Here is a 72,089-nt window from a genome sequence, read left to right as displayed (position 1 = left end):
TGGTTTTTGTTTTTTGCCCTTCTCCCCCGTCCCTCTTCTCAGCTGTTTCTCTTTCCCTCTTTCTTTCTCCCCTTCTTTCCCCCAGTCAAGTCTATCCCGTATTCAGTAAGTGAAAATAAAATAAACAATAAAAGGTGAATCAAATGGACCATTATGGCAAGGCTGGGATGGTCAATTTGGTAAAGTAAATCCGTTGGGCATCTTTCTTTGCCTTTAGACAACAATTCTGAAGGCAAAAGAGCCAAACGGGACAGGCAAAAAAAAAAAAATGAAATTGCTACGTGATGATGTGTTTCCCTCTCAAAACTAACTCGGGATCCGGGGCTCCGTAGTATATGGAGTGGTTTAAAATGGAGCACTGTAACAAAAAATAATTTCCCCCAGGGATCAATAAAGTATTCTGATTCTGATTATGATTCTGATTATATAAAAATTGGTGTATTTCAAAAATAAAAATATGAAGACACTTAAATTAAATTTCCTGTGGTGGGAAACTATTTTGTGCAACTTTTTTGTATTTGCAGTTTTGAGAGATAAGCCTCTTAAATTTCTCTAACTAGAAATATATGTTAAAAAAACAAAAATGATTTTTATTTTTTTTGTAGTTTATTGCACTTTTTTGCAATTTATGTAATTACTATGCACTTAATGCAGACATATTATTAAAATTTGGGCTATAATGGTTGTATTGATGTATATCAACTTGAAATGCTCCCAAAAATGGCACTACAGCATATAAAATATAATATAAGCTCTGGCGGACTTGGTTCTGTGGTTCTTAAAGGGTTAAACAGCTTATGGCTGGGGTGGCTGGAGTCCTTATAACCAATAACCAATCCTATGTGTGCAGAGACTTTTATCTCATAAACTGAAAAACAATGTCAGATTTTGGTGTCATTTGAAACCTTATTATCAGTAGGAATAGACCAGTTTCCTTCATCTTTTTTTTTTTACCGATTTATATTATCTTATAAAATAACATGATCGTGGACAAATAACTTAAGAAAGTACCATTCAATATTAGTTTTAATGGATTACATTAGGTTTACACCTAATACATTTGACAGTGTCAGCCCCACAGACAGAAAGAGACAGCACTTATTTCTGAAGAGGGGCTCCAGATACATTTAATTCAAATCTTGTCAGGTGTTTGAAAAGGATTTGCCACAGGCAGTCGCTTCAAACATTTTAAATCCCCATCAGCCACAGAAACATACCTTGGATATCCTATTTCAAATATAGTCACACACAGAAAATCCCATTGAGCTAATATTGCTGCGGCAGATTATTGGTCACAGAGCTGCAGATGAGGAGACTCTTCCTATTTTATTTTCTCTTGCTCTAATTATCATTAATCACTATTAAATGGAACATTACACCCACATTTGCACCACAGTAGCTTTGTTGTGAAGGATCTTGGATTAAAATTGCATCAGAACACCAGTCATGGCTTGTTTTGAAGAAAAATATCAGTGAAGAAAAAAAAAAAGCGAAATTTGGGTTTATGCTCAATTACCATTGCAGTTTATTTTGTATTAGCACAGCAGATTTTATCGGAGATGCTTCTAATTCTGTCACATTAGAAAAAAAAACATGGTGAAAAACGACAGCAAAAAGCCAATGCAGATACAAATCTAGAGTGTGATCAGCATATTTGTACATGGCAGCAAGACTTCTCCATTTGCAGGTTTCTTGATACTATACATTATCCTGTTAATCTGAAGAAGGGTCCAAGGATTAACTGAAGCTGAGATGGGGAGCATCATTTCCAGCCCAGCGCTTAGAAAGCTGTTAGTGCTAAGCACCCTTCTTTCCCGTATCGACTTGCTGTCTCCATATTTCCCTATCCCTGAGGGCACCGAGCCATCATGCCATAAAGAGACTGTCATGACCCCTTGTTGTGAGTAATAGTGACCATTCATACCCTATTCATTCAGTGCAGCTTTCCACCCAGGTTTAACTGACCTAAAAATGGCCAAAGAAGCTGCTAACTCACCAAGTACTTAGAAGAGCTGCATTCAGTGGAAAATTTTAGTGTGGTTGTTTTTTTAAAAGATTTCCCATGGAATCATGTGCAAAATTATTCTTTAATCTTTTGATATATTTCCAGTATTTATCAAACAAGCTATGGTTTGATGTTTGACTTAATGCTGGCCTTGTTTCATTGTTACTGTTGATGTATTAGGTGAATCCCATATTTTTCAGCTTTAAGCCGAAACATTATTTTTTGTTATATGTTTTTGGAAATTTTTGATGGTAATGCTTCTGCAAATGTAAGTCGTAATAATGAAATCTCTTTCTGCCATTCCTGAAATTGATTATTAAGAACTTAGCTCTGAAAAGCTAGCTCTGACAATATACATTAAATGCTTTGTGTGTTTTTCAGTGTGTGGAAGATATTAAATAGCAGTCCCTTGATGACTAAAATATAATTGTTTGCTACAGATTTCAGTGTTGTTGATAATGGAAAAGAATGGAGGAGAGGCTTGTTGTAGATGTTTGTTGTTGCCTTCAAACATGTAGTTACAGTTGTGAAAGGATGTAAACCTAAAAGTTATTGATGGCTAAACCTAATCAAACAAGGGAAAACAGTTAGTTAAAAAAATGTGAAATGTGTTTTCAGTCATCCAGATCATTGTAGTCTGAGGAGCTTGGAAAGAAAAGCGTCTGGATTTCTTTAAGTTTCCTTGAAGACGTTTCACCTCTCATCCGAGAAGCTACTTCAGTTCGAAGAGCAACTGGTGGAGCACTCTAGGCCATTTGACCTCAGTAAATCACATGATAGGGTGGGGCTAGATTTCACAATGGGTTCACCCAAAACCCTGGCTGATTGTGACGCACATCCATTTTCACACCTTGGCTCGTGTGATTAGGTAGAAGATCAATAGGGTCCATGAGGGTCCATTACCCTCTTGGGGACACTCCCATAGGGTTTAAAAATCTGGGGCTCCCCACCAATTGCTTTTAGGACTGAAGAAGCTTCTCGAATGAGAGCTGAAACATCTTAAAGAAGTCCAGACGCTTTTCTTTCCAAGCACCTTAGAAAGATGGGTTGTGAACTTACCTTACTTGACTTATAGTACTTAGAATGTTCCAATGAAGTTCTTGTGCATTGTAGGCCTTTTCCCACTCAGAACTCTAGTGTTACGGAACTACATAATATTCAGCAGAATGAAACACAGCGTTACCGCTGAATCTAAGTAACATGTTCCTGTTACATTGATAGAGGTGTTGAACTTAATAGTTAGTGTGAATTGTTTGAACAGCCCGAAGCTGCAATAAATGATGAGGTACAGTAGGCTCACACATAAAATTACCTTCTTCTGCTCTTTCTGTAACTATTTCTGTGTCTAATTACGACCTCTATTTTCTCGCTCTTTTTTCCTTCTCTATTTGGCAGACATTCTCACTTTATTATGGCCCACACTGGCCTTTTATTGCCCACCAGCAGCACACTTTGGGCAATTTGTCATTGGGAGAGTGGGGATGAGTTCTTTTGGCTGCCTCTGCCACTCTCACCTAAAAATCTAATCAGATCAGCAAAGGACTCTAATCACTTCCTCTCTTGCCTTGATTGCATTTATAGAAGTTCTGCTGTGCTGCACTCTCCCAATCAAGTATTCCATAATTACTCTCCTCTTATAATTGTTTATTTATATACCCCTGTACAGTATGCTCTTTGCCAGTGAGTGAGGAGAAGTTTATGGAGGTGAGGAGGGAAAGCCTTCGAGAAAAATCTGAAAATTATTGCCAGCCGTTTGTGCTTGAAATAAGTCATTTACCACCTTTGTATTCATGGGGTCATTGTGTATTACCACATATTGAAAAACTATAACGTAAAGGTAATACATTTTTAGGCATTCTGCCAATCTAAGAAGTAAGTGACAGATTTTTTAATACCCAAAAAAGGAGACTTTTTCTCCTGTGCTAATATTTGTCTGCTTGGATAAAATACTATGGGTATAGTTTTTTTATTATTTATGACCCAAATGCTAAGCTAATCAACCATCCACAATGCTATGGGTTAGGAGTAACTGTAACGGAACTGTAACCCCTAAAGCAAAGAAGATATTTTGTGAAAAAATAGTAAATAGTTTTTGATGCGGGCAGCACGGTGGCACGGTGGTTAGCACTGTTGCCGCACAGCAAGAAGGTCCTGAGTTCAATTCCACCATCAGGCCGGGGTCTTTCTGTGTGGAGTTTGCATGTTCTCCCCGTGTTTGCGTGGGTTCCCTCCGGGTACTCCGGCTTCCTCCCACCGTCCAAAGACATGCAGCTTGAGGGGATAGGTTAATTGGAAAATCCAAATTGCCATTGTGTGAATGTGCGAGTGAATGTGAGTGCGAATGGTTGTCTGTCCCTGTGTGTTGGCCCTGCGACAGACTGGCGACCTGTCCAGGGTGTACCCCGCCTCTCGCCCTATGACAGCTGGGATAGGCTCCAGCACCTGAAAAGGATAAGCGGAAGCGAATGGATGGATGGATGGATGGATGGATAGTTTTTGATGCATGAAGGATGATTACATTTTTTGCAATGGGAGATTGTTTAGCTTTCTCAGCAGGCTGGCCTTGGAGCAAATAATGACAGAACATCCCCGTCTCTTAATGTCCTTCATATTACTTCTGTCCTTATACACATTAAGTATACAAACTATCTGTATGTCAGCTGCTTCCATTTTAATTTACCAGAGATTTGTATTGATTTTCCCTTTTTAATCATCTGATATGCTAGCCATAAAGAAAGATTTAAGTGAATGATTGAGTATCAGTACAAGGCAACTATACATTCTTGACAAAGGTGCTCAAAGGTTTCTATTTTATAGTAACTGTTTCAAGCACCTTCATGATGTTTAAACTAAAACTATCAGACTGATGTTTTTCTTTCTGTAATTCCCTACTTCTCTTCTCTTTATGTTCCAGGTTCAGCTGATCCACTACAATCATGAGCTGTACACAAATTATACAGAAGCTGCAAAAAGCCCCAATGGACTGGTCATAGTGTCTATATTCATGAAGGTAAACCTCATACATATGTTTAATCACTGCGCGAATACAAATGTGTACTTGTATTCACTCACAGAAATGGAATTTTATCTTGACACAGAACAACTTACAGTTACTATGGCGTTCTGACTTATAGCAATAAAATCCAGTAGAATGCAAATTGCTACATTCTGAGTTTTATACATTCATACTGAATCTGGGCATAAACGCCATGTTAATTTTGACCTGGTTTAATCAGTTTTTAAGTATTACAAGCCAGTAACAATATACTTATTCAAGAATAACTTAAAGCAGTTTTCCTACTTTGACAGAATTCCATGACTTCTATGAGTGTGGAACTCACTGTCATGAGTCATGAGTGCTCCCGGAAAATTCCAAAATAAAAAAATTAAATAAATTTTTTTCACCTCAAAGTTCTACACACAATACCATATAATCACAAAGCTAAAAACATTTGTTTGACATTGTTTCAAATGCACAAAAAATAAAACATCTACGTAAGTTCATGTGGGTGGCTGCAGGTCAGGAGGTATAGCAAGTCATCTACTGATTGGAAGGTTGGTGATTAGATTCCTGGCTCCTCCAGTGTGCATGTCAAATATCCTTGGGCAAGATACTAACCCCCAGTTGCTGTCTGATGCTGTCTGATGCATGCATCAGAGTATGAATCTGAATGTGTGTGAATGTTAGGTAGAAAGCATAGGTGTGAATGGGTGAAGGTGGCATGTTGTATAAAGCTTGTTGAGTGCTCCAGGAGAGTAGAAAAGTGCTATATAAGAATCAGTCCATTTACCATTTATTTAAAACCTTTACAATTACACTCATATTTGAGCTCGGGTGCATTCTGTTTGATTGGAGCCCATCTATGGTAAATTTAGTTGACTGGACATGATTTGGCAAGAACTGTCTATATGAGGTCCCACATTTGATAGGATATGTGAGAGAAACAATGCCATGTTTCTCTCACATACACAGCTGGGACGAATAGAAATAATGACACAGAGAAGCAAAACTAAACACACTGAACACAAGAGACTGCCGAAACAAAACAGGAAACACTAAGACACAAATTCAACATGTGGCAAGACACATGGCTGGGAGGGAGGAACGCACATGAGAACAGAATTGACTGGAAAGACAGAGGAGGGGGCCAAAAGAGGGAAACACTGACATAATTCAGTGTACATACATGAATACACAAGAGAGGCAGGCAGGGGGAACATGGAGTGAAACACAAGGAGGAACATGTAAACAGAAAATGGAAACAAGACAAAGGTACACACACACATGGGAAGTGAGGAACAAAACACAAGGGGAACCTCATAAACCTGATAATTAAGGAATTCAATAAATAAGGGATTATAGGAATAATAAACTGAGATCAGCAGAAAAATCCGAAACAATAACAAGAATAAATTCAGGACTGTGAAACTTGAATCATAATAACACAAAAACGCTCAATAAAACAAAATAAACTCCAAAAGCTGTGTCCAACACCCAGCAAAGCTTTGCTTGACAGTGTGTTTTCATTTTAGTTATGGAGGTCAGAGTAAAGGATGGACTTGAAGCCATTAGCTGAACAAAAATCTGATTTTCATGAGTTCATGTCAGGCAAGGTTAGACAAAAAAATAAATCTTTGATTTTTACCATACCTAGTATTCTAGGAATTATCTCAGTACTAGACAACTGGAGGACAGGCTTTTGAACAGGCATGTAGCCAGAAACTGAGACTTACTATACCAGTAACAGCCTTTTTCCCCAGCCACAAGGAAAGTGAATGTTTGTTTGTTTTGTCTTTAGCAATTTGTGTTTCCAGAGCAATTCATCCAGGTAAGTTTATATGGTACTGTCCTAGCATATTCCTTCATTATTCTTGTTTTGACAATTAGCTGTACACCTACTCTGGATATCTGCTCCGTAATAGCATAAGTGCCTAAATGACTGCAAAGCTGCTGTAAGAAATGTCATCTTACGGCTTAGCTGTTTCTCCAAGCACGCACTGATGAGGACACTTTAAAATGTTTCACAACTGTTTACCTACAGAAAATAGTGAGTTGCTTGTCAATTGAATATCAGTTCCACTTTCATCAGCATGCAAATTCAGCAGTGTGTGAGACTGGGCCACAAGATGAAACTCAATATCACAACATGAGTAAGAATATGTGGATGTATGTATACAATAATCAAATAACAAAGGAAGCAAAATCATAGTAAAAATGTGTGGAAAATGCAAACTAAAAACAAACAAACATCGGGGGTTTCAGTAGCCTATCCTCATTTTCATATACTTCTTAAGCAAAAAGAAAATCACAAGGTTATGTCTTTGTTTTAAATAAGAGCTATACATGGAATCCATTACCTAACCCAGTAGTAAAACTCACAGGGGTCAAACTGGCCCAGCAGTGTTTCCGTCTATTGTGGATCCACAGAATTAACAACTTGGCTCAGAAACTGATTGTCTCCTTCTTCCACTCTTCTACTGAGTGTGCGTCGACCTAAAGCATGTCTGCATGGTTTGCCATCTGCTTCTCAGCAGAGTGAAGTGCACTCATAAGGGCCATTTCCACTGCCCAGAAAATTATCCATTACCCACTTGCCTCCCATGAAGACATTTACAACTCCTGCTACCTCAACAGAGGCAGACTTCAGTTCAAGTTCTGCTGTCATTAGAGCACAGTGTTTGAGGCTTTTTTAATAGTCTCCTAAAAAGGTGATAGATTAAAAAAATACACTCTCATTATACTTGGAAGTACTGTCCCAAATATATTAAATTTCGTTTAATCATACAAGAGCAGAGCTCTCAACTCATTATGTGACCATTTAACCTCACTCTTTTGACCCTCTTTTTTCCATTTCTCTTTTTTCTAGATTGCTGAGACCTCGAACTCATTCCTGAATCGAATGCTGAACAGAGACACCATCACAAGAATAACATATAAAAGTAGGTGGTTGTGTGTAATAAGTTGTTAAAGCACCAATCATAAATTGGCCAAGCAGCATGCTCTGCATAGTGCTCCAAGTGGATCACAGTTCATGTGGTTTGCATGGTTGGGTTGGATAGAACCTGTCCAGTGTCATCATCCTCAGCACAGAGGGGAGCCCTCAGGACTGTGTTCTGAACCCTCTACTTTTCACCCTGTTGATACGTAACTGCATCCCCAGGGTTGCTACCCATCACATCGTGAAGTTTGTGGATGACACAGTACATGGTGGGCTGGTCAGAATCAACAACCTGAATATCGATAAAGCTCGGGAGGTCATTGTCAACATCAGAACCAACCCAGCCACGTCCCACTTCTCATCAACAACACAGCTGTGGAGGTGGTCAGTAGCAGCTAGTTACTGGGGCTGTACATCACGGATAACCTCATGTGGTCTGTGAACACCATGTCACTGGGGGTGGGGGTGTTGTTGGGTGGCAGAGGTGGATCTTTTGGGTCCACTAGGAGGAGCAGCAAAAAAGCATGGATTTTAACAGCTGTCAAAACTCTGTCAGATATGCTGTTTCGCACACACTGACTCACAGAAACACACATACAGATGCTGTCACACACCACCCACTCATACCCATGAGTCCTTAGGCATATCCCTCTCACAGCCAATAATGCTACCAGCCCAGCGTTTTTCTGTTTTTCTTCCCAAAAGCACAGATTTACACTCAGGTGTATATGAAGATACATATACATTAAAAATCCACACCATCAAATATCAGTGTAGGTGGAGTGGCCTAAAGTGCTTTTTATTTTTTCACAGCTCCTATTCCTTTGATGCATCAGTTAGTATTTAGTAGTGATGCAGCTGATTCAGCATTAAAGCTGCAGCAGCCCACCACTGTGACCTCAGCACAATCAGTAGCCCATTTGTCATGAGAGGACTAGTAGACAGCAAGTTATAGCGAATGGAGGGGGAGAAAGAGAGGAAGAGGAAGTTGTAGTCTGTCCAATTAGCATCCTGACAGTGGAGACAGTTTGAATAAAAGAGGTTTTGTGTTGCCACACCAACAAGCTGTCATTCACAGAACAGCAAATGAAAGAAGTGAGAAAAAATGAAAGAGTTGTAATGATAACCAGACTCCGTATGAGAAGTGACTCAAATTACAGCTTATTTGTTACACCAGTGTATTTCACTGTTTACTACTCAATTGGAGTACACAGATTTATGCCATCCACTGTATTTGTTCTACAATTGCAGTTGAGTTAGAGTACCCTAGTAAGTTTCTGTATGAATGAAAATATCAGCTCAGCAATTTATGTTAAATACTGAATTTTATAACCATCCATCCATCCATCTTCATCCGCTTTATCCGGGGCCGGGTCGCGGGGGCAGCAGCCTAAGCAAAGAGGCCCAGACCTCCCTCTCCCCAGCCACCTCCTCCAGCTTATCCGGGGGAATACCAAGGCGTTCCCAGGCCAGCCGAGAGATATAATCTCTCCAGCGTGTCCTGGGTCTGCCCCGGGGCCTCCTCCCGGTGGGACATGCCTGGAACACCTCACCCAGGAGGCACCCAGGGGGCATCCTTGTCAGATGCCCGAACCACCTCAGCTGGCTCCTTTCGATGTGGAGCAGCAGCTGCTCTACTCTGAGCCCCTCCCGGATGGCCGAACTTCTCACCCTATCTCTAAGGGAGAGGCCAGCCACCCTTCGGAGGAAGCTCATTTCTGCCGCTTGTATCCGCGATCTCGTTCTTTCGGTCACTACCCACAGCTCGTGGCCATAGGTGAGGGTAGGGACGTAGATCGACCGGTAAATTGAGAGCTTCGCTTTTACACTCAGCTCCCTCTTCACCACGACGGACCGGTGCAGCGTCTGCATTACTGCAGCTGCAGCCCCGATCTGTCTGTCGATCTCCGGCTCCTTTCTCCCATCACTCGCGAACAAGACCCCGAGATACTTGAACTCCTCCACTTGGGGCAGGAACTCATCCCCGACCCGGAGTGGGCACTCCACCCTTTTCCGGCTGAGAAACCAGTTTCATTAAAATCATACACTGACTCATTTTTAGAGCTATGGCCAAAACAAAACAACCTGCAAGCTTTAATAAAAACTGAAGCAAATGCAGATGTGCCATAAACCTACATAATGACCAACATGTGGCTAATCCTCTAGTTGCAAAAAGTCTTCAGGCTGTATAGAAGCATATGGGAAACTCAGTAGAAACTTTAGTTTGAATCACTAATGTTAGGTCATACTAAATACAACATTTTGTGAATTATAGTCCCTGTTAGAGTAAGGAAATGCTCACTGACTAATAATCTGTCAATCACAAGTTTTTTGCCAACTTGGAGGACTGGATTTAGATTCCAAACATCAAGAAGAAAAATGTGGAGCTCAAAGATTTCATTAAGCATTAACCAATTAGCGATGTCACAGTGACTATGTGCATCCTTTATATACAGTCACATTTACGTTGCATGGTACTCTAACAATTGTGCTGTATGAATCAGTCTCCATAAAGATATACACCAGAGAGTTGTGCATGTCTCTAAATAATGGAGTGCTGCTTCTCCTTGGTCAGGTTGGTTGAATTTGGTGCCAGTGTCCAACTCCCAGATCTGATTACTTTCTGAATATCTAAAAACATTTGGACAATGATTTAGCTCTCACATATCTTTCCCTTATAATACTACCACTTATTTAAAGTCAAACAAAAAACACGTGACTGAAAACTTTCAGCACTGATTACAGAATTACAGCCATTTTTTGACATAGTTCCCCATTTTTAAAGACTCAAAAATAATTGGACAAACTAGCATAACTGCAAATAAAATGATTGCTTTACTGCTTGGAAGAAAATCACAGTATATGATAATCTTTTAGTAATTTGTTTACAAATCCATTAATTTTTACATGTGGAATACAATTTTTGTACAACTACATTTCCAGTGTCTTCCGATGAAACATTAGAGATCTCATTTTGTTTCGGTTTTCTGCCTTTTTACCCTGCAGATGATGCATATCTACTGAATGGCCTGAACATAGAGGAGATTTATCCAGAAACAAGTAGTTTTATCACATATGATGGATCGATGACCATCCCTCCATGTTTTGAGACTGCCACGTGGATCTTGATGAACAAGCCAGTGTATCTCACACGGATGCAGGTGAGCCTCATCCACCAGCACAGACCTGAAACAAAGCTCCCAGAATACACTGGGGCTTACCTGTCTCAGATCAGGATTCTCTCTCAAAAAATTACTCTGTGAAATATGTCTACTCACATTGAGGCTTTTCCTCCAAAATCTCTCCTCCTGTGTGTAATCTTCTACTCAGACCTTGCTGGAAATTAATGCAGTGAATAAAAAAGGCTGGCTCACATTTCCATGATACTTTAGCCAATTTTGCTTCTCTTCCCTCCCCCTCTTTCTCACTCTCTCTCTCTCTGTCTTGATGTTAGATGCACTCCTTGCGGCTGCTGAGCCAGAACCAGCCCTCTCAGATCTTTCTAAGCATGAGTGACAACGTTCGTCCTGTGCAGCCTCTAAACAACCGCTGCATCCGCACCAATATTAACTTCAGCATGCAGGGCAAAGACTGCCCAAACAACAGGGCCCAGAAGCTCCAGTACCGAGGTAAAAACTACTTCTACAAATGGCTGGTTTGGGTAACTTTCTCAGTGTCTGACATTTAAACAATATTTACTTACAGATATGTAAGACTGCTCCTTTACTGAATGTGCTACACTAGGCAACTACTAACAAAAAATGCTAGGAAAGCTTTAAGAAATGTACATTATATGAACAAAAGTACTGAATCTTTTACACTTTACACCTATAGAAGCTAAAAACAACAACAAGCACATCAGAAACAGTTTTGTTGTACATGTACAATCACAAGAAATGACTATTCTATTTTATTCTAATGTTGTATTAAATTGTTTTCAAAATGGCAACAGAGTTTCAAAGTATTTCTCAATTCTGGGCTTACACATTACCAGCCTGGAACTAGGTCCAGATTACAGCAATTATCTTAGTGAATAAACCATTCATTTTGATAAAATGATCCCCACAAATAAGAAATGAGATCATCTTCTTCTTTCAGCTGATTGCACAGGTCATCACAGTGGACTCACAACACAAGCATTCTCTTCTGAAACACTGACTCTCCTTCACTACGTCTATGAATCTTATCTGTCATCATCCTCTTTTCCTCCTTCCTGCCAGCAGCATATTAAACATCTTTTGCCCAGCACATCCACAATCCATCCACTGCACATATAGACTATCTCAGCCTTTCCTCCTTAACTTTGTCTCCAAAACGCTGAACGTTGCCCCTCCGACATGCCTGATTCTAATCAGTCCTTTCTGGTCAGTCACAATCAAAATCTTAACTCTACCACCTCCAGCTTTGATTCCTGCCTTTTTGTTACTGCCACAGCTGCCAAACTAGAACATGATAGCAGGTCTCACTACCATCTTGTAAAGCTTCCCTATCATTTTTGTTGCTATCTTCCTGTCACAAATCACCCGTGACACTCATCTCCGCCCACCCGCTCTCTTTTTCACCTCTCTTGTGTATTGTCTGTTGCTTTGTATAACTGACCTCCTTGCAATTTTGCAACTGTCTCCCTCTCATTTACACACATGTATTCCTTCTTGCTTCTCCAGGCTTTAATTCTTTTTCTCTCCAGGCTCTCTCCCACCTGCTGCCTACTCTCACTACAGATCACAATGTTTTCTGCAAACATTATAGTCCATGGAGACTCTTGCTTGCCTGCTTCACCTCATCTGTCAATCTGTCCATCACCACTGCAAATAGGAAGGGCTCAGAGCTGATCTCTCATGTAATCCCACCCCACCTTGAATCCATCTGTCACTCCTACCCCACATTTCACTGCTTTCTCACTGTCCTCATAGATGCCCTGCACCACCCTCATGTACTTTTACGCTTTTTATCAACTTGTTCTGACTTTGTCTGCAGTTTTCCATCAACACTCTCAAAGCAAAAATTGCACCTGTAGTGCTCTTTCTCAGCATGAAGCCACTACTGCTCACTAATTGTCACTTCCCTCTTTAACATTCAACAACTATTTCCCATATCTCTATAGTATGGCTTATCATCTTTATCCTCCTGTAGTTATAACAGATCTCCATGTAACCTCTGTTCTTGAAAATCAGTACCAGTAGACTTCGTCTCCACTCCTCAGGTCAGAGGAATGGTTCAGATGACATCTCCTTACCACCTTGGTAAGGTGGTCTTTCCATTTGTTAGTACATTTCCAATTGTATTCTAAGCACTCTAACCTGCAGCACATCCTTTTCAGCTTAATCTCTTACTAATTGAAACAGACCATTTTCTCCTACCTAGTGTCCAGCTTCTAGACATCTCCATATGAGAACTTTTCTTTGCCATACACCGGACAAAAAATCTTGGCATTGCACTTCAACTGTACTTTTCCAGCATTCTGGTAATTCTTCCCTACCACCCAGAGGCTGTCTTGACTCCCCTCTAAATTCTCTGCAACATTCTTCCTTTTTCAACTTCCAACATTTAAGCATTGGCTCCGCCTTCACTCACTCCTTCTTGATTTCCAGAGTCATCCTAGAGACTACTGTCCATTGCTGCCTTGCTACATTTCCCTTGTCAACGCCATGCAGTCTGTCTCTTTGAGACTGAACCTTCTCTATAGGATGTACCTGATCTGTGTACACCTTCCTCTGCTGTTATATGTCACCTTATGCTCCTCCCTCTTCTTGAAGTATGTGTTCATAGGTCTTTCCATAATTATCATCATCTCTGTTCCTTTCACTTATGTATCCATAAGTGGAGGCTGAATCCTGGTTTACCATAGCTCTCAGGAGCATAGGGAGGGTTTGTCGTCTGTATCTAGTCTCTCATTGGTTCTCTGTTCAGCTATTTGACATTCCCTTGCCTTCCTCTTAAAAGATGAAATTATTATTCTAGGGAGCAGTTGTGGGGAGAGATTTCAGAAATTCACCCACCTTAGAGTCTCCTGAGCATCAAACAAAAAGCACTCTCTGTTGCGAAAACACCAATGTAGACCTGCTTCTTTTAATTGTTCTGAGAATTGAGGACCTTCAGGATGAAGTAGGGTGGGGATGTCTCATTAAAAGGGGAAATGTATCTGCTTTCTTACAGAAACATGACCCCACATTCTTGTCACACAATGTCAAACACTGTCTTTCTGTTTAATGGTGCCAACACGCACACAAGGTGTCCTTTCCTGTCAGTAGTGCATTGCACTACTTCTTAAAGATTCTCTTTTAAGGAGCGAAAGCTTTAAGGAAGTTGGAATGATGCTGGTGGAGTCTGGAGTTCATGAGTCTGTGGTTTGTGTCCAGGTTTGGATTTGAGTTTTGTGATGATTTACAATGTTTACACTTTCTTACTTTTTCTTTCAATTACTTACATTAGTAAGTTCCAAGTGCAAAAACAACTTGTGTATGTTTAGACACTGAAAACCAATTTGTTACATTTAGGTACTGATAACTGTGTTTCCACAAGCCCCACTGGTTTAGAGACTTATTCATTATGAAGAAAACAAGACAGTCAGCGATCCATCGATTTGCTTTGCAAGGGAGGCCTCGTCGGTGTCTACCACAAAATGACCCCAACGACGGGCTCCGCTTGCTGCCTTTTATTGGGAAAACAGTTCACACAATACATATCACAGCAAAAGCACCGCCCACGTAAAACCCCCAAATGGTTACAAAGGCAAGGCACTGTGTGTATATGTGTGCGTGTGTGTGTGGGAATGTGTGTCTTCCTGAACACAACTGTTTCTACAACATCCTGGTCATAAAGAGGGTAGTCTCCCCCACACCCAATGTATGGTTCACCATAGATAACACAGTGAAGCCATACAAAGGGCAGGAAGCTTACCAAACATCAAACAGAATCTTCACAAGGGATGTGTAATAATCCTCCCCCAGCACAGAGTGGCTGGAGAGGTGGTCAGGGACAAAGGAATGTCTTGATCCTATAGATTGAACTAAGACCTTACAAATTTAAGAAGCATAATGACAAACATTCAACAATTAGACCTAACAATAACTACTTTGTCAGTCTTAGATACTAAAACCTACTTGAACTGCTCAGCTTAGGCTTAAGAAAACAATTAGGCTTTGGTCTCAAATACACCTTCTTGCAACATTCTTGAAACCATGTGGTCCTTCAAAAATGTTTATGAAAAATCTGTAAATCTTTCCATAAACATACACAGATAAACATAAATTATCTATCAAGATGCATTAATACAAAGATTCATAACCTATCTATTAATTGAGCTAAACAGATCAAAGCCGATCATGATAACAGACTGTAGCAAATTCCTCCTGCCTACATCTACACACATTTATGGCATTCACTTAAGGCCATTTTAAACTGTAATCCTGGCTAAAAATGAAAAATGGTGCGGGGTGGATGATGTCAGAGAACAGCTGAACCGTGAAGAGCGCTGCATATATATATATAACTGTGTTCATATATAATTATATATAATTGTATGTCCACTCCTGTCCCACTTCTCTCTTCCAGTGAACGAGTGGTTGCTGAAGTAGCCTTCTCAGATGAACGTGAAGACGAGACAGAGATGGAGTTCAGGATGAGGGGAGAGAAATAGAAAAAGAAGTGAGGCAGGGAAGAATGAAGAAGAAAACTGGTCTCGAGGCTGTATCTCATCTAAGACTTTTTCATGGCATTGTATAAAGACAAATAACACCAGACATTATTTAAATGAAGGAACTTTGCATTGCAAGGAAAGAGACTCTTCTTTTCATACAGTGAGAACTGTTTGAACCTTTGATCAAACACATGCTAACAGGTCCTTTCCCCCACTGAACAATTATATCTATATGAACATTTTGATATCAATACTTTTTGGGAGAAAACAAAAAATAGACAACCTAAAAAAAACACGAAGCATTTATTTGGTAGCCAGTCAACCACTATGACAACCTTAGGGACCTTTGTAGATAAAAGATGTTGCTATCAGTAAGAAATTCCTAGAACTAAGTCATTGCCTTTCCCCTGCTCAACAATATGGAGCCATCAGGAAGACTCACGTGGACGTTTCATTTCAGTCACCAACAGGGCATGCAATCAGCAAAACCAACAGAGAGGGAACACAGCCTTACCTTGTCATTTTCCAAAACTAGAGTAATGCCATGGGACAACTTCCAAAGCTTTCATATGGTCTCAAAGCTACTGGTGTCTTGGCCTCATATGTACATATTATAATTATCAATACAAAAGAAAAATGAATGTGTAAAGAAAAAAATAATGAAATAACATTCAAAAAATATATTAAGAAGATATTAAAAAGACAAAAAGTTAAGAATTTTAAAAAGCTTGGCGCACTTTGAATTCTGCAGCAGTTCTCAGTCTGAGCTGATGCCTTTTATTTCTGTTTTATTTGTTTACAATGGTCATACACTGTGTTTGATGTTATCAGCCCAATAAATGTGTCTGGAAAGTTAACTTTGGAACATGTTTCACTATCTGAGGATTTTACTTGTTATATCTCCACCTGTTTGTACTGTTTCACATTAAATATGTTCATGTTACAGTATTCCCCTTTAGAGGCTTGCTCAATAACTCTGGCCACACCGAAATGGATGCACCGAAATGCTTGCAGGTAGGCTTCAGAATCTCAGAATGGGCAGCTTGGAATTGCTGGTTAGGATACAGATCAAACTCAGGTAGCACTGTCAGGGTTACTGTGATCTGTAGTACTCTTTTAGATCACATCAGTTGACATCAGAGGACATGAAAAGAGGAACCTCACATGTTAGGAAATGCAGATCTAGCAGATTGCTGCCTGCTTTACAGTAATGGTGTCTCCATGGGTTGCTGAAGAAAAATTTTGTGAAGAACTCAATGGTGGAAAATGTCTGGCTCCGGGAGAAACAGACCATCAGCATGGTTGTGACAAGCATATTAAAGCCCAAAAGCAGGAAATGTATTTTAGAATTTATGGAAAGAAGAGTGACCAATGTTGCAATTATAAAGAGAAACAACAAAACGAAAGAAACCAAATTTCCTCAAGCAAAAAGTAATACTGCTGACCAAAGGAGTGTTTATCAATATCAAAGGCAGCAACTGATTTACAAACAGTGGGAAACTTGTTGTGAGCTGCTTCAAGCTGTAGTCATATTTTGTTGGATGCAGAAATCCAACTGAAGGGCGCATGCTTAGTTAGTGTATTGAAATGCAGTGTCACAAAAAACTGCAGGTAGTTCACAGGGATCCATTCAAACTCTGAATGAACTCGTGAACTTGGGGGTTTAGAAAGCATCTTAGAACTACTGGATATTATTCTGGTATACTCAGTTAAGGTATTTTGGAGTTTGAATCTGAAACACATATAAATATGTTCCATCATCTTATCATTAGCCTCTGGATGCTGGTGGCTACACTGCAAATCTTAGTCACTATGCTGGGAATGCAAGCAATCTCTAACAGTGGCACTTTAGTCACTAGGTTAGGGATTCTATCTACTATTAATATGAATATTTGTTTATTAATTACTGTACTCCCGTTCTCCAAGCTAAGCTAATGGCCGCTTGTATCACTAGCTACACAATCTGCAGGGTTAAAGATAGACAGAGTCTCCGTAAAAAGAACCTCTATCAGTTCTAAGGTTTTATGTATTGGAACATAACAAAAAATAAAAACACAAGAATTTAGCAGCTCACAGGTTTCTTTCCCTTGTTTAGTTCAACTGTCTTTGATCTAAAGATAAGTTAGATGAAGATTTGAAGATGAAGTGCATTTTACAGCATCTCAATTCAATTTGCATATAATTGCTTGGAGAACCACAGAGCTCCACACAGCACAGTCCTTTAATTGGGTTGAGGTTTAGACTTTGTCTAGATCATTGCAACGGATTCTTTTCTTTTTTAGCCATTTTATCTAGATTGCATGCTCAATTTTTGTGATGTTTAAGCTGGTGAACCGTTGAACCTGATATTTTACTCTAAAATACTTTAATATATGTAGGAGTTCAAGGTTGACTCTGTGGCTGCAAAACAAACTAAATTCATCATCCTTCCACCATTGTACTTGATATTGTTTGTGCTGATATGCAGTGTTGGATTTTTAACCAAGCGTGTCTCCATGCATTATAAGCAAGCATTGCAACTTCGGACTCCTTGCTCCAAAAGTCTTGTGGTCTGGTCTGGTACAATTTTGCAAAGCTTAGCCATCCTGCCACAATCTTTGAGAGAGAAGAGACATTCTTCCAAACAAGTTATACTTTTTAATATTTTACTCACAGTGAGCGCAAGAGTCTACATGAATGTCTGCATCTTGTGATATTATAATCGATCTAGTACATATGCAACCCAGAGAGTGGACTTCAAGGAAATATGAGGAATGATTACCTGTCTGACAGATCTCCAGCTACCCATGTTAAATGGTAAATGCACTCATAGCGCTTTACACAATTTTCCTCATTCACACCAGCAATTTTTTCTATGCTCTACATAAGTGCTTTCTATCTAACATTGACACACCAATGGATGTATTAGAGAGCAAACTAAGGTTAATATCTTGCCTGGGGATATTGGGCAAGATATCAAAAGCAGAAGGGGATTGAACCACCAACCTTCCAAATACTAGGTGACCTGAGCTACAGACACCCCAGGATACATCGAGAGCAGAATATAATCTAGGCTTATTTTTTTAACACATGGCTTCTTATTTTTTTTCTTAATTTTTGCTAAGGATGTGTTAGGTATATTTGTTATGTCCTGTAGCCTTTGAATTTTAAAGAGGGTGTACTTTTTCTGACTGAGGATCTAATCAGTTCTTCACTTTGGCTCACTAACACTTGTGCGATAAAGCTTTACACATTAGTTATTATGTCAGTTATCAGTATTAATAAGAACATTTGTGTTCAACAACATACTGTATGTTTCCTTTTATCAAAACTTGTTATTAAATGGATATGAAACAGAAAGCAGTGTTTCAGATTCACTGCATATACAATGAAAAAATATTGCAGGTGTTAAAGTGGATTGGTGTTCCTGCACCTTCAGCTTAACAGTAATTATATCTGAAAAGCAATCCCTGTGCTATTGAATTCTTTAAATATTTCTTCTAATCCTTAGAAGAAATGAGATGTAAAAAAAAAAAAAAGTTTTCGTACTTTTTTTTTTTTTTTTAAAGAAGGAGAACTTGTTTGTTTTTTTAAAGCTTTTCTCTACCTTAGCAGTAATATTCTGTAACTCTACAACTATGTTTGGGAGAGAAGCAAAATAAACTGTTTGTTAGTTGTTTGTTTTAAACTGTTGTTCTCCTACTAGCAAGAACCACAGCTACCCCAAATTATAAAAAGGTAAACTAGAAGCATGCTTTCATAAAGAGGATGATGCAGAAATATGGTACAAATATGGAACTGCTCTGTAATATCTTTTTTTAAGTCCATGGTATTGAATTCACAAAAGTAAGCAATGGTCTGGACATTCTGTCAAGGTCCAAACAGTCAGTGGCCTGAAAACTCACCCCTGACTGGTGAGTCAATGAGTTAGTGAGTCAGACTGGCTAACAACCTTTCAGCTGAATACTAAGAGTAAGAATAGATTTTTATGTTAAAATATTCAAACATTACATGCCCTTTGAGACATTCTGCTGATGCTAATGGGTTCTGTTCTTAACATTTTAAGTATTAAACAACTTGAAGAACAACAAGCAGGTGCAGCAGAGGCAAACAGACTCTTTAGGTGTTTTCACAACTGTGGTGTTTCGTCAGTTTAAATTGAACTCTGTTTCGTTTTCGAACTTGGTTCAGGTGTGAACACTGTAATTGCATTCGAGAGCAGACCATAAATGACAAGTCCAAACAACTTCCAGAGTGGGTCATTTATGGTGTGAATATGATCCAACCGTGATCCAATCCAAAAACCAGGTATATGTTACAACTTTGACCTAATAAACGGTCCTGTAGTCATGTATGCTTTGCTTCTTAATGTGGGAAGGTAATATACATGTGCAAAGGTCTGTACGGGCTAGCACTGAGCTGTGAAATGAACATAAATTCTGAGTCTTCACTGATAGGCCAGAACACAACACCACCTTCTTGTATTTAGTTTTTTATGCTCACGCCTCAGACGCATTTAGCCAATGAGGTGACTGAACATTCTCAGCTGGTTTGTAGTGATGCATTGATTTCACTTGGATTTTTCTCTGTGTGAGAATAAACCAAACCAATAGAAAAAGTTACAAGTTTACAAACTCATCTGCAGATCTGGACCAGCGTAAATGAACTATGAGTGTGAAAACCCCCTTTCTTTCTCTCTACTATGTAGAAAAGATTGCACAAATATAATTTTTTTATGTGTTCAGTCTGTCTCAGAGTCTATTGTGCAAGTATCAAGCTATTCAGTCATGAAGAAAAACATTACAACCTTATATACCCTTGGTCCTTTGCTTTTGCAAAAACAACTCTGACCCACCAAGGTCTCTAATCTGCCAGACCTCAGAAGGTGCCTTCGGGTATCTGACAAAATAATAGTAATATGAATAATTATTAAACAGCTGTAAGTTGATAAATCTGCAAAGCTTTAGCGTTTCAAGGTGGTGCACAGTAAACACCTTCTCAGAGATTCAGTTAGAGGAAATCCTCTTTGGACATTCTGGATTCAGTAGTTCTTTAAGTTGACATTGTAGTCTAAATATAAAAATACTCACATTGATTGGGATTTATAAACTGTAATAAATTCAGAAACTGGGACAGATCATGATACGCTTGTAGTCAGCTGGCCTTGTATTTAAGGGAGTAAGTCGGCCATATGTTGTTTGTTTCCTACAAATAAATCCACACTGCAGTGATCCCTCTCTCATACCCCTCCTTCATTAATACCCAATCAATTGAGGATGCCTCTTCTTGTAGCTCTAATGTGCAGAGAAATACTGCCTCAAACCAACTGGGAGTATCTGTGCAATGGTGCACTCACACGTTCATTTTCTGTTTTCAATTTGATCTGTGCCTTCTTATAGATCTGTAATGAAAAGATAGCAGAGAGGGGAGGGAGAAAAAAAGAGTTTTCAGTAGCTGTGAAAGTCCAAGGTTATGGAGGCCATTATTTTACCTGATCTAGGAGATGCAAGATTGAGCCAGAGCTGGAGGATGGATAATAAATATGCCCAGTGATTCATTGCCCCAACCACCACAACTCCACCACATCCCAACAAATAAACCGTTCCAACCTCGTGACTCTGCAGTAGATCTCGCTGGACTTGGCCACTATCTGGCCCTGCCAAAAGGAATGGATGTTATGAGGCATGTATATTTTGTTGGGCTCAGATGTTTGAGGACATCAGAAACCTTTAATAATATTACATTAACACAAGTGTAGTAATGCAATGGCTACCAGGGAGTTCCAGTGCAGTGGAACAGCTGCTGGGCCAAATAAAAGTGTGCAACTCTTTGTATGTTTGTAGACTCAGGAGACATACCTGTCCAGGTGTGTTTGCAGCAGTGGGGCTTTCAATCAACCTTGCTACAGTTAAGTTACACTTTCTCATTACTCTGGGTAATATTAAATACTTTGTGTTACACTTTCAGTTTTCTGTACCACTGACACCATAATTGCAGAGTAGCAGTATAATATCATTTTATATTTGTGCAGTGACAATAAAGGCATTCTGGGATTTTTTTTTTCTGTGATGTATATATGGAAATTCCCCATTCATTCCACTATGACAACTTACTAGTGAAGGTTGAGTGTCTTGACCAAAGGCAGCTTGGTTAATTGAATTATATTTTATTTATATAGTGGCAAGTCACAATATCAATTGCCTTAAGGTACTTAATATTGTAAGCTAAAGACCCTACAATACAAAGAAAACAGAGAACCCCCCAACAACCATGTAAACCCCTTTTAACAAGTATTTTGGCAACAATGGGGAAGAAAAACTACCTTTTAACAGGAGAAAACTTCTATCAGAACCAGGCTTAGGGAGGAGCGGCCATATGGCACGACTGGATGAGATGAAAGGAGGAAGACAAGACAAATGGGAAAAGAGACAGATTAAGATTAATTAAGGATAAAATCCAGAGTGGGGTATAAACACATAGTGAGTAAAAAAGATGTGAAAAAGGAGCACTTTCATCATGGAAAGCCCCCAGCAGCCTACACCTATTGCAGTCTGAGAGTGAAGTACTCTAATTTGGTGATATGGTACTACAAGGCCATTAAGATAAGATGGGGCCTGATTATTCAAGACCTTGTATGAGATGAGAAGGCTTTTAAATTCAATTCCGGATTTAACAGGGAGCCAGTGAAGAGAAGCCAATATAGAAGTCTGTAACATTTTGGATCAACTGAAGGCTTTTCAGAGAGTTTTTAGGATATACTGATAATAACAAATTACAGTACAGTACAGTTATGCCAGCTTGATGGTGTACCTGTGGTATGTAGCTGATTTATAGAGATAGACTGATCATATTTAACAATGAAGCATAAAATAATGGTTGCATTCTTTTAGGAATAGGGTTAAAACACACATTGATGATTTGGAGAAAATAATTATTTAATTAACTCAGACAGATCACTTGGAGAAAATGAGTCTAAATAAATATGAATTGCATTGAAAGTACATAATGTTACATCTGTGAGATTGTTATGTATATTTTTTTCTCTAATTGTCAAATTTTTATTTGTGAAGAAATGCATGAAATCATAACTAGTTACGGTTAAAGGAATGCTTGGCTCAACAGAACTCTGAGATTTTTGTCTGCCTGGTAACAGTGGTGAAGAGAAATCGTGTTGTATTTATTTTCTTGAATGAGCGATGAATAGTAAGATGTTTTAGTTTTGCAGATGGTTTTCTTGTACAGTGGCAAACTATTTTTCCAGGCTAAATGATGATCTTCTAAATTAGTGGGATACAATTTCCTCTCCAGTTGAGGAGTTATCTGCTTTAAGGTGTGAGTGAGAGTTATATCACACAGCCAAGTACTTCTGATTTGAGACTTTCTTTTTCAGAGGAGCAGTATCCTACGGAGCCCTTCTGATGACATGGTCCAAAAAATAAATAAATTGTGGCCACAAAATACTACTTCGTGCCCTCGAAATAGTATAACGTGCGCACGAAATGCTAATTTGTGGGCACGAATTGGGTATAACGTGGCAACATTGTGTAAGTTGTGTAGAACCATAGGCATAAGAGTAGGCTAAACCTATACACCATGTACAGAGACAGTATGATTGAGTTTTATTTTACGGTTGGGAATGAGCTACAAATGCATTTAGAAAAGCCTGGCAATGCAAGGAACCATTATTACGGAGAGACATTAAACAGGATATTGAGAGCCCAGTTGCTTTACAGACGCAAGTACGACCTGGACGCCGGGATAAATTTTATTGTCAACCAACTGCAAGGGCCTGGGAAGGATCACGGTTATCGGTCAAGTGTTTCGTGCCCACAAATTAGCATTTCGTGCCCTCGAAATAGTATTTCGTGGCCACAAATAAGTATTTCTTGGGCGCGTTATACCCATTTCGTGCCCACGAAGTAGTATTTTGTGGCCACAATTTATTCATTTTTTGGACCATGTCATCAGAGGGGCTCCGTAGTATCCAGAGTCGTGCACAGTAAGGAAGTAAAATTATTAACAAGATAATCGACCTCTGTGGTTGTAGACTTCACGTAGCTGCTTTGCATTGTGGTAGTACGTGGCATTCAACAAGATAACAAGTGTATGAACTACATCCTTAAACTTCCTTACAGCATTTTCAGAAAGACATTTACTGTGACAAAAATGTATTCCCCATCGTTGTGTAATCCAGTATTGTAAATTTAAATGTTATTAGGAAATTATCTGGGAAAGACGTTTTTTACGGAATACTGTTAAATGTTCAGTTTCTATGTCATATTTAACAGTGTGGTTAAAGTGGTGGGTGGGTTCTAGAAATAGATTAAATATGCTGTGTTAAAGGCATTAAGAGTTTTCCAGCTAGAATGGACAAGGCTGTGTTAGCGTACCTGGGTCGTTGACTGAGTGTTTTGAGTTTTACATTATTATTGAACTTTGCTTTTGCCATGTGTTTATCATTTCTAGTCTTTTGGTTTCTTTGTTAGAGTCTGCTGGTTTCTGCCTCTGTGTTCCATGATTGCTCTGTCTCCCCTGTCAGCTGTATCCCCTTTTCAAGTCTGCGTCTCTGTGTTATGTTTCCTGTTTTATTTTGACAGTCTGTATCCTATGATAATGTGTCTGGTTTTGCTTCCCTTGTCTAATTAGCCCTGATTTGTCCCAGCTGTGTTTCCCTCCTGTCTCCCATTCCCTGATTGCTCCTCTGTGTATTTAAACCCTGTATTTTCATTTGTCTCTGTTGTGTTTTCCCCTCATGCTATGGTGTGTGTTCTGCCTGCCTGCCTAGCTGCCTGCCTAGCTGCCTGCCTAGCTGCCTAGCTGCCTGCCTAGCTGCCTGCCTAGCTGCCTGCCTAGCTGCCTGCCTGCCTGCTTGTGTAAGTTTAATTTTGTATTTTCAGTTTGGTTTCTTTTGCGTTCACGTTTCGCCACCCAGTGTCTGCACTTTGGCTCCTCCATACTGCCTGCCTGCACACAGACATGACATGCTGAGGCTAGCCCTCCTGATTCTGACAATTAGTATGTCTCATGGTTCTTGTTTCATTCAAACTAACATAATCATCCTGTTGTAAAAAGGTTTCTATAAGGCAGAGTAAATCAATTTGTTGATAAAGTATTCATTCATGTATTGACAAAGACTTGGAAGGGAGTAACCTAAAGTTTCCCAATTTTCTACAAAGCCCACAATCTTTTTTTTTTTTTTTTCTTTTTTTTGGACACCACTCCAAAAGTCAACAATTTGAGGGGACACACACACACAGCTAAAGGTGTCACTCCTGGTCTGGTTAGGGAGGGGACCTGAGAAAATGAAAGATTTCAACATTGTTTTCACAAAGTTACACACCACTTTGATATCAATTTTAGTGACCTGTGACACTGTCACATTTTGCTGATGTGAGTTAGAATTTTACAGAATGTGTTTAATCTGAGCCAGCATGTCGCCTACTCTGGCCCCTGGAAGCCAATTCACCATGGTTGCTGGTGTCTCAAAACGGAGGTCTCCAATAACCAGAGTTTGTTCCTCGGTAGGTGTGTCACTGAGTGGAGACAAATGGGTTGATGGTGAACCTGGAGCTTATGTTTAGCACTACACTTCCTCCTCCTCCCTGTCACTCAGCCATCCTTTTTTCCTAGCTGCTCATGACAATTTGCTAGGATGCAGCTAATAGTAGCTATGCTATCTTCAGCTGCACCAGCTACAAGGTTTTTCAGTGGTGCGGAGTTAGGTCTCAAATTCATTCCTGTGACTGAGCACATTAGATTCTACTGTCAGTTCAGTCCTATTCAACACTTAACAGGTTAATTCATCTAGGTTATGTCACCAACAACTACAGCCTAATTCAGACTTGTGAATTCCTAGGTTTGTTTTGGGTTTTTTTTTCTTATCTGGCTATATGATATCCTGGAGTATTATGTGGTCCCCTGTGCAATACAATATAACGGGAAGGGGGCCTGTCCAAGCATGAGCACATGACGAGTTGAGTGACAAAATGTTGCTATATCAGCTGCAAAATTGCTTTTGCAAAGTCTTCGAGTGAGATGGGTACAACCATTTAAAAACAGACAAAACACACGACAGCCTTGAGATCGGATCAGTGTCATGGTACTCTTGTCAGTGTATCGCATGACATTATTTTTGGCAATTTACTGTAACATGCCAGACATGTTCAACCAAAACATTCATAAATTGATGTTTATCTTAATCAAATTCAGAATGTTTTGGTCACGAGTGTAATTAACAAAAACACTGAGCAAAATACATTTTCTGAGATGTTTCCTTACAGCACACACTTCCATGTTTATTTGTTTAATTACATACTCGGATGAACTGGTGAGATGAACAGCTAATAAGAAAATTACATCTGTGTTCTGACTGAGATTTTCACCAGCATGTTATCTATACAGAACAATGTCTGAGGACGAGCAGAATATTCTACTTTTACCATAATCACCAGCTTGAGCTTTTTAAGCCACCAAGGACTGACACTACTGTATCTCTGAGGATGCTAATTAATTTTATCATTCATCCTTCCTTAACAGATGCGTGCTATTCAGACTTCTTTTTATGCTCCAAGAGAACATTATCACATGCATGCTTTGCTTAATTTATTTGCGATGTTCCCACAGTGCAGTTTGCTTGGTAGCAGTGAGATATCACATATGCAATCAGGTAGGACCATGAAAGCAGAGGGTCTTTTATCTTCATTATGAATTCCAGTTTTTATTTTATTTTTTTAGGCAGAAAGTCTCCTTGTTTATTATCATTGAAAAGACTCATTATTAGGGCTAATAATATGCAGGAGAAAAGAACTGAAGTACTTTGTCATTAAAGAGTTTTATTTTAAGGCCGTACAGCATGGCCTTGGGTTATTATTAAAGGCAACTACATGCATGATTACAAGTTTGCATAAGCTAACCGATATGAAGTACCTGGATGTTCTGATATTCATGGCCCTTAAGCTGAAACAGAGATGATGCAAAGTGAATGACATTCAGTGACTTCAAGCTACATGGGTAAATAGCCAATGCTAATACAAAGTAGGGACCCAAGAAAAACTTTTTCAACTTCCAGTCAAGAAACTGAAGTGATTCTAAAAGAACGGTTAAGATAATGTTGATTGCCATACAACCTAATAGTCCATTAGAGGGTTACATAGGTAGCCACAGCCTGGTGTGTGTCAGAGATGGGAAGTAATGAAATACTAATACTTTGTTACCACACAGCAAAATCTCCAGTGTTAAATTAACACTGGAGAGTGTCTATATGGGTCCACACCTCTGAGTGTTAAATACAACACTGTTGAGTGTGAAATTAACACTTTTGACAGTGTTATGTTTAAAAGTAACCTAGTCAGTTTTGAAGATTAACAATGGCTAACACTGTGCAGTGCTGATTTTCTAACACTGGAAAATAACTCAAAATGTTAGAAATATTCCAGTGTCTATTTAATGCTGTTTGCTGTGCATACTTGTGTAGAATTTTTAGGTATCTGTACTTAGACTATATATTTTTTTCTAACTGCTTTTTACTTTTACTGCCTACATTTTCAAACAAATATCTGTACCTTCTACTCCTTACTTATCAAAACAAGCTTGTTATTTATTGGGGTTGATATTTCACGCTAAACAAATTAAAGTGTAATCAGTAACGCATGAAAGGCAAGCCTTTTTATTAATCAGAGGATGTCTCATAAAAAGAGATGACGTGTGCCAAAGTCATGGCTTAAAAATGGGATTTTTTTTTTTTTTTTTTTTTTTTTGGCACAATACCTGAACACCTGCAGTTGTTCAGGTATTGTGGTACTTTGGCATTTAGCTAGCACTACTGAAGCATAAGGGGAGTGACTTCTTTTTGTTTTGTGTGGGGTTTTTTTTTTTTTTTCTTTTAAGTTGCAGGTAATTTCAAATGAAACAAACACCCAACCTGTTTGTTCAGTTTTTTTTGTTTTGTTTTTTCCACACAGTGTGTTGCTAAATAAAGGTCCTGCTGCTGTATTTAACAGGGAGAGAAAAAGAGCTAACTCCATTCAGTACGACTGTACACATTTCCCAGTTTACAGGCAAAGTCACCCTCTACAATGTAGGCAACAGAGGTTTGTTTTTGTGTTTTGTTTTTTTTTAACTTTCTTACTCGAAGTACATTTCAGAGCCTGTCCTTTACTTTTACTTGAGTGAGACAAGTCAGTTAAGCACATAAACAGTCCATAACCTACTGGCCAAGCTGGGTGAATTCCATTGAATGGTTCCTATATTACACTTTTCTACTCAAGCACTCAATGTGCTTTAAACAACATGTCTCATTCACTTACACATTCATACAGGCTGTTTGTTTGTTCTCCTTTATTGACGCGCTTTTTATCTGACATTCCGACACCTTCACTGTCGGGTGTAACTCAGGGTTTAAACCTACATGGGAACCGCCAAACAAACGTGTGTGTATTTAAGGGCTTCGATACACACATGAGGTAATCGGGGAGCTGGAACACACCAGAGACCACAGGTGAACATGATCAGAAAACAATGTACACAGCACAAGACACTATCAAAAAAAGACACGAAATAAAGAGACAGAGACCCAGACATACAAACTTGATGCAAAGGAGTATGGAGTTGGGTCAGGGAACAAGTCCTGACTTTTTACTTTTTCATTGTGGATATTCGGCATATTAGAATGACTCATACTGAATAAAAAAGTATTTGTGGGGCTTCTTCCTGAAGCTCCACCCTTTGGAAAGTTGTTTTGAACAGAAAGTGACTCAACGTTGAGAGTCACGCTTGTCTGAGGTCATTTTTTTGGGATGTTTCCCTTTATATTTAGTCTATATTTCTATTAAAGATTTTGTTTCAGCTCTTTACCGGTGGTATTGCTGCTCTGTTGAAAGTTTGAGCAGTTACACTGTAACTGTGCATACTGACAATGACTTAGCTGCTGTTGTCAGTATGCAGGGAATCTACACAGGGTAAGATTCAGTGTAACAGTAATCCAGTCCTGTTAGAATAACCAATAAGTAACTCACAAAGGCGGATGCTCACACCACACACTCACACTTAAAACGAATCCAAAAAAGAGAATGTCCACTTTGCAGACAAGATACAGCAAGGGCAGGATGAAAAAGGATTGATTACATTTCTGATCTGATTACAGCAGGAATAACTGACAGCAAAAGCACATAAAGCTCTGCAATTCTGTACTACAGTAAAACCACATCTGCTGGATTTTAGGCCTTTTACTTAATTTGTGGTTGGAGCAAAGCCAAAGGGTCTCAGTGACACCACTTTGATCTGTAACAGATGTCAGGGCTTGAGGAGTATACCACAAAATGTTCATCATCATACATGCTTCATGTTTCTTTCTTTTCATTATACTTTTATTTTTTCTTTGAAAGGACTTCAAATGAAGGAAAGGGATAGAAATAGTATATAAAAATCTTGTTAATCTAACACATTAAATTTGTGCAATTAGATCATGGAAAATGAATCCTAATTAAACATTACTGTGTGCACAAGAGATTATTATTTTAAATGCAAATACATTAACTGAAACTAAGCCTTTACTACAATAGTGAAATTTGTATACTCTGAGCTGACAGATCAGCATTTCACTGAATCTGTGGCAGGGGCCTCTGTTATCTCTTTCTGATTCTCAAAACATTTATAAATCATCAAGGAAGGAATGAAAAGGGTTCTACACAGAATAGGTTAGTATAAAAATATTGACTGCTGCTACTACTACCTGGGAGTGTGCTTCTAGTACCTTATAAGTACCAAACAGAAAAACTATAACACTGATACATACTGATAAGGACTTGGAATGTCTCAGTGTGTTTTATTAAAACACCTTACTAAAGTAAAATGGTATATTGTGGTTGTGTTATGTGACAGTTGCTCCTGGATGTTTTCAGTGTCACATTGTTCAGTGGCCACAAGTGCCATATCAACAATAACCATCATCCTGTAATGAAAAGACTAAACGGAGCTTACACTGCAAACTAATGACAAATATTTGCTTTGTTCTCTAAAGCTTTGTAAAACACACGTAATGGGTTACTGAATTTGTACTACTGACCACACATTGATAACCCCTGTTTTTCACACCCACATGCACACAGATATAAAAGCCTTTAGGTGTCTGAAATAAGCCTATACTATTGCTGCATACCATAAATCACCTCCAGTGAGCGTTACCATTTTAACAACTCAGCAAGTGTCACTGGCCTGCTAGTAGCCAAGGGTATAAAGGCTTCAGTGTGGCAGTGAAACATGAAGGACTGTTATCTATATTATGACCCGTCTTGTTCACTCCACCACTGCTGCTTTCGCCTGGTTTTATTAGTCAACAGATGGGCTTCTCTCTTTCTTGTTGTGGCGTGCAGCTACACAGAAAATGTATGTAACACATCTCGTGTGTTTTCATGTTTTAACACCTCCGCTAAGAGCAGGCTGGCTCATGGAGCCTGCAGGGTTTGGTCTAGCACTGAGCCTCGGTACATGGTGTTTTCCTTCATACATTTCTTGGGCATTTCTTAGAAAGTAGTCTTCTCTTTTGCATTTTAAAAGTGTCATGATGGGCAGAATATAATAATATAGGTACAAATTCTACCTCTCAGAGAGAAACGCAAAAGTATATCAATATATTCCAGCTTTCAATCCAATTATTTACATTTAATTACATTATTCGATTTTTTTTTCTGACTTCATTCCATTTATTACTGATGTTTGTTTCAATCCATATATAAGCTAATACAAAATTTGTATTTGGTTGAATTTTTTTTTTTTTAAATAAATTCTACCTCTGCTATTTACTCTTATTTGGCATTGTTTATTGGATAGAATGCTTGAAGTCTCAAGAAATGGGACACACTGTCAATTTAAAAATGTACTGATTTAATAAACAATAGCATGTGGAAGAAGTACAGCAACAACAGCCTAGTACCGCCTCATGCGTGTCACCAGCTTGGTCGAACACTTCTGTGTGCGGGCATTCCATTTTTCAACAGGCTGAAAGCCGATGTAGTAGTGTTGGTCACTGACACAAACTGCATAGCCAAGCTGATTCGTTGGGGTTGAGGTCTTCTATTGTCATATTTGTGGGACGTCCACTTCATTGCCTGTCTCTGACATCACTGTTATATGGAACTTGGCCTAAAGAATCTGCAGTTTCAAGTTGGCCTATGACAAATACTTGGGTGTTCACCTCAATAACAAACTGTATTGGTACACAAACACACATGCACTCTACAAAAAGGGTCTAAGTCGTCTCCACCTGCTATGGCGGCTGAGATCCTTCGGGGTGAACAGGACACTCCTAAGGACTGCTATCTTTTATGCTGTCGTCTGCTGGAATGGCAGAGAGGGACAGGGGGAAACTCAACAAACTACTGGTCTAGAGGGCCAACTCTGTCCTGGACTGTCGCTGAAGTCCATCGAGCAGGTTGGGGAGGAGAGGATGCTGTCTAAGCTAACATCAGTTAACATCATGGACAACACCTCCCTGCTTGAGAGCACTGAGCAGCTCGTTCAGCAGTAGACTTTTGCACCCACAGTGTAGGAAGGAGCGCTACCGCAGGTCTTTCTTACCAGCAGCTGTCAGACACTATAACACAGTTTAACATCCTTTTGGGGTATCTTACTCATCAGCGTGTTTGTTCACTGTACATTTTATACATATCGCCATACAATTTTTCTATGCATATTTCTGTACATTGTCAACTTTATATACGAACTTTAGTTGCTTATGTATAAAGGACTACTTTGTGTCTTCCTTTTATATTTTATATTCCTCTTGCCATCATCCGTGGGATAATAAAGGTTCATTCTATTCTATTCTATTCTATTCTATTCTATTCTATTCTATACAGACCCCATCCAGGTCAGTCAAATGTGATTTGCTTGGAGCAGATACCAACTGACTCCATGCTCCATTCAGGCAGCCAGTCAGTCGCTGTTTGGCATTGACAGAGAAAATTTGGCAAGTTTTTCATGGTTCTACATACTCAGCTCTGTTGCATTTTCATTACAAATGCTGCACAATTCAAAGCAAAATAAACAGGCTTTCTTTCTAGTGGTATAAAATTTATTGCCAAAAAAATTTGACCAAACACAAATTTCCTCATTCATCAACCAAAGCTTCAATGACTTTACATTCTCATATATTCACATTTTAATCCATATAGTACAGATGTTTGTTCCCTGTATTCTTACTTTTAGTTCTTGCTTTTAAGCTTCATTTCATATACTTAATCTAGGCCGTATCATTAGAAGGCGTAACATACATTTTCACTGCTATGCAGATGACACCCAACTTTATCTATCCATGAAACCAGATAACCTACCAATTATTAGAACTGCAGGATGGTGTGAAAGATCTATAGACCTAGACAACTTCTAACTTTCTGCTTTTAAATACAGGTAAAACTGAGGTCATCATACTCATCCCTAAAATTCTTAGAAATATGGTATCTTACCAGACTCTTACTCTGGATGCCATAACCTTGGCTTCCAGTAACACTGTGAGGAACCTTGGAGTCACTTTTGACCAGGATATGTCCTTCAATGCACATATTAAACAAATATGTAAGACTGCTTTCTTCCATTTTTTTTCAATAACTCTAAAATTAAAAATATCCTGTCTCAGGATGATGCTGAAAAACTAGTTCATGCATTCATTATTTAGGCTGAAATACTGTAATTCGTTATTATCAGGATGTCCTAAAAACTCCTTGAAAAGCCTTCAGTTAATTCAAAATGCTGCAGCAAGAGTCCTGACTAGAAAGAGAGAGGAGCCTCTTTCTAGTCAGTACTCTCTCTCTCTCTCTCTCTCTCTCTCTCTCTCTCTCTCTCTCTCTCTCTCTCTCTCTCTCTCTCTCTCTCTCTCTTTTTTTTTTCCCCTCAATCAACCATGATTGAGGACTGCCCTATAAAGGAACCTTGCCCTCACTGCTGATGACTGTTCGGCAGACCTGTGTTGCTGCTCTGAAGAATTTCCTTTGTTAAAAGGTTTGTGGTGAGAGTTAGAAGACTAGGTAAATCTGGCGTGCCCTGTACATTTTCACATGTAGGTTGTTTTCAGTTAAAAACACTAAATAGGATTGTGCCACCCATGTAATGGTTTTGAGCCTTTTTGTTAGATAAGGATATTAAGCGTTCTGAAGCAATGAAGCTTGTATTGAAAAATGGTTCATCAATCAAAGCTTTTTAACACAGCCCTCTTTAGGGACAACAGACATATGAAGAGAATCTACAAAATATAATGAACTGCTTCATCATGATTGCCCACTCGAAAAAGCTGAATCGACAGTTTCTTTTTGATATCATGTGACAGATATCATCTGATATCGGGCTGATGTGGTGCTTTGAATATGTGTTTTTTGGGGTGAAAAAATCATGTTAAGTCTGTTTTAATAATAAAGCATTTAGATGAATAAACCTTGTTTAAACATGTGCCATGGTGTGTTCTCCTTTTGCTTGTGATTTCGTGATGTTTTTTATTATTAAAAATGAAAAATGCGCGAAGTGTGTTTTTTGGACACATTCGCTGGAGTTTCAGCTCTGGGTACTTTTTGAGAGACAAAAGAATACTTTAAAAAAAATGTTTATAAGCAATCTGTCAAATTATTATGGTTGTCGTGTTGCGTTCTTCCACCTAGGTGTCGTAACAGGCAGTCATATGATTGTTGGGTTTTTCTCTGTATGCATTATTGTAGGGTCTACCTTACAATATAAAGCACCTTGAGGTGACTGTTGTCGTGATTCGGTATGGATAAATGTAATTGAATTGAGTAGTTTCACATTTTTAACATTTAAAAATTCCTTTGCTTCCTATTCCTATTGCTATTCAAAATATGGTAAAGCCAGCTGTCAGTCAAATATGGACGTACAGAGCCAGCAGAGTTGAGGGAAAAAAGGATTTAATAACTATACAGGTGGAAAGCCGTTTCCTCCTAATTGAAAACTGTGCTCTAGTTTTTTGTTTTTTTAAATGCATGTGGAAACTTAAAGATGTTAAAACAGTTATCTAAAGTTAATTAGTTAGATTAGCAGTCCAGTGTAATTTCATAGTTTGAAATCAGCCACTGGACCCCAAGTCTTTAATAAAGTTAGTAGTTTGCATTTACCACTGACTGGACTGTAATAGCACGGACGATGGCACGAGAAAGACCTCTCAGTTTTTGTTTTTTTGTTTTTTTTCCCCAATTAACAGAAGGAGGGAGTTCTGTGGAACTGCAGCCCATCAATTATTCATTGTGGATTTTTACAGAAGATTCTTGGGAGTTCCTGTGAATATTAAAGCAGACAACCGAGCAGATGTGTTACATTGCTCTCATCTAACAGATCTCTCTGGGATTCAGCCTGTTCCTCTTCCCCTTTGCTTTCATTCATTCATCTCTGCAGGCAGCGTCATAGCCCACCTGGGTCAGTGGGCAATATAAACTAAGGGTGAGGGGCAATATTTGTTTGAACTTCTTGAATTAAACTTTTTTTTCATAATCTTCTGCTTTAGATTTTTATTTTTTATTTTTTGTACGAAATGAGTCTCAACCACTTTGCTTATCAGCATGTTCCTTTTTTTCAGTGAAGTGGTACCTTCAAAGTGGCCTGCTCTGCAATGAATTCCAAATTGACACATCATTCCATTAATGTTTATTATGCTGACAATGAAGACCAGTGTATGCCAATTAGTCCATTAGTTATGTTTGCCTAGCTAAGTGCTTTATGGGAGTAGAAGTTACTGGATGGATGGGGTTTTCAGCTGTCCTGACCCAACCACGTCAGCAGTGTGCCTTAAAATCGCAGGAACAGTGTTGTTCATTTTAAACTCACAAACGTATTTTTGTGATGCACAAAGAAATTGATATCTATGTATTGGTTAAAAGGAATTTCATTTGGATCTGTCTGTAGATTTTCGCAATATCTTGTCACAAAGCTGCTTAATTAACTCCTGTCATAAGGCTGAATGAGGCAGGCAGGAATGAGGTCCCAAAATGCAGACTCGTAGGCAGAACAAAATTCAGCTTTATTCCTGGACTGCAAGAATACCAAACTAGGAGGTACTAGAAACTAAACAAACAAGCAGAACACACAGCTGACGAATGAGGGAGATCGCAACAAGGAACTAAAGAAAACAGAGGGCTTAAATACACACAAAATCAAGAACCGGGACACAGCTGGGAAACTCGATATAACATGCAAGCTCCTTTGACCATGATATAACAAACACAAACTAGGCATGGGCAAACAGAGGGCCATAAACACTTGAGAATAACAATGAAAACCTAATCAAAGCTAAGGTAACATTTAAACTGAAAACTACAAGGTCAAATGGGAAACATCATGCTTCTCCTGTCGTCGGTGTTTTCTTTTGCATCGGTTGCTCTTTTTCCTTTGCCATATTTTTTGTTTTTACAGAGCGCTATAGCCAACTTGGTCTGACCTGAGTCATTCTTGGTCATGTTTGTGTTGTTGGTGCTTTTTGAAATAATTATGAAATAATTATTTTTAACCAATACTGTAAATAATATGCCCTGTTGTGATCTAGTATTTTATTAATCTGTTACTTATTACTAATTAGCAAACATGTGACTGGGAATTGCATCTATGCACTTTATGGCTGCAGCTTGCTAATGATGCACTAACATTAGCTGACTGATTCACCAACTTGAAAATTGAAAGACCATTTCTAAATCGAGGAGGGGTCCTCATCTTTTGCCATCTTACAATGCTGTGATTGCAACCATTTTGGGGAATGGTTACATCTCTGTGAATGGTACTCATGACAATTCGCATATTCATGCTCAAGGAATTGACCTCACAGCCCATTGTTAATTCAGTGGGCCGGTTTCAGTTATTGTGCAAATACACTATAAGGCTGGGGAAACCTGCAGTCAGCTGAGACTGAAGAAGTCACTTGGAAGATGACGAAACATTTCTCCCACTGAAAACGATATGTCCAGATAAACAGAATCAACCTTTTGGGATCTACATACCTCGATGAATGAGCACGCATCAAGACATATGTATACAGAATTCAGAATTACAGAGCTGGTCTCTGAAACTAATGTCATGGTGGCCACGTCCATTTTTTTAAGTGTATGAAATTATTAGGAATTAGTGATATCCAGCATGGGAAAATGGAAAAGTGAATAATGGCTACAGCGCTATTATAATATGTAGAAAAATAATTATGCAGATGATAACCAGCTTTATCTACCCATGAAATCAGAAATACATTTCAAAATAATAATGATAATCCTATAGTCTTGCCAAGTATGATGACCTCCAGTTTCAAAGATTAGGAAAAAAACAAATCAGACCTGGACTCAGATATAAACCTCATCAAAAGACATCAGCTGTCTCTGAATTATTTTGATCCAAAGGACAGTCCATTTTCCATTTATTCCTAACTAATTACTTATGTATGAGCTGTTGTGTTTGTATACCTGCAATTTTGGCAACAGTACAAATGCTACTTTTTATTCTTAAGTGTATATCTGCAAATTTGCAATTTATACTGTGGTAAACAAGTAACATGGAAAAAAACCAAAGGTGCTTAATGAGGAATAAAGTTGCTTTGAGTGACTGTTTCCACATAAAGGTAAAGTCATGTTTGGAGAAACGTATCAATTGCTTCAGCTCCAAGGCTTCACTGTGTACTTGATTGTCTCTTCTGCTGTCCCTGACAGACTTTGTGTTTGTTTGTCTTGTTTTTTCAAGGGTGAAGAAAGAGTTTGCTTTCATATGAAAAAATAATTAGATTTTATCTAGATGGGAGATATTTCTTCACTGAACATCCTTTCTGTGCAGCATAATTTTTGCATTCTGCACCATGTTTCCAATCTTTCCAGTTAACAATGACAAAAAAATACCTTGCATGTTATACAAGTATAACATGCAGTGAAATGTATCCTGACATGCTCCTCGACTGTGCAAAAGGGGAAGAGAAGAACATTATATACGCAAATATAAGTGAATATATACATGGGGAGCACTATGTGCAGTAGCAGCATTGTATGCAGAACAAACTGCTGCCAGCTAGTCAAATAAATCCCCCTTGTTTAACCATAAAATCTGTAGTTGCACTCAGAGTACCAGTGTGTTCTCTTTCTCTTTATTTTTTATCCTGTTAAAAGGGAGTTTTTCCTTCCCACTGTTACTAAAACGCTTGCTCGTATGGTGTCATCACGCCGGTGTGAAGCGGTGGCAGGAGGACAGGCAGGTGCAATAATTGAAATCCTTCCCAGGAGACGGAGCAAGAAACTGCAGTGAGTATGGCCGGGTGTCCAAGTGGCAAGCTTAGATAAAGAGCATTTGCGTGGCCTGAGAGCTGTAGCTCAAGAAAAAAAAGAAGTACATAGACTAAGAGCATGAAGCGTGAGATCCTGTTACCAATGTGGGCAAGTTGACAAACTGCTGGTGGGCTTAAATTTCCTTAGTAAATTGCAGACGCAGGAGAACATGGATTCTGTGGGAATTTACCAGCAGCTCACCTGGACTGTGACATCACCAGGTGTGGAAAGGCATCCAAGCCCTCCCCAGTTTGAAAGGCCAGAGTGCCCCAACCACTGACAGCAGCCACAAACTAGCAGGGGAGTTCAACAACTTCTTTGCTCGAGACCACTCCTCCCCCACACTCCGCCCCCCACCTGCCCTTCACCTGGCACACTCCCCCTCTCCCTCCAGGAGCATGAGGTCATATGCATGAGGAGGAGACTAAGAGAAGTGAACCCCAGAAGAGCTGCCTTCCCCGACGACATCCCAGGGGCTGTGGTCAAAGCCTGTGCAGACCAAATGGAAGGGATCCTCACCAGGCTGTTCAACCTCTCCCTGATTCATGCCACTGTTCCCGCCTGTCTGAAAGCCTCCACCATCATTCCCATCCCCAAAAAGACTGGAATAGACAGCTTCAGAGACTACAGATATATTACCCTCATGTCTATAGTCATAAAGTTTTCCGAGTGGATACCGTCTCAGTACATCAGAGACTGCCTACCCCCCTCTCTTGACCCCCTACCAGTTAGTTTACAGTGGAAATAGGTTGAAGAAGTCACCATCACCCTTTACAGCTGAGCCATCTGGAGAACATGAAGAACTATGTGAGGATGCTCTTTGTACATTAACATTTGTTAATGTGTGCCTTTCGCTTGTTTTGTAAATATTTCTCCTGTTTGTTATTTATTCCTCTTGTCCTACTATTAATATTTTATTTCTACACCTCAACATTCAACACCATAATCCCAGACATCATCACCAACAAACTGGACCACCTTGAGACCCTTATAAATGGTGAACTGGTGGAATCTGTCTCCACCTTCAGGTTTCTGGGCACCCACATCTCCGCCAATTTCACTTGGACCCACAACACCAACGCCCCAGGAGCAGCTGCCCTTACTCCATGTCCTAAAGAAGAATGAGGTGGACCAGAAGCAACATGCTGGCCTTCTGCCGCTCCTCAGCGGAGAGTGTGCTCTGCTACTGCCTGGGTGTCTGGTATGCAAGGGCCACTACTTACAATAGGAAGGCTGCGCAGAGGGTAATCAGCACTGCCCAAGAAATCATTGCTCTGCCACCCCTGGAGGCTATTGCCAGCTCCTATTACCTAAGACCAGTGCAATAAAAGGTGCCCCCTTGCATTCTGCCCACCACCTGTTTGTCCCGCAGCCATCCGGTCAGGGCCAATTAGGTCCCACACCTCCAGATTCACAAACAGCTTCTTCCCCTGGGCCCTTCGGACTGTTAACAAACACTAATTACACCCCACCCCTGCCCACCCACCAACCAATCTGAGCCATGGTCTCATCATTCAAGCCACTCACACACAGATTTTATTCAGACCAAGTCCTTTGCACCACTTCCAAGCCCTTTACAACCTGGTCTCTAATGTGTGCCTTTCGCTTGTTTTGTAAATATTTCTCCTGTTTGTTATTTATTCCTCTTGTCCTACTATTAATATTTTATTTCTACAGGGCTGGTGTAGAGCACCAACAAATTCATTGTAAATGTACAATGACAGTAAAGGTATATTCTATTCTATTGGATTGAATTCTATTCTATTCTATGTGTGTATGCTGCATGTTGTCTTTGTAAGGCAGAGGTTATGAGGAAAACTACTATCCTCATTCCTTGTCCTGCCAGCAGAGTTCAAGCTGGGTCCAACAGCAGATTATTTAAATAACTAAAAAAAAAAAAGAGATGTGTGGGGATTCAGAGGCCTGGCAGCAGGCTGTTAGCGTTGTGCCTGCCAATATATTTAACACAATGTGTTTACCGGTCATGTATTTGCTGTCATCTTACTTAGCACTTTCCTTGCCACTGATGAAATCTTCCAGTAATCAGTGTTTTCATGTTATGTGCACTTTCATTTGATAATAATATGTATATATCTTAATATATACATAATATAAACAAAAAAACTAGAAGATAGGGGGAAAAAAAGAGATCTTCAATGGGGAATGCCAATCTATGTACAACCTTTAATCACTGCTAGCTACCACCAAGTTCAAAAGTACACCATCATCATTAAAGCTTACCTTTTTTCTGAGACTATTTGGATCTACAAATCTTTTCTTCATCTATTTCATAAGAGTTCATCTATTCCTCACTTGCTTTGAGATCTATAGAGATGTTTAGTTGCATGAACCCTGTTTTCTTTTTCTTTTTTTTTTGCTCTGTTCGAGAGTTTCTTAAGCACCTTAAGCCTGCCACTTATGACAAAGCATAAAAGAAAACTTTATTTGCAGGTGCTTCCAGAAGCCGAGGCAGGCCATCCTAACAATTATTATATGTAAATGTACTCTTCATAATTTGCCTAAAAATACATTTGATGCAGTTATTTCAAGATAACAAAGTTTCAAAGCATGTTTTGTTGTAATAACATTAATCACAAATATGAGCTTTTGTTTTTCTCAAAGTCATGGTACAAATATAGAAAACTACCTAGTTGCCTTTTGTGGTTACTAAAAGAGTTAATCCATCCAGCTAGATCACTGAACTGTGCTGTTCTGTGAAGCTGCAGTGGGGTCTATTGCCAGTATAATCTCGTCTGTAACAGAAAGGTGCCTTATGATATCTGTTCCTATAACTGAAAAAAAAGTGCAACTGGGGGCTACTGAATTTGCTAATTTACTTCTTGAATAATTTAGTAAATGGTCAGTTGTCACCTGGTCAGTCGTAATCTCCATCACAACTGACCAGGTGTGGAGTCAGCTGAAGAAGATGAAAAGCAGGAAGCTCACGGGTCCAGATGGAATCAGCTCCAGACTATTGAGGGACTGTGCAGATCAACTCTGTGAGGTTATCACATACATCTTTAACCTCAGTCTGGAGAGGATCCCCATTCTGTGGAAGACCTCCTGCAGGGTGTCGGTCCCAATAGACCCATTCCTCTGACTTCACACCTGATGAAGACCATGTAGAGGATCATACTTCACCACCTTCACTCACTAGTCGGGAGAGATAGAATAGAATAGAATACTTTTATTTGTCAATTTCTTCAAATGTACTTGCCATACAAAGGAATTGAAATTACGTTTCACACTGTCCCATGCGTAGACATTGACAACAATAAGGTGCAGATGCACAACAAAAAAAACAGCCCTAACAATAAAGTAATAAATAGTAATATTCATATATGGATAATATATATAGATGTAGACCCGCTGCAGTTTGCCTACCAGCTGAACATCGGGGTGGATGATGCTGACATCTAACTGCTGCATTGGGCCGTCTCTCATCTGGAGAGCGACAGGTGCACTGTGAGAGGTTTTTTTTTTATTCCTCCAGTGCCTTCTGGACTGTCCGCTGAAGTCCATCAAGCAGGTTGAGGAGGAGAGGAGGTTGTCTAAGCTAACATCCATCATGGACAACACCTCCCGCCCCCTGCAGGAGACTATACGAGCACTGAGCAACTCATTCAGCAGTAGACTTTTACACCCACAGTGTAGGAAGGAGGGCTACCACAGGTCATTCTTACCAGCAGCTGTCAGACTCTATAACACAGTTTAACATGGTTATCCTCCTCATCACCTGTTTAATTGACATATCATGCGTTCCTTAATTGCAGCTTGTTTGTACACGGTATTGGGATCATTAGGATCATAACCTATCATTACCTATACCTAGAGAAAGAGTGCATATATGTATATATGTGAATTTTCACTGATTTAGTGGATTTGTCGTTATTGTTATAAAGGCTGGTTTTTAAGCTGCAAAGACAAATACAAGACTATAGTTAGTCTTAATTGCTGTCACATCATACAACAATCAAATCAGCAACAATGAAAAATAATGTGTGATAAGATTTGTGGAATGTTTTATTTTTCGGTATAGGTTAACTGACTGTAACAAACTTGTATCAGTGTCTTGTAGTAAGCTGAGCTACAGCAGTGTACAACACCAACATACTAATGTAAGGTACCTTAGCGAAAGATGCATGCTGCTACAACATAAAACAATGTCTCACTCATCTAATTTCCTTAGTGATTATTGAAGTATTCTAATTGTAATATCAGTTCATATTTTTGATTTGTTTGGCTTTTTAATTCATATTTAATTTATATTTATATATTTAATTCACATTTTCTTACTGTGCTTTTAACTGCTTTATTTCAATAGAATGTATTAAGACGGAATCATCTTCAGTTATAATCGTGCATCAATAGCAAATTGTATTGCTCCAATTGCAAAGTTTTTTAGTTTGCTGAAGAGACAGATTAACATAATCCACATTCCGCAGCTGCAGCATAGAAACTATGTGTCACAATTAACCTATCATATAATAGGGAATAGTTGTGTGACAGACCCTACCGTTCACCAGAGGGTGAAAATGTACTTTGTCTTCTTTCCAGTGTCAACCTGACAGTAATGCAATCCATGTTTCTTTAAGTGTGACTGTTCTGTTTGTTCAGCATCACTGACATACAGCACATAGAAATCGATGTAAAAGCCGACGTGCTCAGGCTTTCTAACTAGTTGCTGTATCTGAAAAGTCTGCAGTGTCAGATAACAAACTTCTGCACTTTTTAGGCAATTTTTAATACCTGCCCTCAATCTTTTTTATGCATTACTCTAAAAGACACATGGCACCCTAACCATAAAATAGCTGCCTAGCATCCCAGAAGATCAATCAAGGTAATAGAATGAGTAAATGTAAATGTGTGGCTCCATTTCCCATAACTGTAGCTGCTGCAGCTATCAGAGGCCAGTGCAATCTGTTCTTGTCATACCGAGGCTGAGGAAGAAGCCTGAATAATATATTCAGGCTGGGAAATTGAATAAGGGTGGTGCTTGTCAGCACTGTGGGGTGGTGTGTGAACATTATATGATTGTGTGTGTGTGTGTGTGTGTGTGACTGGAATCCACTGATCTTCAAGCCAGTATTTTATCCCTGGGCAAAACAACATAGTTATCACAAGAGTATATGATTAGCTGTTGTTGGGTTGTACGGAAGCAACAGTGGTAAGACCAAGGCAGCTCAGACGCTGTGTGTGTGTGTGTGTGCGTGCGCGCGCATCACACAGGAGTCATAAATTCAAGCAAAATTAAAGTAAGCAACATCAAACATAGTCTAAATGCCATGCCTATGAAATTTTCTTTGTGGTATGTGGCTATCATCCTGCACAGACACATATACACCAAGATTGTACTTCATTTGCAAGCCTTTAAACATGCATATGAAAGGATAGGAGGCACACAGCAGACCACAGTCACTAAGAATCTATCCATCACAGAGCTCAAATTCAAAAAATATTAATTAGATAAAAATGCTGAAAGTACATGAGTGAAATGAAAGCCAGGTCAGTTTTGAGTAAATTCTTCATAATTTGCATACAGTGCACCAGTGTAAGTGAATAAAATACTTGAACCCACAATGGCCTGTGTGCCATATGACTACTGTGTCAAATATACAGGTCTATAGAATTTCCTAAATATGGAGATATACAAGAAGTGTGGTTGCATTCACATTCTGCAATGCTCCCCCTCAAATGACATCTTTCTCATATAGTTCCTCAGCCTTGCTTAAAACTGCACATTTGCAATTGCATATATCCTGATACATGCAGAGATTTTCTGTACTGTAGCTTAACCCTTGCTGTTTACACTCAGATTGCTTATGTTTGCTAACAAAAATCCATGCTTAGATTTTCCTGTTTAAAAACAAGACAGCTTGATAGCAGTGTGGTTTAAGTGCCCTGGGTGAAAGGGTCCCGCTGAAATTCCAAAGACCTGTCCTTTACTGAACGGGGCTCTAGACTAACTTTTTGCCACGGTTGCACTGGTGTGCCTAACTTTTTTCTTAGGCGCACCAGCACAAAAGTTAGGTGCACCAAAATTTGTCAACCACATCGCTTAACACTGCAGTTTTACATGTGCACTTTTTTTTTTTTGGGGGGGGGGGGGGGGGGCGTAAATTGCTGTCCATACAGACAATATTGATTTGTAAATGATTAACTAACAATCTTGTGCTTGTGCTTAAAGTGCTTAGCCACTCTTTGGCAATATTTTAGACAATGTTAAACTTAATCATCACATCGGCCTCCTCTGACGACCGGTTTGCTGCTACCTGCTGCTGAAAGGCCGTGGGGAGAGGGGACACTTGGGCAGCGCATTTACTACGACATAATGTGTTTTCTGGATACACTGTGCTTTTTCAGCGTTCAAAGATTGGTGGCTCTGTGTCTGTGTCTGTGGCCTTAACTTAACAAAAAAGTTATCAATAGACAGACAGTCAGAAATATTATAATTCTGATCATTCAGTACTGATACATGTGAGACCTAATCAGAATTGTGAACATCACAGCAGTTGCCTTTGTGTCAAAGTAACTGAGGATAAAACACAGAACATGAAGGAGATAACCTTAAAAATATTCTGCAGTTTTGCATAATTTTAAAAAGTTTACATTTCTTCAGTATTGAACAGCAGAAATTAGGCTTTCTAGTCAGAGGACATTTAAGTAAAAAAAAAAAGAAGACAGCGGCTGATAGCGCTGTGAACAACAGTGGACTGATAAGTGAATGAATAATGGCGAAAACAGAAATTTGAAATGGGAAACTGTTCTAGTACACACACACACACAGGGAGAGAGAGAGAGAGAAAGCTGTGCATGAAGTGTGATTTTATCGTGGTGGAAGCAAAACAGCAAAAGCAAGAGCGAATTCATGACGATGTTTATCAAATGTGAAGCGTAATTTGGATCTTCTTTTGCCACTGGTTCTGTGAATTTTGGTTGGAGAGACAAAACCTGCAGCTCAGAATCTAGCGCAAAAAAGACATAAATAGTGTGGACCCGACGCATCAGAATCAGTGAGCTGTCGGCTTTCAGCCCCTACGGCGTGTCCGTGTACGGGCCGTCGGGTGAGAAAGCCGAGAAAGAGAAAGCTGCGTCGGGTCCGAGCTCTGTGTTTACGTCTTTGTGTGGAATCCGTGTACCTGCTCTCATTTATTGTTTGGTGGTTGTTGAAATAGTTTTGTGAGCTTTAACCTGAGATTCTGGGGTTTCTGGCAAAATACATTTACATTTAAAAGTCGATTCAGGATTTAATGAATCATCGCTTTATTCAAGCTACTCACCTCCCACTTCCACCTGCACTTTCAACTGGACCACGGCCAATCAGAGAGGTCCCGCTCCTGACTATTTCTGATTGGTTTAGACCACGATAGGGGCACAATGTGTGTCTGTTGTTGACCACACTTTGGCTGTGTCCCAATCCAGCGACCGCACGCTCCTGAGTATGCATTTTGAGACCTATTACGTCACAGCAACGCGACCACAGCTGTCCCAATCCGAAGTGTACTCCAAATGCGTCGTCGATTTCCCAAAATTTGAAGTGTGGTCTGGTGTACTAGTGATGTGTCGGTCGCGAACGAAATGGCTCTTAGAGCTGACTCTTTGAAGTGAACGACGCGAGCCGGTTACTTATTGGGAGCCGTGGGGTTTTTTTTTTTAGTGATGTGCGGATCGATCCTGAAACATCGATTCCTCCGATACCAATCATTTATGTTCTAGAATCGATTCTCACATTAAAATATCGATATTTTTAGTAATTTAGGGTTAATTTGTAGTTTATCATTAACAGTGGAAAGAAACTATAACATTCGGATTGCCTACATTCAAAGGAACTGCTTCCTCTTCCGCCTTTCATAGTCATGTGTGAAATACGGCTGTATAAATGGCTCGCAGCCCCTTGGCGCGCGCACTCACAACAATGGCTGAGCCTAATTGTGTGGACATATTTTACCTCCACAAACAGCTGAGACGTGGTTTGCGATACATGTGGCAAAAACGTGAGGTGTTGTGGCCATACTTTCCCAACCTTGAGACCTCAGAATTAGGGAGACAATCAAAAGGGCACATTTTACAGGGTTTATTTATCGGATAAAATACGTTAAATGTCACTGAAACAGCGGGGGTGTCCAAATTCAGAGGCTGCTTCCACCTAGGACCCGCACTTCGTGGTCTAAAGAAAGCCGGGTAGTACGTCATGAGTTCCCTCGGTGGAGTGAAACTCAGCCGTCTGCTCCTTGCTATCTAAATTATAACCGGGCGCTGGCGTAAACTCTCGACCGTCTCACACTTTCTTTAATTAGTTTTCTGTTTGATGTTTATTCAGCTGTGTGAAAACCCCGGAGGAACCCACCCGGGGGATTAATAAAGTTAAATTTAATTTAATCTAATCTAATAACTTTAATCTCAGCCAAACCGATTTACTCACGAACAAACAAAACACTGAAAAAGCCAAACAATAACATTTTTAAGTTATCAAAGTGACTTATATATCATGTTTAACCCGAGTAGTGAAAGCCTGCGGGGGTTTGAAGACGACGTGTCGATCGGCTCAGATAATTGAAGTTTACACAGCTACATTCTCACCTGAAAACATGTTAAAAGTTGGGGTTTTTTTGCGACCCAGAAAGAGAAATAAGAGTAATATTAAAACTAAGTAGCTGCCGCCATTGTTGGAAACTGGAATTGGCTGGGCCATGATAGGAATTCTGCGATATGGTTTTTCAATTTTGTTGTTCAGGTGGAAATTCGGGAGAATGGTGGCTCTGGGATTCTCCCCCTGAAAAATCGGGAGGGTTGGCATGTATGGTTGTGGCAACATCACTAACCTTGTCAAACACCTCAGAGTAAATCATATCACAGAATATGAGGCGCGTATGTTGAGACGAACTGAAGAGGAGGAGAGGGACAGGTGCTGCTAGGGCAAGACACACTCTCTCACAGAGTCCTTTAGTGCTGCAGGCAGGCAACGTGTTCAAATAGTGCACAACTTCAGTTTTTTTTATTTCCATATGATGAACTCTGCATTATTAAGTGATAAGAACAAGTAATCTGATGTCCTGTAATCATTATGACGCTATAATTTGAGATACAATAAATAAAATACGTTTTTTTGTATAAAGTATCGGTATCGGATCAGTATCTTCGATACCACCCTGAAAAGTACTTGGTATCGGATCGGAAAGGAAATCAGTGGTATCGCACATCATTAGTCCCCCCCCTCCGTCCCCCCCTCCCCCCCCCCTTCTCTCACCGTCTCTCTCGCACTTTTTTCCACTTGTGCTGGGAGGAGGGGGGAGGGGCGGTAGTTACACTCGCAGTAGCACAGGAACAGAGCGGGAGGGAAAGAGAGAAAGAGAGCCAGGGAAAAAAACATGACATTAGGAAGGTATAGTAAGCATCCACAACTATTTTCAGTTGCCATCCGCAACTGAAAATAAAGGATTCAGAAAGTTTATTCATGCAGGCCCAAATGACAGAGAATGTGCATCTTCTTTTTGTTTTGATATTTTAATTTATATTTAATTGTGTTGTGGTTTACAGTGTTTTGTGTTGTTTCACTTTACATTTGTTTAAAAGAAAAAAAGCTGAAAATTTAAATAGTTAAAAGTTGAAATGTAAATAGATGGTTTTTGTATTATAGGATTTATTTATTACATTTTATGTGGAGTGAATAAATAAAATTATATTTACGGTGGCCCCTAGAGACAAAGCACGTACAAACTCCGAAGCACGTACAAACTCCAAAACACAACAGAAGTGCTCCAGGATGCTAGGGGGCAGTGTTGAGCGTTTGTTACCTAGTGGCTACACAAGCCAGCAAGTACCAATGACTGGATTTGGTGTGTGGTAGTAACAGGTAAATGAACTTTTTTTTTATTATTTGAATATATATATATATATATATATATATATATATATATATATATATATATATATATATATATATATATATATGGGCAAGATCAAAGTAGCACGGAGGGAGGTTAGCCAACTAACGGAGTTGCAGAAAGGTAGGACAAATAAGGGGCCTAAGAAATACAGCAAGCTGTCCATACCTGAGGCCTTGGAAACTGCCAAGCAAAGACTCACAGCCTTGGCCAGCCGCTTGAGGAGGTACACCAGAGAGATAGAAGGCAGGAGAATAAACCAGCTGTTCTCCACAGAACCAGCAAAGGTGTACTCTCAGTGGCAAGGGAACAATAAGAGAACAGCACCACCAAGGCTGGAGACGGAGCAATACTGGAAGAGCATATGGGAGAAGGATGCAACCCATAACGGCAATGCTCAGTGGCTAGAGGATCTGAGGGCAGACCACAGCGACCTCCCTGAACAGGGTCCAGTAACCATCACAGTGGCAGATATCCAAGAAAGGGTCTCCAGTATGAAGAGTTGGACAGCACCAGGGCCCGACATGGTTCACGCCTACTGGCTGAAGAAGCTGACTGCACTCCACGAGCGTCTGGCAGCACAAATGAACCAGCTGCTAGTTAACGAGAGACACCCGGAATGGCTAACTGAAGGCCGGACGGTCCTGATCCCCAAGGACCCCAAGAAGGGACCGGTCCCCCCCCACTCCAACTACCGACCAATAACCTGCCTCAGTACTACATGGAAGCTCCTGTCAGGCATCATATCGGCTAAGATGAACAGGCACATGGGTCAATACATGAGCGGGACACAGAAAGGAATTGGCAAGAATACCAGAGGCGCAAAACACCAGCTACTGGTAGACAGAACAATCAGCCGAGACTGCAAGACCAGACTGACCAACCTGTGCACTGCCTGGATTGATTACAAGAAGGCCTATGACTCAATGCCCCACAGCTGGATACTGGAATGCCTAGAATTGTACAAGATCAATGGGACCCTAAGAGCCTTCATCAGGAACTCAATGGGGATGTGGCGTACAACACTAGAGGCCAACTCCAAGCCCATAGCACAAGTCACCATCAAGTGCGGGATCTACCAAGGAGATGCTCTGTCCCCACTGCTGTTCTGCATAGGCCTGAACCCCTTCAGTGAGATCATTAACAAGACTGGCTACGGATACCGACTACGGAACGGAGCAGTTGTCAGCCACCTCCTGTACATGGATGACATCAAGCTGTATGCCAAGAGTGAACGAGACATCGATTCACTGATCCACACTACCAGGCTATACAGCAATGACATTGGAATGTTGTTCGGACTGGAGAAGTGTAGCCGGATGGTAACAAAGAGAGGGAAGGTAGTCAGAACTGAGGGGATTGAACTACCAGAAGGCAACATTGCAGACATAGAGGACAGTTACAAGTACTTGGGGATCCCGCAGGCGAATGGGAACCATGAAGAGGCCGCTAGAAAAGCTGCAACCACCAAGTACCTGCAGAGGGTCAGGCAAGTCCTGAGGAGTCAGCTGAATGGTAAGAACAAGATCCGGGCCATCAACACGTACGCCCTACCCGTGATCAGGTACCCTGCTGGGGTAATAGGCTGGCCAAAGGAGGAGATAGAAGCCACTGACATAAAGACAAGAAAGCTCCTTACCATGCATGGAGGGTTTCACCCCAAGTCCAGCACCCTGAGGCTGTACGCTAAGCGGAAGGAAGGGGGCCGGGGACTGGTGAGTGTCAGCACCACAGTCCAGGATGAGACAAGGAACATCCAAGAATACATTGGGAAGATGGCCCCAACTGACCAAGTGCTCAGTGAATACCTCAGGCAGCAGAAACCCAAGAAAGAGGAGGGAGACGAGGAACCATCATGGAAGGACAGGCCCCTGCACGGTATGTACCACCGGCAGATAGAGGAGGTGGCTGATATCCAGAAATCCTACCAGTGGCTGGACAAAGCTGGACTGAAAGACAGCACAGAGGCACTAATCATGGCAGCACAAGAACAAGCTCTGAGCACAAGATCCATAGAGGCTGGGGTCTATCACACCAGGCAAGACCCCAGGTGCAGGCTGTGTAAAGATGCCCCAGAGACAATCCAGCACATAACAGCAGGGTGCAAGATGCTAGCAAGCAAGGCAAGGCATACATGGAACGCCATAACCAAGTGGCCGGCATAGTGTACAGGAACATCTGTGCCGAGTATAACCTGGAAGTCCCGAGGTCAAAATGGGAGATGCCCCCAAGGGTGGTGGAGAATGACCGAGCTAAGATCCTGTGGGACTTCCAGATACAGACGGACAAAATGGTGGTGGCTAACCAACCGGACATAGTGGTGGTAGACAAACAGAAGAAGACGGCCGTAGTGATCGATGTAGCGGTTCCGAATGACAGCAATATCAGGAAGAAGGAACACGAGAAGCTGGAGAAATACCAAGGGCTCAGAGAAGAGCTCGAGAGGATGTGGAGGGTGAAGGTAACGGTGGTCCCCGTGGTAATCGGAGCACTAGGTGCGGTGACTCCCAAGCTAGGCGAGTGGCTCCAGCAGATCCCGGGAATAACATCGGAGATCTCTGTCCAGAAGAGCGCAGTCCTGGGAACAGCTAAGATACTGCGCAGGACCCTCAAGCTCCCAGGCCTCTGGTAGAGGACCCGAGCTTGAAGGATAAACCGCCCGCAGGGGCGTGCTGGGTGTTGTTATATATATATATATATATATATATATATATATATGAGTGCTTGTGTATAAATACACAAACAATACACATATGCTTTCAATAGACTATGTGCACGTTAGCATATGCTACTTCCGGTGCAGAAACTTCTGTGTTTCCGGTGTCCTATTCGCGCCCTATTTACGGTCCAAAACAAGTTAAGCAAATGAATGAATCAAGTGGCGATTTACATTTCTATAGATGTCTTGGGCATTTACCCAATATATCTGTAAATGATGTTCATCGACTTGTCGATATTTTTCCCCCGCGCCTCAGAGCAAAAGAGAAAAGGGATTCAAATGTTATATTTCTCAGCTGTCCCTCGTTTATCGCGGGTGTTATGTTCTAAAAATAACCAGCGATAGGTGAATTCAAGTAGCCAATTTTATTTTTTGACGGTGCAAAACATTTCGTGGACATCGTGGACATCCAGTACTGCACTTCAGAGTCACACTTCTAGCGATCGATGCAGCGATTCTGTACTGTACAGGAGAGACGTCACGGAGGAGATCGTCTGCAGTGATCAGGACGCAGGACACAATGTGACGTAAAAAAAAAATAAGCATGCAAACTTGCACTAAAAAAATCCGCGAAACAGCGAGGTGAAAGGTGAACTGCGTTTGGCACATTTATGATTTGAATGCAACAATGCATTCAGATCATAATTCTGATTGCTGCCAGACAGGACAGAACAGGAAACAAAAGAAAAGAAAAAGAAAAGTAATTAAGTTAGCTTTAATAGGTTAGTAATGTGTTATTAAATAGGAGGAAGTTTTGCATTTTGTAGCTCTGTTTCCTGCTTATTACACAGAAACTACCACAGATGTTTGTCAGATCATATTGTTACCAAGGTATTACGCTACTGTTACTAATTGGTTTTGGTCTTTATTTCCACATTACCCCCAGTTTTTGGCCCTTATTACCCAGTTACATAAATTTAAGTGTAATATTACTCAACTATAACCACTGCTGCTGCCATGATATTACTTGATAGCTGTAATAGAAAGTGCTACCATTATTTCTTCCCAGCACACTAGGTATACTATGAAGATTGCTGTCCTAGCTGTTCAATGTGCAATCACTCATCAAACATGGACACTAATTAATAATGCCAGTGGTGGTGGTAAAGTGATGGGTTTAGCTGGTGGTGGGAGCCCCAAATCAAATTATGCTTAAAGCCCTGTAATACATTGGGCTGACTCTGAGAACCATTCGCTTTAAGAATAGTTTCACGTTTTCTATTTCATTTTTTAATTAGCACAGAATCATGGCCTAATCATTTTCCTCATGGTAGAAATGTTTTTACTCAGAGCAAAAAAAGCCCAGCCAAGTTATGTAAATCTCTCTAGAATGTCCAAGGGTAAACTAAGGAAACACCGGAGAGATTTTATCTCTACTGACCTGGAAAAACGGGGAACACTGAGGAAAGGGCAGTCTGGGTTTCCCTGTTCAGGCTACTGCCCTGCAAACTGGCCCTGGATAAGCAGAAGAGCTTCTGTTTGTCTATATGAGAAAACACATTTACCACCAGGAGAAACAGTAGACGTACAAGGCTGCACCTTTAAGGTGACGATGCAATAGAAAGTTTAACCAAAAAAACCCTGAAACAATTGCATCCAAAGAAGAAACCAGAAAAGGCACAGTTTTCCAAAGTGTTTCTGGTGTTTCAACTGGAATAACCGCTGTTTTTTTAATAAACAAAACAGTGCCAAGAACTGAGACTGTAAGAGTTAACATCCAGCCATGATACAAGTAATTTTTTAATAATCTTGAGGATTTTATGGGCTTATGGTGTTTTAGAAAATTCTAAATAAAGGGCAGTTATCAAGAATTGCAAATTTTCGACATGGAGGGTTGAAAATGCTTTAGATGGATTGTTATTCATCCATCTTTACATTCATTGAAAATAAGTATATATATATTTGCATATATATGAGTATATATATTTGTGACGGCAGCTCATAACACAATCCTTTGTATGCGAAAAACACAACACAACAATGGAGGACATTGAGGCAATGATATGCCTGTTCATCATTGGACTAAGGTGTTGATTTGTGTGTTGCCATCACCCTCACTGTGGGGTTCAAAAAATGTAAAAGAAAACATTTCTGAAATCAACATTTGAAAAAACAGCTTTCCTTCTTTTTGCCTCTAATCAGCCTGTGGTAGTGTCTTCACTCTCTACTTGATTTGCTAAAAGCAAATACATGTTGCTCTGTACCCACGCAGCAGATGAGTAAACAGAAGTTTAAAATGAAGTATTAAAAATGAGGCAAAGACGTGGAGGAGAGCTAGAGGGAACAGCATGAGGGTGAAGAACTGCAGAGAGGGTTATCACAAAGAGTGAAAGGGCAAAAACACAAATTTGTCCAAATATTTCCATCTCGGCACATGTTAGATCTACTGTGTACATCTATAAAGTGTAATTATTCAAAAATCAACTTTCAAACGCTCCATTTTTATTTAACTCCTGTTTCTGAAGAGTCTGGAAGCGATTTGATCCTCCCAGTGCATGTCAGGTTGATTTACATGTACCATGTAGTGAGAGGTGTCATCTCATTATTGCTGCCTGGTGCCAGCAACCCTCAGGTGCTCACTTGGCATTATTTCACTACCTACTCAGAGGGACACGTAGCACAAAAACAAGAAACTCTCTGCATAAAAACAGGAAATCATACATTTTGTAATTGTTCCACAGAGGGTGTGATTTTCTTGACCCTTTTACCCTACTGCTCCACCCAATTTAATTTTCTCTGATGTTTTCTCACTGTATATGTGAGCTGATGTTTACATGTCTCTGGGAAGCCAATTAAAAGCTAGCCTGTGGCTAGGCTGCACGGGATAAAAGCGCCTAACGTGACACATCCTGAATATATTCATCCTCCTAATTCACCTGTGGAAGTCATGATGTGCTGATCAAACAGTGTTGGGCTTTGCATGCATTTGCATGTAACTGGTTGAATGGCATAAATAAGGCTCAAGAAAGGAAACAAATTGTTAATCCCATGGCCAGAAAATTATTTAGAAATATTCCAAGTGCCACCTAGTTATTCCATTCTTTAGCCTAATACACAGATTTTCTTCATTTAAAAAAAATATTGTAGGCTTTACCTGACAATATAAAGTCGACTGTTGTTATGTTTTGCCACTGTACAAATACAATTGAATTGAATAGTCATATGAATGTGTTTATTAGCTAAATCAGTTTTTGGAATACAATTTTTACTTTTTTTTGCTTGATAATATACTTTGTATTTCAAAAAAGTTTTTAACACACAGTTCTTTATTTTAGTAATAATGGATTTTTTTTACAAAATAAAATACTAGCAGGACACTTTAGTGTATAAAAGAGAACAGCAAAGGAAATAATGGAATCAATGGCTTGACTTTTATACATAGGCATTCCATCCAGTGCTGTTGACAGTCAATATTAAAACATACCACTTAAAAATAACTGATATTTTTAGCTTACCTAACATAAATTAAAAAGTTCTAAAGGATCAGAAGTATTTTTTCAACTGCACAGACCCAGAAGATGCCTCTATCCTTTATACTGTCTATGGTGGTAAAAGTCAGTGCTGTCAAAATAAATGTAAATGCTGCTGTTACAACCAAATTTCCCCTGTAGGACAATTAAAGGATTATTCTATTCTATTCTATTTCTATACAAATCCAGCACATAACAGCAGCGTGCAAGATGCTAGCAGGCAGGGCATACGGTAGGGCATTCATGGAACGCCATAACCAAGTGACCTGCATTGTACACAGGAACATCTGTGACGAGTATAACCTGGAAGTCCCGAGGCCAAAATAGGAGACGCCTCTAGAGTTGTGGAGAATGATCGAGCTAAGCTCCTGTGGGACTTCCAGATAAAGACAGACAAAATGGTGATGACTAACCAACCAGACATAGTAGTGGTGGACAAGCAGATGAAGACAGCCGTAGTGATAGACATAGTGATACTGAATGACAGCAAAATCAGGAAGAAGGAACACGAGAAGCTGGAGAAATACCAAGGGCTCAGAGAAGAGCTCGAGAAGATGTGGAGGGTGAAGGTAAGAGTTGCCCCAGTGTGGTAAGTGGCACTAGGTCCAGTGACTCCCAAGCTAGACGAGTGGCTCCAGCAGATCCCAGGAACAACATCCGAGATCTCCGTCCAGAAGAGCGCAGTCCTAGGAACAGCAAAGATACTGTGCTGGACCCTCAAGCAATCTCACTTAATAATAGAGAACTCCCAGCTGTGTTTGGCCATCATTTATTTAGGCTCTCCTCTTTCTTTGCCTTGAAATGCTTTCTAATACTTATGAAAGTGACACTGAAGGAAATTTTCAGCTCCTTTGTGAAGCAGTTTGAGTTTTCAATTTAATATGTTCTGTTCGACACAACAGAAGTCTACAAATGGTAATATCAGACTCAAACGCATATCTTAACACATCGCTTTTTTTGCAAGCTGATACTAATTAACATAAGCCGACTTTGCCATAAAGTTAGGTGATGTGAAATGTTTTTTCAATTCCATCTGAGTGAAGTTAAAATTAGGCAAAGAGAGGGGTGACATGCAATTGCTTCACTGTGGGGATCATTTTCTGCAACATTTCCTGCTATTGCATCTCTGCACTGCCATGCTTTTATTCAAAATCCTACATGTATGCAACTCTGTCATTACAACGACAACTGTGATGATGATTTATGCTAAGAAGCGATAATATCTTCTAAGCTAAGTATAATATAAAAGTGTAATAACAATTACACTGAGCAAATATGCAAAATGGGAGCTTATCAACTTAGTGCTTTTAGACAGTTAAGCTTAGCGAATGAAGTAAGCTGGACCTGTCAACCCATGAAGCATTTCAAATGGGGATGAAGACAAGGGCCAGAAAGTGTGAGGTTTGTTTTTATATTTTCTGCTAAATAAAAGGTAGCAGCAGTGTGAAGTGTAATACAGGATAGAAGTAGAGCTCAATGGGCTTTCACTTTAGCTTTCCTTTATAATGCATACTTTCTTGGTTAAGTCTGTTGTCTCTCAGCTACTTAGTGAGACATGCGGTTTGTACACAACTATCTGACATGCAGATTTATACATTTCCTAGAAGCATGATCTCCCCATTTTTGAAACACTTCACCTGAGAGTTGTCTAGAAGGTATTCCAGTCACATGCCCATACCGGCTCCTTTTGGTGTGCAACCCCTACTCTGAGCCCCTCCTAAATAACCTTGTTTCTTATCTTATCTATAAGGGACAGCCCACACTGCAAAAAGTAATTCTCACCCCGTAGTAAAACCTTTTTTATTTTGTTTTAGTTCATTCGATTGATTTTAACATGTTTTTTTTCCTTAAACATATGCATTTTCATTCATTTCAAAATGTAGCGCTTCTTCTTAAAACTACTTTATTAAGTTAATTAAATGTAACTTGAAATAAATACTTACATCCAATCAGCTGTACAGTAAACTGATCTGCACATGTGCGTAGATTACACCATACAACCTAAAAACGTGTTCATCCTTCTTCTGACTTTTGAAGATGGTGAGAGCAGGTCGACAGTAGTTTGGCTTTGGTGAGTAAAGGTTTCAAACATTTGAGTTTAATTTTTCACTTAGAGGTACACCTCTGATGTTGTGATCTGTACTGTTTGCACCACTTCCATGACTTGTTGCTCTTTGTCCTAAAGTCTCAGGCTGTATGTTTGTCATGTCAAGATTTGAAATTGTATTAATTTCTCAGCATTGGGGACACTTAAACACCGTCTAAATCCTGCCTCAATTTGCAAAAACATTTTTCCCAATATGAGAAAAAATAAGAAATAATCTTCTAGAGATCACTTTGCAGCTTTTCTAGTTGGATCACTGGTTGTGAACTAGTTGCCTAAAACAATGTAAAAATCAAAACTGATACACAATGTTACATTGTTACATGTTTCATTTTCTTCAGTGTTCACTCTATAATATGATTTAATTTATGTTTTATGTTTCCTTTTTACAGTTTTGGTATGAAGTATGAAATCTAGGGTGCTGGTCACTTTTTCTATAAATACATTTATTGCTACCTAAGTTACTACTTACATGCGTTTGAATACTTTTTTTTCATACAGTGGAAATGCCAACTGTACTGCTGTGAGGAGAGTCCCTGCCATACGTTTAAGTTCAAACTGACCTAAAGTATCTTATTTGTGACGTATTTACTTGGTGCTTCAGGTACATTTCAATTCAAGATGGCTTGCATTGCATTTCAGATTTGACAATAAATGTTGCAAAGTGCATTATGTCGTTTTCTTTATTTGTAAAACTAAGAATGAGGTTTTAAAAGATTACTACAGTAGAGCGAACTATTTGCAAATAAGCAGTTTAATACATCTCTGTATACTTTTAAAGAAAAGGAAAATAATAATCTTCTTGTACAACTAACCTGAATTTAATTGGAATTATAAAGAATATTCAAGTTAAAATAACTTTAAAATATTTGAGCTGAAAGTACACAGAGCATTTACATTGAATCTACTCAAATTTCATTATTTTGGTATGCTTAAAAATGTATTTAGATTTACTTACATTTATTTAGAGCAACAGCTTAGCATAATAAAATTAAGTGCCACTGACAAAACATTTTTTTCAGTGCAGCAACTTTCTAGAGGAAGCGTATTTATTTCTTTTATCAGTGATCTCATTCTTTCACTACCCAAATCCTCAGTTGTTTGGTCTAACTATTATTAGACAGTCCTTGCATTATTACAAAAGTTTAGACATGTTCATATTATATCAAAAATGTTTGAGTTTCTTTTTAAAGTTCCTCAGAATTGCTAAAGGGAACCTCACAATGGGTCTGATTCTCTTTGCCACTAATATTCATGCATAGACTTTTTACCCTGCTTGAATCTCGATTAGACTTGTTTAAGCTTTTCCTTAATTTGTTTTAAAAATTCAATTTAATATAACTGCATTCATTCTCAAAGACTACGTTCACACTGCAGGCGCATCAAATCCGATTTTTGAGCCTATTATCAAAAAATCGGAATTGAGCATTAAGACCTGCAGTGGGAACGTAGCCAAAGATGCAGTTTTTTAATGCAAGACGAAGATTTGAAGCACTGAAAAGGACTTTCCTCAAATATCCTCAAGTAATTGCAAACACAACATAACCTTCCTTCACACATAATGTACTACAAGCACCACTCTCATGAAGGAGGTGCAGTGATGCAATATCAATTTTTTCACTAAGTGTGTAAAAGCTCCAGGGAACAGATTTCATAGTGAGGTTTCTTTAGCCTTTCTGAGAGTGAAACGCCCTGTGCTCCGCAAAGCGAATAATTCAAGCCAGTCTTAAAGCATTCCTCCCAAGTCAAACAGAGAGGGGGGAATTCGTGTATGTGTGTATCAGATAATACATATGAGCATAATATGCAAATGTGTTAGTGTGCATGTATAAACACAGACTTGCACATGTGGATACAATGGTTGCTCCTCTGGTAACAGCGTTAGGAATTAGTAGGACAGCCAAGGCCAGACAGCTAAAATAAATTCAATAAAATATGTAGGCAGGAAGCGTAAGAGGCAGAGAGCACCTTTACCTGCTTTCCTTTTCTTTCTGGTGTCTGTTGGGAACAGAGGTTGAGATGAAAACAGGAAATAGAGGGGATAAAAGAGGGAGGAGGGTAAGAAGTTCATTCCCAGAATGGAGAGCGAAAGAGATGGCTGAGAATAGACAAGAGATGGCTCAGGTCTCTCAGGGGCCACCCAAGGCCTTTAAAGCAGCACAGAATGGCTTTATGCTTCTCTTATTGTTTTTGTATCTCTATATTTTCACTTTCTGCACTGGTAAGATACATGTTTAAATATGTTAAAAATGATGTGAACCTTGTATGTGTTATTGTAGGGTTTACCTTACAATATGAAGCGCTAGGAGGCGCCTACTGTTGTGATTTGGTGCTGCATAAATAAAATTGAATATGCTTCTTTTTTTTCTCTTATGTTATTAAAAATATCAAATGCTTATCTTAAGGAGGACTTCTCAGCTCAGCTATTTAAAAAGGAAATTAAAAAAAACAAGTGTTATTTCCCATATTACACATGCAACAATTTTAGATCATACAACCAATTGTGTTGCATGTGGGGATAATGTTGTCTAAGGAAAAAATTCTTCAGTCCCTGTTTACAATATGCAGTTAATCTGTTTATTAGGTTAGCAACCTAACAAAATGAAAAACAAAACATCTATCGCCCCCTGGTGTCTAGCTGCAGTATAGGTCATAAACCCCGTGTCCTCCATGTTAGTGGAAGGACTGGGATCAAATTAAAGCAAAGAAGCTCTCTAAAAATGTTCTTTATTCACTGACTTCCTGTAATATCAGTTCCAGTTTCTAGCTGATATTTCAGTTTGTTACAAACATAGCCTCACATGACCACAAAATAAAAAGAAACGGTAATAAAATAGCAAAGCATAATATTTATGTACTGAAATCAACTACAGACATTTGGCATCTCAAGTCAAATTTTTCCCATTTTTTTTAGCACTGACTGTTTTTTTTAACTGAGTTTGTTTCAAGTATTCAGGTTAAAGAATCAGTCTGAATTATTCTTGACGAGGTAATTTCATAAAGTTATATGTGCAGTACTGCATACAGCTTACATTCTTTGAGAGAAATACTGTGAAGGATTAATAAATGTTATCTAAAACTCAGGCAGCAGCTCAAACACTGATTTCTAGAATCCATTCGATTCAGATTCAATTTGAATCAGGGAAATTTTGCCTCAGACAGTCAGAAATATAATTCAGATCATGCATCAGTACATTTCCATATTTTTATATCTATAAAAAGAAAGCTGACACTTGCGAGACTTTATCAAAGCTGTAAGCATCACAGCAGATGCCTTTGTGTCAAAGTAGCTGAGGATAAAACACAGAAAAACATGAAGGCGATTTTTCTGGGATTTTATAAAAATATTCTGCAGTAGATCAAAAACCAAAGAAAACCATTAACCAACATATGAACAATACCTGATGCTGCTGAAGTGAAGTAGAGCAAAGTTACAGAGGTTTTATTGGAGACACAGCAAAAAATGCATAAACACAAAGCGCGGATCCGCCGAAACATCAGAATCAGTGAGCTGTCGGCTTTCAGCCACAACGTGTCCGTGCCGTCGGGTGAGAAAGGCACATCTCACCGATTCTGATCCGTCGGCGGGTCCGCGCTTTGTGTTTACGTCTTTGTGCAGAATCCGCGTACCTGCTCTCATTTACTGTTTTAGCTGTTTGGTGGTTGTTGAAATTTTGTGAGGTTTAACCTGAGATTCTGGCATTTCAGGCAAAAGAAAATTATATTTAAAAAATCGATTCAGGATTTTAATGAATCGATATCACGTTATCCACGCTAGAATCGATTTTAATCGATACATCGATAATCAAAATCCACCCCTATGTAGCAGGCTCAAGAGGCAGTGCCAGGCAGGCTTAGAGCGCAGGTGAAGATGGTCGCGTTGATGGTCGGGCCCTTTTTAGTGATGCCGCGGAACGGAGACAGGAGTGGAGTATGGAGTCGAAAAATAAAGAAAAAAAATTTAATTGTCACCTGAACTCTGTGTAGGTCCTGATCATTCATATAAGGAACTGTAGAACTAAAAAATGTAAGAGCAGAACTTCAGATCAGTGTGTGAGGACAGGGAACAGTTGGCTTTATTTCAGATTTAAGGGATGATCTTTACATTTCACAGTTTGTGATTATTTTCTCTTTGTAATTAAAGGAGCTGCCCTCATATTCAGACCTCAGCACCAACAAATGACAACAGAAAAATCTTCCTATATGTTCACCCTTTATATTAACTCCAAAATTAAATGATAAAAACGTACAGAGGCTTAAGTACCGTATCATGTACTGTCAGTGAAAGCTGCAGCTGTTTTATTGATAAAGTTAAAGACAAAAAGTCAAAAGGATTAATCACCCGTGTAACTGGTGTCACTATATATCAGCAGTAACTCAGTTTGGTGTTTAAAAAAAACTGCTGATCTCAAACCTTCACAGCCTCTATTTAAAACACTGAATGCAGTCGGCTGCTTGAAGAGGACATTGTATTTTCTCTGACAGCATTAAATAAAACCTGATGGAAGGTCAAATCTCTTCACTTGTATGCGGTACTAAAAACTTTAATCTGGAATTCTTTCACACTTTGTTTTGCCAATTGTGTGTTATTTACCATAAAGTAAGTAAGAGGAATTTTTTGGACGATTCAAAGTCAAAGCCTCTCATAGTCAAAGATGATGTTTTTTGTAAATTTTTGGTTTATCAAAATTAGCTTGTTGAATTTGAGTAGAATTGTTTCACTGACTAGAGGTTCCTGCGGTTTGGACCCAAAAGCAGACTCAGTGTGAACTATGCACAAGGTTTATTTACAGACTTACTTGTAGGTGGAGGCCGGTCAGCACAGAAGGGGGTGTGGCCGTGAGAGTGTCCTGAGGGGGGTTAGTACGTGAGAGGTGATGGGCCGGTTCCAGGAGGTCTAGAGGGAAGAGACATGACGCGACGAGCAGGAGGACAGGCTAAGGAGCAAGGTGAGTATGAAACCTTTGGTTTGTAAACTGACTGATGTAGTTGAATCATACAGGACCAGTGTTGAAGACTTACACGGCAGGAGATGAATCTGAACAGAACGGCAACAATAAAGACGAGACAGATGAGCAGGAGCTTATAACACAAATGGGCTGAGTTACCACCGACTGTAGCATGAGGAACTGGCAGAGAGTGGCAGGCAGTGCTGGTTTAGCACCCTTCTACTGATATCTGCATCGCTTAGCGCAGCTGTACCTACAATATACTACTCTCTGTACAGTCTACATAGAGAGGTATTCGTTAGTGTAACCTTATTGAACCTTAATGAAAGTACAGTAACGATAATTAGTGACTGAGCAGCCCGGGACGTTTCTCTTGATTTCTTTAGTCAGGGTAAATTCATTCACCTGCACGGGTTAGCTAAACGAACTTTACAAAACAAGTTTCCCCGAAAGCCGAGTGCTTAATTATCTTAGCTAGCTAAGGTCTCAGGACCTAGCTAAGGACGGTAGTTACGGATTAGCTTACAAACACGTTTAATTTACCGAAAAAGTGCAGCGGGGCCTTGGGTCCTTCTGTCGGGTAGTCCAGTTTACTGAAGAACACCTCAGGCTGTCAGGTTAAAACAATCAGGCATGTTTTCGTAACGTAAACGCTGGCCGTCCTCTCAGAGCCTAAGCTCTATCTGCTATTCCCGAACAGAGATACGCAAGTTTCTCCGTGACTGCAGCTGTCAGTCAAAGCTGTTATGATGACGTTACACCCCAATTTAACATCACCGCGATAGGAATTAGAATCAAACTTATGGGAAAGGAGACCCCTTGGACATAAATCAGCGTGGTGAGAACTATTGATAACAAAAGAAAGAATCTTTGGAAAAAGTTGATCTTAGGAGAATTAATAAATTTTAGTCTGACCCTAGTCCCATCCGCTAACATGGAGGAGGCGGGGTTTATGACCTATATTGCAGCCAGACACCAGGGGGCGATAGAGACGTTTTGGCTTCATTTTTGGGGTGCTGTCGCGTCGTCCATCTTTTATACAGTCATTGGGGCAAACACAGCTTACACTGCATAATAAAGCTGTTGCCTTTCTTGCACTTGAAGCCGAAATGGTCCCTTAAATACGGCCAGGGGTTCACATCCGTTTTTTCGAGTTCAGGGTCAGCAGAATTCGACGGGGCTTCTTTTTTCACTGGATCCGTAACACCGATGTCAGACTCAATCTTTAACGTGACCTTAGCGCCAATTTGTTCTACCCATCATTCCCTGCAGTATTTCCGAAGCGCAATGGTGTTTTTTATTTTTAATTTACTCAGTAACGGGTGTGATTGAAAACGTAGCGAACTACAATACTTTTAAAAAAATATAGTTAAGTAAAAGTAAAATTACAGACTTGAAAAATGACTTTAAAAAGTACAAATACACAAAAAAACTACTCAATTACAGTAACGCAAGTAAATGTAATTCGTTGCTTTCCACCTCTGTTGTCATGTATTTGAAAAAATAAAGAATATATTAACTGGCACTGGCATCTGAGTACTTTTGCAGAAAAACAACAGCATGTTCTACAAACCATACAAACCATAAATAATATGGTAGTTCATCTTTACCATTAAATGATGTAAAATTCATTCAATACAAAAAGATGAAAGCTTCCAATATGTGTTAATCTAGATACGTTTAGTATAAGTACCTATATGCAGGAAAGAATACTGACTTGGGTCTTCCTTTGTGAGTCTTTTCAGAGCTTACATGCTCTCCCTGTGTCTCCATAGGTTTCCTCAGCATTCTTTGGATTTCTTCTTCTTCAAATAGAATAGTGTGTGTGTGTGTGTGTGTGTGTGTGTGTGTGTGTGTGTGTGTGTGTGTGTGTGTGTGTGTGTACATATATGCCTTGTATAGGCATGTACATAGGTGTATGCATGTATATATATTGATTTCTTGTAATCTTTCTATCTCAATATTTTCATTCTTTCTTTTATTTTAACCACATTGTCTAAACTGCCTATAGATGAGAGGCAGGTAAAATGTCTAAAGTGTAAATAACAGAGAAATGTATGAATGTTGGCTGACTTATGGTCACTAAGACCAGAAAAGTCCTATATAATGCCCCAGTCCATTAAACCTAATTGTATTTTGACTTGTATTTTTTTGGGCTTCCAACAACTTGCACAATGAAACTATTGCACAATAAGATTGTACAACAGAGAAGAGAGTGAAAGACCATCTTCATATCATTCAGCTTTTTCCGCTGTCAACTGAGTAATAATGTTTTCTTTTAGGGATTCTTTTATTATGCGCATAAGAACAGGTAAATGAAAGCCACAATGAAAATATGACATTTCAGAGAGAAACCTCATTTGTATAGCCAGCCATACATTTCACTGAGCTGCTGCTAAATGCCCCTGTGCTTCGAGCCATAGACTGTTGTGAATCACTTTGCTGTTCCGACCCACAACGCTGCACTTCAGACACAAAATTCATTTTCAAATAGTTGACTTGTGAGATGATCGGCTCAGCGTATCCCAGACATCTACTTTGCAGCAGCACTGCTATATTGGAGTTGTTGTTGTTGTAGAACTGACACATAGATAGAACAGACTGAGACTTGAATTTGAGTCCTCTTCTTGTCAAGTATTCTTAATGTTTTTTTGTGTGTTTGTTTTTCCTACATTTCCCTATTACAATAATTGGCAAAACCCTTAAAACCATCACCCTTAAAACCATAACACTGTGTGTAGCTCCAGTTCATCCTATGTCCATGGCCAAGACCAGATGCAGATATCATATTCATATTTTTGCTAAGTTGTTTGTATGAAAGGACCCAGTTGACAATCCTACCAAGATGCCTCCTACACGCCTTGTAGGTGAGATATTCTGGTCATATTCTACTGGAAAGAGGCCCCGGGTGGAGAGATAATAGACCTCTCTGCATTGAATCATACCTGTTATTAATCTCTGTCTCTCTTCCACAGCATGTCTTTTTTTTTTTTTTTTTTCACCTTTTATTGTTTATTTTATTTTCACTTACTGAATACGGGACAGACTTGACTGGGGGAAAGAAGGGGAGAAAGAAAGAGGGAAAGAGAAACAGCTGAGAAGAGGGACGGGGGAGAAGGGCAAAAAACAAAAACCAACAGAACGGGCAGAGAAAAAAAAATGCATATATCAATCACCTGGATCACCTGCTGAGAAAGAAAAAAGAAAGCAAGCAGAAGAGAACAAGAGTAATAGAATAAACAACATCACAATGATATATGGGAATATGACAGTAAATACTAAATGTTAAACCTTATTGTGCAGCACATAAGATCAACAGAACACAGTGTGCTTTGAGGTAGGAGCCATAAAGGGTGTAGTTTGTGGGTGTGATCACCTGTGTGTACACCTGTGAGCATGAACGCGCTTGTTTTTTGTTTTTTAAAAGGTTCCTTCATGTAATAATCTGCTAGAGGGTGTGGGGGGGCCACAGCCCCGTCCTCCAGGGCGTGAAGCAGGTGTGGAGGAGATCAAAACTCCAGACATCCAGAGGCCCCCAGAACACAAGAGACCAAGGAAGACCAACAGAGGGGCAGCTGCGCCACTGTCCCGGAAAGAGCTGAGGAGAGTCCCAGATGAGGGCTCACTCAGCAGCCGCGGAGCAGAAGCCAGGGGGAGTTGCAGTGACGCGCCCGTGAGCTCCGCCGGCAGCCAGCTGCGCCTGAGTGACCGAGCCCAAGGCCGAGAGGCCGGGGGCACCCCACCTCCAAAGTGGCCCGAGCGAGCCCCAGGCTCCAGGCCCCGATAAGCGGCCGCCAAGGAGTGAGCCGGTGTGTACCTGGACGCCCATCCCCGGACACAAAGAACCACCAACGATGTCTGAGGGGGTCCACCACTGGCAGGGGAAGTGGTGGTAGGGGGAGATAGGCCTCCAAACCTTGGAGGGCCTGAGATGTCCCCAGAGAGGTGGCGCCTGACACCCAACCTGACATATAGACACAGACATACAGGCACACACAGATACAAACATCCATTCCCACCCTCATGCTCTCATATGCACTTACTCCACACTCAACCAACGTGGAGACAGACATAAAGAGACGTTGTACACACGATCACACTCCCCAAGCGTACTCTACAAACCGGGTCTAGGTGCCCCCGCCCCTGGAGGGGGGAACTGCACCCAGACCCAGGTGGTGTTTCCCTTTTCCCTGCGGTGGGGGGAGGCAGACCGCCCCGACTCCGCAGCAGCAGGAAGGCTCCACACTCCAGACCGCAGTCGGACGGCCAACTCCTCCTCCTAGTCCTAGCCCCCCTGCTCCAGCAGGTCGCAGAGAATGGGGGTGAGAGAAGACTCCAAACCTTCCTCCACCCGCTCATTGTAATGTTGATGCATGTGTGTTCTAAGGTGCATTTAAAACCCAGGAGGGCTTGGAGCTACCTGCCAGAGAGCAGCAGGTAAGCGCATGGTCCCTCCTGCTAGCCCTCAATGTCTACGTGTATTTAACATTGAGAGGTGGGCAACGACGCCAGGGGTGGGGTGTACACCCTGATGGTACTTTGGACTCCGTGTATCGTGCCCACCCCCAAGATCCTATATGTATGTGTAATGAGAGTGTGAGTAATGTGAATGTCTAAGTTGTGGGATAAAATTGAGGCAGAGGCAGCCAGAAGGGGACAGAGGGGGGGGGGGGGGGGTAGCCTCCTCTGCACCCTGGTGACATACCCCTACTCCAAGGCCCTGCATGTGTGGGTGGTTGTGGTGGAGCGGGAAGAGGGAGGCAGCTGGAGATGGGGAGGGAAGGAAAGGAGGGGCAGGTGACCCCTCCCTGGGGCCAGCTCCCCCGCTGACCCCAGTAGGCACCCCCATACTCCGCGACCTGCCAGGGAAAGGGGGCCCAGGCCCATCCAGACCGGGCCCAGTGCAGCAGCGCCGCCCGGCCCCACAGAGCCCGGGACAGTCCACCCAACCCCACCACAGAGAAAACTGCACCCACCCCACCATCCACTCATCTTCCAGACTACATAAGACAATAAACACCCAGGCTGAGATCTTCCTCCACCTCTCCTGTATCTCCCCCTCTTGCCGAGGGAGCTCCTGAGGAGAGGAAAGCTCCTGCAAGATGTGACAATCTCCCCCACCAGTTGAAGAGCCCCCCAGGTGGCTCGACGCACCGGCGGCACCCTGCTCCAGGGCTGGGCCCCCATGCACCCACCCGCCCACAACCCCGGCAACACACCAACCAGGACCCAAGCCCCCGAGGCCCGATCCGGGTCCCAGCCCAGAGACGGAGCGCCCCCAGAACCTCACGCCCATCCCGGACCCACCCAGGGGCAGCCAGGCCACCAGGTCAGTAACCCACGTCCGTCAGCACAGACCCTCCCCTAGCCCCGCTGCACGCAGCCGCGAGGAAACATTCACCTGAGAGCCAACAGAGCCCCTAACCGGACATGACCGCTACCCCGGGTTGAGCCCCCCAAGGAAGATGCCTCCGGGGAACCCCCCGACGCCCTAAGCCTGTCCCTACCCCCACACCAATCACAACAGTGAAGGCGGGACCAAACTATGACCCCCCACCCCCACTAGGTGATGGAGCTGATCAAAGGAGCCCAGAGCAATTGATCTGATGTGGTGGCAGAGGCTGTATCAAGACTAATGTAATCTAATAGATAATTTCTATATTGGTTAGAATTAAGATTATTTTTATTTTTCCAGTTCATGAGGACTGTTTTCTTGGCTATGCATAGGGCAGTGAAAACCATATGGGCGATATTCTTTTCTGAAGTGACATTATCTAAGCTGCCCAACAAACACACTAAGGGGGAAGTTGGAATGTTACATTTCAGACACTTCGATAAGTCTTCACATATCTCGCGCCAAAACTTCTGAACTGGTGGACAGAACCAAAGAGCGTGGATATAATTGTCCGGTGAATTGGTTTGGCAGTGTGAGCAGTTGTTGGTAGACGTAAAGCCCATCTTGAACATCCGATGACCTGTATAGTGAAAGGAATAAAGAAAGAAACCAAGGACAGGGGTGAACAGCATAAAACCAAGAGGGGGAAAAGAGAGGAGGAGAAAAAAAAAAAAAAAACGAGAAGAAAAAAAAACAGAAACAAAACGTAAACATTCCAATTAAATCACTGACGGAGAGTGACGGTGTTAATTCTGCTATGAAATCACACTTTAAGATGCGATTTGATACTGGTAAGTTAAACAGATGTTAATGCAAGTTAGTGTGAGTGGATAGGGAAATGGTGTAGCTGATTCTTATCTGGTGTGAGGTTAATACAGCCACGGAGTGATGTTGGGGTCGCGGTGGAGCTGTCCGTCCACGTACAGCCGGTCCACAGCGATGACAGCGCGGGAGCCCTTCTGGATGAAGCCGCGTCGGATTGGGAAGAGGACCCTGCGTCGTTCCAAGATCTCTTTGGGTAACTGGTCGTTCACGCTGAAGTCCGTTCCTTTTAATTCCCTGCCGCGGCTTTTCACAGCATGTCTTTATCCTGTCTTCCTTCTCTCACCCCAACCGGTCGCAGCAGATGGCCCCGCCCCTCCCTGAGCCTGGTTCTGCCAGAGGTTTCTTCCTGTTAAAGGGGAGTTTTTCCTTCCCACTGTCGCCAAAGTGCTTGCTCATAGAGGGTCATATGATTGTTGGGTTTTTCTCTGTATCTATTATTGTACGATCTACTGTGCAATATAAAGCGCCTTGAGGTGACTGTTCTTGTGATTTGGTGCTATATAAATATAATTGAATTGAATTGAATTGAGATTATATCTCTCAGCTGTAGGGATGGGAATCGAGAACCTGTTCTTGTAGAGAACTGGTTCCCAGTAGTTCAATTTCTTGGGAATGTTAGTCTGCTTGCATATCAATTCCACTCATCAGTTCAAGTTGCACATGTGCTCTATCAGCTGATTTTACTTTGTGTGCTGGAGGAGAAAAATAGTGATGCAGTCTACAGCGTGGATATGGATATTATTTTTATTGCACAAAAGGACAAGAGTGAGGGTGTAAAGTGCAAACTGTGCCCAAGACAGAAACAACTACTCCTATGCTCCTAATACTCTTTCCAAGCTTCTGAACAGACAGCACGCTAACATTGAGCTGACAAGTGATGATAAAGATGAGTGAATGCTGATCCCAGCCAGACCCTGAACTTCAACAGGGCTTTAAATGTAGGAGCTATGACTAGTAAAGCGAGATATTTGTCTGACATAATGGAAAGAAGGAAGGTAGATAGACTATGTGTGCAAGGGACAAGGTGGAAGGAAAGCAAGCCCAGGAGTTTGTGTTTTTTTTTTTTTTTTTTTCAATTGATTAAGCACTGCTTCCAGCCAAGAGTGATGCAATAGATCCCCTATAGCTGCAGAAAAGGCTAACATTGTTATCTTTTTTTTACAAAAAACAGCTAAACATGAGAGGTTTTTGGACAAAGTGTGTGTTCTCCATTATTTAAGCACCGGTTCAAGCACCGTTCAAGCACCGTTTCAAAAGTACCGGTTTGGTACTGGTATCAGATAAAACCTAAACGATACCCATCCCTACTGTATACTTCCTGTTTTACTTTGATAGTCTCTCGTCGGTGTGCGTCATGTTTTGTTTTGCTCTTCCCCGTCTCGTCAGTGTAATTTGTGCCAGCCGTGTTTCCCAGCAGTTTCCTCTTTGATGTGTTTCCCTCTTGTATTTAGTGTCTGTGTCTTCCTATGCTTGCCGCCGCGATCCTCCTCATTCCTGCTCTATGCTCTGCCTGCCAGCCTGCCTACTTTATTTTGTATCCTCAGTTTAGATAGTTTTTTCCTTGTGTCCAGCATTAAAGCTTATTTTGACTTTACTGTCTGTGAGTCTGCAATTGGGGCCAATCCTGTCTGCCACACACAGTTTCATGACAAATACAGGATGACGTATAAGAGTACCAACATATGAAGGTGTCCACAGATGCAGACGGCGCAATCTAAAAGAGATGGGAAACTGAAAAGTGGTGTCAGGAGAGAAAATGGCTTAGCAGCATTGGATGGTAGTCTTGGATGATGAAGAAGAGGAAGCGAGTGAAGGCACAGCCAACAATGGTGGAAGTTCTTGGTTCTGGGTTGCAGTAAAAAGTTACCTCGTGACTAGGAAAGTACAGAAAAAGTGGTGAGAGAAATTGTCAAGAAGGTATTTGGTTTATTCAGTGAACAGAGGAAAGAAGACAAAGAGACTTGTTGGTGAAATGAGGAAGTGCAGGGAAACATTCAAGAACAGAGGTTGGCAAAGAAATGGGGGTATTAGCCAGGGAGATGAAGAAAGTAGACAGGAGTTCTTTGAGTAGGCAAACAGCAAAGAAGTAATGAGCTAAATGAGAGAGCTGGATACTAAGGAAGGAGAAAAGGACTTAGATTAAAATGGAAAGAATGTGTCAAGTGTAGCAGTGAGATACTTGTTAGGTGTGCAGTATTAGTCACAGATTATTTCAAATTATGGGTGGGATTACATCTGGGATCAGTTCTGAGCCCCATCTTGTTTTTGGTGGTAATGCACAGGGTAAAGGTGAGGTCAGGCAAATGTCTTCATGGACTGTGAGGTTCATAGACAAAATTGCTTGAGTAGGGAGCGGGTAGAAGAGAGCCTACTCTCTTCTACCCGCTCCCTAGAAAGGTGAAGGTATTCACTAGAGAAAGGAAGTCAGCAAAAGCCAGACAGAACGTGTGTGTGATTGAGAGGAAGACAGGCGGAAAGGTGAAATTACAAGGAGCAGCGGTAGTGAAGCTAGGTGAGTTTAAATACCTGGGGTCAACCATTCAAAGCAACTTACAGTGCCCAAGGAGCCTCAGATGGAACAAGGGGCCAAGCTGGAGGTGACAGAGTTGATGTTATTAACGATTTTGTTTCAAGTGGGCAGGAGGGACCGGATTAGAAATGAGTTTATCAGAGGGAGAGCTCAGGTTGATTGGCAAGGTTGAGGTTGTTTGGATATGTGCAAAGGGGAAATAGTGGTACCAGGCAGGAGGAAAAGAGCAGGACCATAGAGAAGGTCCATTTTTTACACATGGGAAAAACCTTTTTAGTCCATTGTTGCTGGATTTTTTTTGTTTTTTGTTTTAAATTTGCCTCATATGTCATAAAGAAAAGCATAAGGCTCTGTACACAAAAAGGGAAAACAAATAATGAATTTGATTGAAACTGACATGAATTTTGGGGTTTTGTTTTTTGGTTTTTTTTTTTGGTTTTTTTTTGTGCAAAAACAACGGCCCTTTTAAAACCCCATGCACGATTGTTGATATCTCTATTGACTTGTAGAGTTTTATTTACTTTTGTGTCAGTGGGAGAACTGAGGATTTGTGACATAATTGTGATTCAGTGATGAAATTTCTGTTAAAGTTCACACAGGCTTTCTTCGTTCATATATTTCCTTTTATTGGAGACTTAGGGTGTGTTATAATCAGTGAATAAACATAGGTGGCACAAAGAGAGGTTATCGCGGGTGATCATTTTGTCTTTCCTTCTTATTAGTGTGCTCCCTCTGTCTCTCTCTCTCTCACACACACACACGCACACACACACACGCACACACACACACACACACACACACACACACACACACACACACACACACACACACACACACACACACACACACACACACACACATATCATTTTAGATTTAGCCAGTGTCTTCAACTTCTACATGTCTTTCCCTCCCTGTCTCTCTCTTACTCATTAGTGGCTTCTTAATATTTTAACTGCCCCTACTGCAATCTGCATTGCACAGGATCTATACCGTAGGATGCATTATTTTTTCAAAAGGTGAAGATCATTATTATGCAAAAAGAAGGATGGCCATCATGCATTATTCTAACTTTTCAATATTTACTCCCTTTTTCTTAAAGTTATCTTTTTCTTTTTTAAAAAAAACTTGGAATAGACTGTGGTGCTGCTTATCATGAATCAAAATATCATTTTCAATTCCCAATTATCATTGTCAAAAAATTAATGACAATGATATATCCGAAAAGTAAAACAAAATTAAAGCAATGATGCAATCACCTGAGAGTGCATGTAAAGACATTTCTTGTATATGTATATGTGTGTATGCAGATAGATAGATAGATAGATAGATAGATGCCAAAAGGGGAAACACTCTAAGGTGTCTCCTCCTCTTCCTCTGTTGTTAGCAATCAGAGACCTTTAGACGGGGTCTTCAGGCACCCACAAATCCTCAGAGGTCTCTCCGGTGTGGCTAGACATGTTTGTTTGATCATGTGAGGATGAGGTGATGTGAAGAAGCTGTGGAAATTGCTTTGTGCATTACTACATATCACTGCGTATGCATATAGCACAGATAAAATACTGTCCTCTTTTCTGATTTTAAAAAGAGGATTTTGTAAAAAAGACTGCAGTTTTAGTGGATACAGACACGAATTTAAAATCATTTCACCCTGTCATTCTGTTTTCAGCCTGTCCCATCAGGGTCACACAAGCAACGAGCCTCTGAGGCCACTGATTGAAGTATCACCCTGAGAATATACTACTATCCCTTCCTCTGCATTAGGCAGGTTTTTATATTAATGTTGATACAATAAAAAACCTGAATTGAATTTTTGAGACTTCCCCTCTGCGAGGGATATAAGTACACATATCTGGTTGAGTCAGCAGAATAACATCAAAACTAATCACAATTTAATGGACTTCCGAGTCTCAAGGTCACAGCGATGTGAATAAAGCATAGCCTGAAGCACACTTGGAAAGCCCTGTCCTCTCTACACCCAGGCAACTTTAATGAGATAAATATCAGGGCTGGGTTTCCTGGAAATTGACACTTTTTGCCAAAGGCTTTATTCAAATATGAAGTTCCTCAGCAGCCATCCCTTCAGTAACATCCGTATGATAAACCATTCACAAAGCTTTCTTGTTGAACTCAAAACCACCTGAGTGAAAGTGACACTAAAAAGTAAAAGTGTGAAATTTGGTTGGTTTAGCTTGTAGCTTAAAGCTATGCCATTCATTAAAAATGCTTGCTTAACCATTACACAGCATTTAGAGTTCTCTTTCTACACATCTTTAACATAATGTGGACAATTTCTGCCACTTACTCACCTCTATGTCTGCATCCTTTGAATGTCTTTGATCTTTTGCTAACATTTATCATTTAAGCAGTTTTAATGTAATGCCTCAAAGAGAAACTGTTGTCTGCAATTAAACATTTATCTTACAACCCTCTATGACAGGGGTCAGCAACCTTTAACACCCAAAGAGCTATTTAGACCCGGTTTCCACGTAAAAGAAAACACTGGGAGCCGCAAATACTTTTTGACATCTAAAATAGATAACACTGTATGTATTGCTTTTTACCTTTATGCTTTGTGTGAACAACTAAAGTGTGCTGCTTATGAAGTCCATGAAGTGCTACAGAGAAAATAACATTTTATTTATGTAATTAACACATTTTGAACTCTTAAAGAAATATAACAAAAGGAAAGACACTCAGCTGAACTAAAATGATCCAGCACACAAAAACTGTTGTGAGCCGCCACCCTTATATCGCCTTTGAGCTTTTGGAGCCTTGATGTGACCTGACTTTTAAAAAAATAATTGGGAATAAAAGCACTATGCTGCTAAAAAATGAAAAGTAGATAGTTGCAAAATTCTGTCTAAATATGTATTTTACCTGGTTAATGTGTGTGGCGGGGCGTGGTCTGCAGCGTCGCTGCAGGGGAGGCGGACGCACCTGAGCGGCACCCGCAATCACGCCTCGCCACCTTAAAGTCTGTGCTCTCTCTGCTGTTGTTGGTGTGTGTCGGGCTGTGAGCTGAAAAGCTACAGCCGGCTGTATGTGTCAGCAACCGTGTGTGAAAAGTGGTCAATAAAGAGATGCTGAAAAGCGTGTTCATGGAAACATCGTCAGGTCTGCCGTGATATGTTTACAATGGGACTTCTGCTCCTGAACCTCTGCGCACAGCATCTGCAAATTGGGGCTGTACGAAGTCACTTTCATCTTTACGCAGGACTGTAAGCTGTCATCTGTGAGGCGTGAGCGGTGTTTGTTTGTAACATAGTTCACGGTCGAGAATAGCTGCTGACATAATGTGGATCCGAACATCCATAATTGGCCTACCTGGGGTTGAAAGTCCCGATAAATGCACGGCGTTTCGGCGGCTATACTG

At 40.4% G+C, this 72,089-nt stretch overlaps 1 protein-coding gene and 1 long non-coding RNA gene across 2 annotated transcripts in view; one reads left to right on the top strand and one right to left on the bottom strand.

Moving 5' to 3' along the window:
- Positions 1 to 16,256, top strand: part of ca10a (carbonic anhydrase Xa) — a 289,525-nt gene extending 273,269 nt beyond the window's left edge. The window contains exons 5-9 of the mRNA XM_026177459.1: positions 4,920 to 5,015; positions 7,873 to 7,945; positions 10,951 to 11,105; positions 11,399 to 11,573; positions 15,499 to 16,256. Of these exons, the coding sequence (XP_026033244.1) occupies positions 4,920 to 5,015; positions 7,873 to 7,945; positions 10,951 to 11,105; positions 11,399 to 11,573; positions 15,499 to 15,521 (522 nt within the window). The 3' untranslated portion in view covers positions 15,522 to 16,256. The remainder of the gene's footprint in view (positions 1 to 4,919; positions 5,016 to 7,872; positions 7,946 to 10,950; positions 11,106 to 11,398; positions 11,574 to 15,498) is intronic.
- Positions 16,257 to 39,185: 22,929 nt separating this feature from the next.
- On the bottom strand, positions 39,186 to 60,974 carry LOC113027726 (uncharacterized). The gene is made up of 4 exons (XR_003273120.1): positions 60,510 to 60,974; positions 60,040 to 60,055; positions 59,817 to 59,954; positions 39,186 to 39,993 (listed from the first exon to the last, which is right to left on the bottom strand). It is a non-coding gene; the product is annotated as an uncharacterized LOC113027726 (long non-coding RNA).
- Between the last annotated feature and the right edge of the window lie 11,115 nt (positions 60,975 to 72,089).

This window comes from Astatotilapia calliptera, chromosome 8 (assembly GCF_900246225.1).
Source record: "Astatotilapia calliptera chromosome 8, fAstCal1.2, whole genome shotgun sequence".
In the NCBI taxonomy this organism is placed as follows: Eukaryota; Metazoa; Chordata; class Actinopteri; order Cichliformes; family Cichlidae; genus Astatotilapia; species Astatotilapia calliptera.
This window is presented reverse-complemented; position numbering and strand designations above follow the sequence as displayed.